We start from the raw sequence: 72,089 nt of genomic DNA, 5'->3' as shown, positions 1-72,089 counted from the left end.
AAATGGATGTTTAACTTGTCAAATGCCTTCTCTGCGTCTATTGAGATGAACATGTGGTTTTTATTCTTTGTTTTGTTGATGAGGTAGATCACATTGATTGATTTGTGGATGTTGAACCATCCCTGCGTCCCTGGTATAAATCCCACTTAGTCATGGTGTATGATCTTTTTAAGGTATTGTTGTATTCGGTTTCCCAATATTTTGTTGAGGATTTTTGCATACATATTCATCAGCGATATTGGCCTGTAATCTTCCTTCTTTGTCTTTGTCTGGCTTTGGTATCAGGGTGATGTTGGCCTCATAGAATGAGTTAAGAAGTGTTCCATCTTCTTCTATTTTTGGAATAGTTTGAGAAGGATGAGTATTAAATCTTCTTTGAATGTTTGGTAAAATTCACCGGAGAAGCCATCTGGTCCTGGACTTTTATTTTTTGGGAGGTTTTTGATTACTATTTCAATCTCTTTACTTGTGATTGGTCTGTTCAGATTCTCCATTTCTTCTTGCTTCAGTTTTGGGAGGTTGTATGAGTCTAATAATTTATCCATTTCTTCTAGATTGTCCAATTTGTTGGCATATAATTTCTCATAATCCTTTGTATTTCCATGGTATCCATTGTAATTTCTCCTCTTTCATTTCTAATTTTATTATTTGATCCTTTTCTCATTTTTTTAGTAAGTCTGGCTAAGGGTTTGGTCAATTTTGTTTATCTTCTCAAAGAATCAACTCTTTGTTTCATTAATCCTTTCTACTGTTTTTTTGGTCTCAATTTCTATTATTTCTGCTCTGATTTTTATTATTTCTCTCCTTCTGCTGACTTTGAGCTTTGTTTGTTCTTCTTTTCCTAGTTCTGTTAGGTGTAATTTGAGGTTGCTTATTAGGACTTTTTCTTCTTTGTTAAGGTGGGCTTGTATCACCATGAGTTTCCCTCTCAGGACCGTTTGTGCTGCATCCCATATGATTTGGTAGGGCATATTTTCATTTTCGTTTGTTTCCAGATAGTTTCTGATTTCTCTTTTAATTTCATCAATGATCCATTGGTTGTTCAGTAGATTGTTGTTTAATCTCCACATTTTTGTCACTTTCCTAGTTTTTTTTTTTTTCATGGTTGATTTCCAGTTTCATAGCATTATGGTCTGAAAAGATGCTTGTTATGATTTCAATCTTCTTAAATTTATTGAGGCTTGCTTTGTTTCCCAACATATGGTCTATCCTTGAGAATGTTCCATGCGCACTTGAGAAGACTGTGTAGTCAGATGACTTTGGATGGAGTGCTCTGTATATGTCTACTAGGTCCATCTCTTCCAGTTTTTCATTTAAGTCCACTATTTCTTTATTGATATTTTGTCTAGATGATCTATCCATTGATGTAAGTGGGATATTAAGATCCCCTACTATTATTGTGTTGTTGTTAATGTCTCCTTTTAGATTTGTTAATAGTTGCTTTTTGTACTTTGGTGCTCCTATGTTGGGTGCATATATATTTATAAGTGATAAATCTTCTTGGTGGAGTGTCTCTTTTATCATTATATATTTCTCTTCTTTATCTCTCTTAACCTGTTTTATCTTGAAGTCTACTTTGTCTGATATGAGTATGGCAACACCTCCTTTCTTTTGTTTGCCATTAGCTTGGAGTATTGTCTTCCATCATTTTACTCTGAGCCTGTGCTTCTCTTTATAGTTGAGACGTATTTCCTGGAGGCAGCATATTGTTGGATCTTGCTTTTTAATCCATCCTGCTACTCTGTATCTTTTCATTGGAGAGTTCAATCCATTTACATTTAGGGTAATTATTGATATATGAGGGCTTAATATTGCTGTTTCGTTACTTATTTTCCAGTTCTTTTGCATTTCCTTTGTTGTCCCATTTGTTTCAGACAAAGAATTCAGTTTGGTTGTTGCATTTTATGACTCTTCTAGTTCTCTCTTTTTTTATCATATATGATTTTGTTTTGATTGTTTGTTTAGTGGTTACCTTGAGGTTTGTATAAAAAATCTTATGTATGAGATAATCCATTATCTGATGGCCTCTTATTTCCTTATACTAAGTCAAGTCAATCACTTTCCTCTTCCTCTTCTAAGTCTTTCTTGTTATACCTTATTCTATCTTGTGTTGTGAGTGTGTGTTTACAGTGATGAGGTTATATTTATTTTTGGTGAATTCCTTCCTTTGATCTTTGATTTTGGTATTTAAGTGGTTGCTATCCTATTCTGGTAAAGATCTACTATTTTTCTGATTTTGTCTACCTATTTTTCTGCTTGCATCAAGCTTTGTATTCCGTTTCTTTTCTTTTTTTCAAGCCTGAAGGCCTTCTTGTATTTCCTTCTCAAGTATTTATTGTAGTGGGGGTCTCGTGGCCATGAACTCCCTTAGCTTTTGTTTATCTGGGAAAGTTACTATTTCTCCATCATACTTGAATGAAATTTTTGCTGGGTAGAGTATTCTCGGCTGAAAGTTTTTGTCTTTCAGTATTTTGACTATATCATTCCAGTCTCTCTTAGCCTGTAAAGTTTCTGTTGTGAAATCTACTGAGACCCTGATGGGAGTTCCTTTGTACGTTATTTTTTTGTTTTTGTCTAGCTGCCCTTAATATTGTTTCTTTGTCATTGAATTTGGACAGCCTGACCACTACATGTCGTGGAGTGCTCCTTTGCCTGTTGACATATTTAGGTGACCTATTGGCTTTATTTACTGGTATTTCCTGCTCCTAACCCAGATATGGGAAGTTCTCAGCTATTAGTTCCTTGAATAGGCTCTCTGTTCCTCTTTCCCTCTCTTCTCCCTCAGGAATACCTATAATTCTTATGTTATATTTCCTAATAGAGTCAGATATTTCTTGGATACTTTCTTCATTTCTTGTTAGTCTTAGTTCTCTCTCCTCTTCCATCTGGAGCATATCTGTATTCCCATCCTCTATAATGCTAATTCTTTCCTCCATATTGTCAGCTCTGTTCTTTAAAGATTCCATATTCTCCTTTATCTCCTCCATTGTGTTCTTCATCTCCATCAGTACTGATTGGTTTTTCCTTATGATTTCAATATCTTTTGTGAAGAAACTCCTAATCTCATTGAATTGTTTGCCTGTGTTGTCTCATATTTCATTGAGTTTTTTTATGATAGCTATTTTGAAATCTCTGTTGTTTAGGTTATGAATTTCTGTGTCTTCGTGGTTGGTTTCTGGGTGCTTGTCATTTTCCTTCTGGTCTGGTGATTTCATGTACCTTTGCATTCTGGTTCTTGTATTGGTTTTATTTTTCCTAATCCTGGAAATATCTGGCTGTAATTTCCCCCACCACCACCACGTCGGGGTTAAGGGCTGTGTAATCTGAGCCCCATGCACTCTGTTCTGGCTGTTTGCTGAGATCCACAGGGCACTTGGTCTGGTCTGGTCAGCTGAGCTGTAATGTCCAGCTTGCGGGGGAGGGGGCTCTCTCTTTTGCCTGCTGGGTCCCTGGCATGGGGGGCTTCTCACTCGCCCCTCATTATCTGCTCTCCTGGGGTGCTCAGATGTTGATGGTAGCCCTGTAGCTGTTCCCAGGCCTCTGTGTGGGAGTTTCCCACTGACTGAGAGTGCTCGAACAGCTACGGTTTCCCTGCATATGGCCACCCCTCCCCCCTCTCTGGGAGCAGCGTGGACCGGGATCACTGATCTGATGGAGAGGGACAGGAGTTCTCCTTACCTCTCCCCATTTCCTCTGGGGGCCCAGCATGTTCCACTCTCAGATGTGCAGCAGTGTGGATCTTTCCGATCTTGCTTTTTACTGTCTAGCAGTCCGTTGTTGGTCTGTGACTGTTCCTTTTGTTGTATCTTATCAGGGGAAGAGTTTACAGGAAAGCTCACTCCGCCATGATGCTGAAGTCCTCCCTTCTTTTTTAAGTTATTCATGTATAATCAGTGTCTGTGATGAGAATGTGGATTGATCAATAATAATTTCTTGAAAGAACAGGTGAATTAACTGATAAATTAAGAAAATAAATAAAAAAGCCCTTCCCCACTCTTAAAATGTGTGGTTGTTTGATCATTAAAATGTACTGTGGAATTTTAAATCATGGGAGTGAGAGGGAGATAGTAACAATAAACTATGATTTTGCTTCTCTTTACTGATTCTAGGAAAACTCACATAAATTTTAAGCCTAATTAATCATGCTAATGCTGAATAAAACAGACATGACCCCAGCCTCATTCATTCTTAATGGAGTTCCAGGACTGGAAGATACACACAAGTGGATTTCCTTTCCATTCTGCTCCATGTATGTTGTGGCTATAGTAGGGAATTGTGGACTCCTCTACCTCATCTGCTATGAAGACTCACTGCACAAGCCCATGTACTACTTCTTGGCCATGCTTTCCCTTACTGACCTTGTCATGTGCTCTAGTACAATCCCTAAAGCCCTCTGCATCTTCTGGTTTCATCTCAAGGAAATTGGCTTTCATGAATGCCTGATCCAGATGTTCTTCATCCATACCTTCACAGGGATGGAGTCTGGAGTGCTCATGCTTATGGCCCTGGACCGCTATGTGGCCATCTGCTACCCTCTGCGCTATTCAACTACCCTCACCAATCCAGTCATTGCAAAGGCTGGGCTTGCTACTTTCCTGAGAGGGGTGTTTCTCATCATTCCCTTTGCTTTTCTCACCAAGCACCTGCCCTACTGCAAAGGGCATATAATTCCCCATACCTATTGTGACCATATGTCTGTAGCCAAATTATCCTGTGGCAATGTCAAGGTCAATGCCATCTATGGTCTGCTGGTTGCCCTCCTGATTGGGGGTTTTGACATCCTGTGCATCACAGTCTCTTACACCATGATCCTCCGGGCAGTGGTCAGCCTCTCTTCAGCAGAGGCTCAGCAGAAGGCCTTCAGCACATGCACTGCCCACATCTGTGCCATTGTTTTCTCCTACAGTCCAGCTTTCTTCTCCTTCTTCTCCCACCGCTTTGGGGGCCACACAATTCCTCCATCTTGTCACATCATTGTGGCCAATCTTTATCTGCTCTTGCCTCCCACTATGAACCCTGTTGTCTATGGGGTGAAAACCAAGCAGATACGAGACTGTGTCATAAGAATCCTTTCAGGCTCTAAGGATACCAAATCTCATGGCATATGAGTGGACATTTTCCAGAAGAGATAAGAATTCCTGTTTATGGAGGATCTGATAAAATCTTTTGGGAGTACTCTTTTGGCCACAGAGATGGAACTTGTTGAAAAGTGCACTTCTAAAAAATATGTCTCTAGAATCTCAACATCACTGACCAGCCCATCAACTTTTCTATGGATTTTTTTTTCCTTCTCATATCTGTGAAGGATAAGTCTGATAATTAATCCATGTTTCCATGAGCAAAACCTAAATTGTATATTTTTTATTAAAAACTGAATAAAGTCAAAGGAGATAATCCTGTTTCCAAATACTGATTATAATTTCCATATTGAGAGTCAGTCGCTACATTCCCCTGGAAAATACATGCTATATCTTTTTAATCACTAACAAAATACTTTTATTTCAATGACTACTTCCTGAAAGGGAAGCTAGAAAGTATCCTATGAAGTCATTAATATAACGAATTTTAAGTCTCTGAGCATCTTAGTGAATCTATTCCTAGGCTGAGTAGATCTTTTCTAGCCAGGACCCACACATTATTTCACTACATCATAATTTGATATCCAGTTTCCTTCAAGAAGGTCTTGAAAGCAAACAGTCTGGAGAGTGAAGTAGATAGTTCTCTTAACCAAATGTAAGAAACAGTATATGTATATAAATATATTAATAATAACAGCTTGTTTCATCTTATCTCTAATTGTGAATCCACTAAGTAAATTAAACATCTCTTTCTAATATTTGATATTCTTCTAAATTAATAAACAAGTGGTAGACTGAATGAAACAATAATTTTATATTAATGTCTCATGATCTATGGTAATTATATGAGGAATATAGAATAAACTGAATTTGTATTCTTATCTCTCACTGTTCAACTTAAAAGAATATACATTGTCTCTCTCTAATTCAGTTAATTATATCTATCAAATTGCATTTAATTATTTAATAGTCCCTCTTAACCATCACACATTTTAAAATCCTACAAAATAACTGCACCTCTTGATGTATAATTACGTTCCATGTATTACCCTATTTCTCTGCTCAAGTTAACCTCAAAAGTTCTAGAACAAGTATTGGTTCATAAACTGGTTTCCATACACTGAGGGCATGGAGAGACCAAGAAAGAGGCAGACCACTCTATATTGGTAGGTGGCAGGGTTAATATCAAGGAAAATTACTTACAAGGCTTGCCTTGGGTGACCCCAAGATGAGTAAATTTTTGCACTCACCTGCCTTCCAGAATTTTAAAATTTATATAGAAACTGTAACAGGGTTCAGTCTCGTATACCATAGAGATGGTGTCAACAACACGTTGCTCTCTCAAGGATAGATCCTCGAAAATGGCTAAGGCTGTGGGAACTGTGGGCAGAGCATACAATCCAAGGGTGCGGGTGAGGGTGAGGAGCTTGCAACTGCCTACGTCCATCTCGCAGGTCAACCAGCGATCATGTCCTTTTAATGAACTCCTCCAACAAGTTGTCAAGATTTTCTATCTTTATTTTCTCAACTTGAAATAATTCTTCCCCTAGTTTGTCTTTCTGTGATCCCATCCATCACCTGAAAGTGTTTTTGTCAATTTCACCAGTGGCTTCCATGCTAACAAGCTAAATAGGCCTCTTTTGGGACTCATCTAACACTACCTCTCAGGAATATCAAATGTAATTCTGTATTCCCAGTATCTTGAAACATTTATTCTTTTTTACTTCAGAAGCACTATACATTTTATAATTGTCTTCTCTCTTGTTTAACAGGAAAACATACAAATGGCCAATAGGTATATGAAATGCTGCTCAACATCAGTAATCACCAGGGAAATGTAAATCAAAGCCACAATGAGATATCAACACACATCCTATTAGGATGGCAATTTTAAAATCAAACAAGGAATTATTGGTGAGGTTGTGGAGAAATTGAAACAATTGTGCACTGTCAGTGGGAATGTGAAATTGTGCAGCCACTGTGGAAAAAGAGTATGGATGTTCCTCAAGAAATTAAAAATAGATTACCATATGATCCAATAATCCCACATCTGAATATTTATCCAAAAGAGTAAAAATAGGATCTTGATGAGATATATGTACTCTCATGTTCATTACAGCATTATTCACAACATCCAAGTTGTGGAAGCAACCTAAATGTCCATGGGTGGATGAATAGGTAAAGAAATGTGTTATATATATTCAGGCATAAAAATAAGGAAATTCTGTCATATGCTACATCATGGACAGACTTTGAGGATATTACGCTAAGTGAAAAAAAATCAGTCAGAAGGACAAAACCTATATGATTCCACTCTTATGAGGTACTTAATGTAGTCAAATTCATAGAAGCAGAAAGTAGAATGGTGATTACTGTTATATAGTATAATAATATTTGTATTATTATGTATGATAAAACTATACATTACTGATGAAAGAATATTTTAAACATTCAATTAAATGGAGAGACATACAGTGTTCATGGATGAGAAGATATCAATTCTCCCCAAACTGATACATAGGTAAAATGCAATTTCTATAAAAATCCCAGCAAGATTTTTTTAGACAATATTATTCTAAAATTTATCTAGAATATCAAAAGAATAGCTAAAACACTTGAAAACAAGTAATAAAATGAGGAAACAGTCTTCACAATTTCAAGACGTATAGCTATAGTAATCAAGAGTGGGTATTGGCAGAGGATAGGCATAAAGATCAATGGGACAGAACAGAGAACTCAGAAATAGACCCCCACAAATATGCCCAAATGACATTTGACAAATATGTAAAAGCAATTCTGTAATGGAAACACAGTGTTTCGAAAAAGTCTGCTGGAGTAGTTGGGCATCTATAGGCAAAAAAAAAAAAAAAAAAAAAAAAAAGTAAAAAACCTCTTCACCTAAATCTCTCAATTGTACCTTATAAATGAATTCAAAATAATGGATTATGAACTTAAATGTAAAATTTAAAGCTCTAAAGTATTTAGAAAATTAATGGGATAAATCTTTAGGATCCAGGACTAGGGGGAGTTCTTAATCTTGACACCAAAACACAGTTCACACACACACAAAAAGAAAAACTAAACTGTATAAAAATAAAAAACAAAAACCGTTTGCTCTGCAAAAGACCCTATTAAGAGGATGAAAAGACAAGCTATGGAATGCGAAAAATATTTGCACGGCATATCCGATATACATACACACAACACACACACACATGCTCAACAGTAAAAAAATAAAATTCAATTATAAAATGGACAAAAAATATGAACAGTCATCTCACTGATAAGAACATACAACTGGAAAATAGACACATGAAAAATGTTCAACATCATAAGCAATGTACAAATGGAAATTAAAACCAGAATAGAATATCACTACAAAACCATGGCAATGGATAAATTAAAACCTAGAAACAACGTGAAATTCTGGTAATGATATGGAAAAACTGAATCATTAATATATACACATATGTATATTTTTATTGAGGTAATATTGGTTTATAACATTATATGAATTTCTGGTGCACATAATTATATTTAGATTTCTGTGTGGACTACATCATGTTTACCACCCAAAGACTAGTTATCATCTGTCACCATACCCACATACCCTATTGCCCATTTTGCCTGCCTCTCCCCTCCCTTCCTCTCTGGTAACCACCAATCTAATCTCTGTATCTATGTGTCTGTTTTGTTGTTGTTTTTATCTTCCACTTATGAGAGAAATCATATGGTATTTGGCTTTCTCCGTCTGACTTACTTCACTTAGCATACACTCAAGGTCCATCATTGATGTTGCAAATGGCAAGATTTTGTCTTTTTTAATGGCTGAGTAGTATTCCATTGTATATATATATGCCATATCCTCTTTATCCATTCAACCATTGACGGCCATATAGGTTGTTTCCAAGTCCTGGCTATTGTGAATAATGCTGCAATGAACACAGGGGTAAATATATTTTCACATTTGTGCTTTTCTGTTCTTTGGATAAATATCCATAAGGGGGATAGCTGGATCATATGGTAGTTCTAGTCTCAATTTTTTGAGGAATCTTTATATTCTTTTCCAAAGTAACTGCACCAGTTTACATTCCCATCAGCAGTGTATGAGGGTTTCCTTTTCTCCACATCCTCTCCAACACTTGTTATTTCTTGTCTTGTCTTTTGCTGTGCAGAAGCTTTTTAGTTTGATGTAGTCACATTTGTTTATTTTTTCTTTTGTTTCCCTTACCTGGTAATACATGGTATTCAAAAAGAAACTGCTAAGACTGATGTCAAAGAGTGTATTGCCTAGGTTTTATTCTAGGTGTTTTATGGTTTCAGGTTTTACATTCAGTTCTTTAAGCCATTTTGAATTAATTTTTTTGTGTAGGGTGTAAGATAATGGTGTACTTTTATTCTGTGCATTGGTTGTCCAGTTTTCCTAGTCCCATTTATTGAAAAGACTTTCCTTTCTCCATTGGATGTTCTTGGCTCCCTTGTCAAGAATTAGCTGTCCATAGATCTGTGTGTTTATTTCTGGGTTCTCAATTCTGTTCCATTGATCTGTGTGTCTATTTTTGTGCCAGTACCACGCAGTTTTGACTACTATAGCTTTGTAGTATATTTTGAAGTCACAGAGTGTGATACTTCCAGCTTTGTTCTTTTTTCTCAGGATTGCTTTGGCTATTCAGAGGTTTTGTTGTCCCGTATAAATTTTAGGATTCTTTGTTCTATTTCCATGAAAAATGTTTTCGGGACTTTGATAGGGATTGCATCGAATCTGTACATTTCTTTAGGATTATGGACATTTTAACTACATTAATTCTTCCAATCCATGAGCATAGAATATCTTTCCATTTCTTTGTGTCTCCTTTGATTTCTTTCAACAATGTTTCTTAGTTTTCAATGTACAGGTCTTTCACCTCTAGGTATTCCTAGGTATTTTATTGTTTTTGTAGCTATTGTAAATGAGATTGTATTCTTAATTTCTCTTTCCGCTATGTTGTTGTTAGCGTACAGGAACACAACAGATTTTTGTATGTTGATTTTGTACCCTGCAACTATACTGTTTTATTTCTTTATGTCTAATAGTTTTTTGTGTATTATTTAGGCTTTCTATGTATTAAATCATGTCATCTGCAAATAGTGAGAGTTTTATTTCTTCCTTTCCAATTTGGATCACTCATTTTTTTTCTTGCCTGATTGCTGTGGCTAGGACTTCCAAAACTATCTTAAATAAGAGTGGTGAAGGCGGGCATCCTTGTCTTGTTCCTGATCTTAAAGGGATAGCTTTCAGTTTTTCACCATTGTGTATGATGTTAGCTGTGGGTCGTCATATGGCCTCTATTGTGTTGAGGTACTTTCCTTCTATACCCATTTTTTTTTTCAGTTTTTATCATAAGTGGATGCTGTATGTTGTGGAATGCTTTCTCTACATCTATTGAGATGATCATGTGATTTCTAGTCTTCATTTTTTTAACGTAGTGTATCACGTTGATTGATATGCAGATGTTGTACCATCCCTGTATCCCTAGAATAAATCTCACTTGAATACAGTTTATGACCTTGGTAGCATATTGCTATATTCTATTTCCTAGTATTTTGTTAAGAATGTTTTCATCTATGTTCATCAGTGAAATTAGCCTGTAATTTTCTTTTTTTGTTTTGTCTTTGGTTTTCATGTCAAGGTAATGTTGGCCTCACAGAATGAGTTAGGAACCATCCCCTCTTCTTCAATTTTTTGGAAGAGTGTGAGAAAAATACGTATTAAGTCTTTGAATGTTTGGTAGTATTCACAAGAGAAGACATCTGGTTCTGGACTTTTGTTTTTTGGGAGGTTTTGATTTCTGTTTCAATCTCCTTACTAGTGATCAGTCTATTCAGATTCTTCTTTTTTTCTTGATTCAGTTTTGGAAGTTTGTTTAATTCTAAGAATTTATCTATTCTTCTAGATTATCCAATTTGTTAGTACATCACTTTTCATAGTATTCTCTTGTAATCCTTTGCATTTCTGTGGTATCCATTGTAATTTCTCCTGTATAATTTCTGATTTTTTTTTATTTGACCTTTCTCCCTTTTGTTGCTGGTGAGTCTAGCTAAATGTCTGTCATTTTTTTTTTCTTTTACTTTTCAAAGAACCAGCTGTAGTTTCATTGATTTTTTTTTCTTTTTCTTTTTTGTTTTTACTATCTACTTCATTTATTTCCACTCTGATTTTTATTATTTCCTTTCTTCTGTTCTTTTTCTAGTTACTTTAGTTGACTTGTTAGATTGTTTATTTGATAATTTTCTTGTTTCTTGAGGTCAGCCAATATTTCTAAAAACTTCCCTCTTAATACTGCTTTTGCTGTATCCCATAAATTATGGTATGCAATAGATTCATTTTCATTTTTCTCCAGGATTTTTTTGACTTCTTCATTGAGCCAGTAGTTGTTCAGTAGCATTTTGTTTAACTTCCACATATTTGTAGCTTTTCCCGTTTTCTTCTTGTAGCTGATTTTTAATTTCATATCATTGTGGTCAGAAGAGATGCTTGGTATTATTTCAGTCTTCTTGAACTTATTGAGACTTATTTTGTGTCCTGATATATTATCTATCCTGGAGAATGTTCTATGTGCATTTGAAAAGAATGTGTATTATGCAGTTTTTGGATGGAATGTTCTGTATATATCTACTAAGTCCGTCTGGTCTAACGTGTCATTTAAGGAATGATGTGCCAAAGTTTTCTTACTGATTTTCTTTTTGGATGATCTATCCATTGGTGTAAGTGGAATGTTAAAGTTCCCAACTATTATTGTGTTGCTGTAAATGTCTCCTTCTATGTCTGTTAATAATTACTTTATATATTTAGGTGCTCCTATATTGGGTGCATAGATATTTACAAGTGTTATGACCTCTTGTTGGATTGTTCCCTTTATCATTATATAATGCCCTTCTTTGCCTTTGTTATAGCTTTTGTTTCAAAGTCTATTTTGTCTGATACAGGTAATGCTACCCCAAATTTCTTTTTGTTTCCATGTTCATGGAGGATCTTATTCTATCTCTTCACTTTCAGTTTGTGTCTTTAGGTCTGAAGTGTGTCTCTTGTGTGCAGTGTATATATGGGTCTTATTTTTTTATCCATTCAGCCACTCTATGTCTACTGATTAGAGCCTTTAGTCCATTGAGATTTAATGTAGCTATTTATCAGTTGGTACTTATTGCCATTTTATTACCTTTTTTCTGGGTGTTTTAGTAGTTCTTCTCTCTTCCTTTCTTCTTCTCTTGCTCTCTTCTCTTGTGATTTCATGGCTTTCTTTAGCATTATGTTTGGCTTCCTTTCTCTTTATTTTTTGTGTATTTTTATAGGTTTCTGGTTTGTGGTTAGTCTGACTTTCGTTTATAATAACCTATGTAAATAACAGTCTATATTAAGTTGATGGTCTCTTAAGTTTGTCCTCTTACTAAAAGACATATAATTTTACTCCCCCCCACACACATTTTATGTTTTTGGTATCATATTTAACCTGATTTTTTTGTGTGTATCCCTTACTTCTTATCTTGGATATAGATATTTTTATTATGTTTGTCTTTTGACGCCATATAGCCTTTGTAGGTAGTTTATCCATTACCTTTACTGTATTTTTGTCTTTACCAGCAAGTTTTTCTTTGACAATTTTCTTATTCCTATTTGTGGTCTTTTCTTTTCCACTTAAATAAGTCCCTTTAACATTTCTTGTAAGGTCAGTTTAGTGGCGATAAACTCCTTTAGTTTTTGCTTGTGTAGATAACTCTTTATCTCTCCTTCCATTCTCAATGATAACCTTGCTGGGTAGAATATTCTTGAATTCTTGACTGTATATTTTTTCCTTTCAGCACTTTGAATATATGGTACACTCTCATTTTGCCTGTAAAGATTCTGCTGAGAAATCTGCTGTTAGCCTTATGGGGTTTCCTTTGTGTGTAACTTGTTGCCTTTCTCTTGTAGCTTCTAGGATTCTCTCTTTATCTTTAATTCTTGACATTTTAATTATAATGTGTCTTCATGTGGGCCTCTTTGGGTTCATCTTTTTTGGAGTTCTCTGTGCTTCCTGTATCTAGATGTCTGTTTTCTTCTTCAGTTTAGGGAAATTTTCAGCTATTATTTCTTCATATTGGCTTCTCCACCCTTTGTCTCTCTTCTCCTTCTGGGACACCTATAATATGGATGTTAGTATGCTTGATTTTGTCCCAGATGTTCCTTAGACTATCCTTATTCATTTTAATTCTTTTTTCTTTTCAGCTTGAGTGACTTTCTCTACTCTTTGTTCCAGATTGCTGATCCATTCTCCTGTGTCATCTACTCTGCTATTGATTATCTCTGGTGAATTTTCTATTTCCATTATAGTAATATTCAGTTCTGATTGGTTCTGTCTTATATTTTTCAAATCTTTGTTGAATTTCTCACCATGTTCATCCTTTATTCTCCCAAGATCAGTGAGCATCCTTATGACTATTAGTTTGTACTCTTTATCAGGTACATTGTTTATCTCTGTTTCTTTTGGTTGCTTTCCAAGGACTTGCCTTGTTTCCTTATTTGGAGCATATTCCTTTTTCTCCTCATTTTCCCTACTTCTCTGTACTCATATCTCCGTATTAGATAGATGACCTATGTCTCCTGACCTTTGAAATATGGGCTTATGTAAGAAAGAAATGCCTTTTGGGGCCCAGTTGTATTCTTCCCTCTCATCACCTGTTCACAGTGTTCCAGGAGTATCCCCTGTGTGGGGTATGTCTGCCCTTATATTGTGGCAGGGTTACTTTTGTTATGGGCACACAGATAGTCTAGGCTGCCCCCTGGGCCAGATGGTTGTAAGCTCAGTCAAATATGGCTGGTATGGTCACTTTATTGAGTTGGGCAAGCCTGGGCATGGTTCACTGTGAGGTCTGATAGTGCACAAGTACTGCTGTTTTTCAGTTAATTGAGTCAGGCCCCCAGTGTGACTGGTTGCTAAGCTCATAGCTCAAAATTACTGTAGCACTCCATTGCAGCTCTCTACAGCACAGTTGTTGTTAGCTCTCTCAGGATCACAGGTGGCTGGGACCTGCCCCAGGAGCAACAGCACACAATCTTTTCAGGTGTTGAAAGTTGTGGAAGATACCCTGTGTGGCTCTTTGAGATGCCCAGTGTTAAAAATCCACTGCCACTGACACCCCCACCACCCATGGGCCCACAGACCCCACTAACAAAGGCCCACCCCAGTCACCCTACTTGAGAGGTCCCACACAACCTGCCTACAGGTCCCACAAGGGGCTTGTTGATGGGTAGGGCCAGTCCTTCAGATGGACTGTCTACCCTGGCTGTGCTGGATTGAACCAGTGGCCTAGTGGGTGTGGAAAACACCTGTTCAAACAGGCTAGATGAAGAAATCAAATGATATCTACCAGTGTCCCTGTCTGCATGACTAACTTGAGTCACAATAATGGCTGCCACCAGAGTCTCCATCCCTGTGGTAGTGGGCCCATCTGCCTCCTGCCTCTCTAAGATGTGTTCAGAGCTTAGTGAGTCTCTTTTACCAATGGACTATGCAAATTTTTTTCTGGTGATTCTATGTTGGTTTTTGCAACAGGTGAATCTGTTCAAGAACTCTGTAACAGTGGGTTTTTCTTTCTCTAAAGTTTGATGTTTTTATTGGGGCATTCCCTGTTGAAAGCCAAAAAAGCCAAGTAATATGGAATCTCATCTCTGTTGTGCTGAATCTAAAGGCTGAAACGCTTATTGTGGCACAGATCCTCACTCAGACCCCCATGCACCTCCAGGGAAAGCTTGGTACCTATAAGATTACTCCAAGCCATGAAGCACCACAGCTAGGGTGTGTTTTCTTCCTCAGCGTTTTCTTTCTCAGGTGTATTTCTGCCTCTTCCACCCCTGTCAGCGTTGTTCCTTATTGTGTGGGTTCTTGTTATCCAGTTTCCAGACATCTCTCAGAGAAAATTATTCCATAGATAGTTGTCAGTTTGTTGTATCCACGGGAGGTGGTAAATTCATAATCCTCTTATGCTGCCATCTTCCCATAATCCTGAATCACTAATATAATGCTAATTGGAATGTAAAATGGTATCACAACTCTGGAAAATATTTTGATAGTTTCTTAGAAACACAAACTTGGAACTCTGAGACAACTTAGTAGTTACACTACTGGGCATTGATTCCAGAGAAATAAATACTCATTTTCACACAAAAAACAATAAAGTGTGAGTGATGTGAATGAAAATGGCAGAGTAAGGATAATAAAAAGTCTATCCCTAACAAAAGCAATAGATAACAGGAAAAAAAAAAACTGTCAGAACCAAATTTCTCATAACTCTTGATACTAATCAAAAGCCTAAAGCAATTATGGGACTGCTTAGTCAAGAAAAGATAGCTTAATCTCAGTAAGACAGCTTTGTGGAATTTTTTAAATTGTGGTAAAAGTCACATAAAAAAATTACCATTTTAATCATTTTAAATGTGCGATTCAGGTGCTCATAGTACTTTCACAATTCTGTGCAACCATCACCACTATCTGATTACAGAATATTTAATCATCCCCTCAAAAAAAATTCATGCATTTTAGGTAGTCAATCCCTTCTCCCAGCCCCTGGAAACCACAAGTTTACTTTCTGTTCTATGGGTTTGCCTATTCTCAATATTTCACATAAATGGAATAATACAATACTGGCTATTTGTCTCTAAGGTCTTTGAGCCAGCATAAAGTTTTTAAAGTTTATATTATTTGATTCTTTTTTCATAGTTCCTACCCTGACTTAGTGAGTACTAGGTACTCAATGATGTTATTTAATTAGAGACACAAAAAATAAATGAATAAAAGAAGAAATGAACGGATGTATCAATGATTGAACATTCTGTGCTTAAGTACTTTTGTCGTGTATCGTCCCACAAGTTCTTACATAGAAAGAAACAATACTCTACAATACATATCAAAATCACTCATTTTCATTAAAACTAGTTCACATTCATTTTAATTCATCTCCATTAAATATACGCTCACATACAAGTGTACAAACATAGATACCTGTATATGAAATAATTTACTGAATTAAGTATTACGATATAGCAGTAAGAATGGAAAGCTTCCACTCCTTTTCCTCCTCCTATCAGGTTAGCTTGACTGCTACACAAGCAGCTGTGTCTCTAATGTTTTGAAGTATTGCCTTGGGATATGTAACACACATTTTTCTTAAATAGTCCCAGATATCATGGGATTTAGAAGTTGAGGATTCTGTAGGTACATATATTGCAGAATTGTGATTTTTTTGACCAAGATCTTGAACACCTGAACAAGATTGCATTCAGCTCACCGTTTTGCTACCCAGAAACTAAGGTGCTAAAGAACATAGAAAAGTGAGATTACTAGCAGGATTTTTTTTCAGGCAGTAAGATATAGTGGAGAGAGGTTTTGAATGTATATAAATTGTGTATGATATTCTCAGAAATACAGATTTGAGTCCATTCACGTGTTTAAAGGCAGAAGTGTTGTGAGAAGTTAGGAGGTTAGAAAACGTTTATTTCCCCAATTTTCAGATTACATTTCGGTTTAACTTTCCATTATGATTATAAATATCTATAACCAAAGAACCCTAACAAAATATTAATCGTTGGTTCTGTTGCAATGAAAGTCAGATATGAATCACCATGCCACGAAATGAGGAAAGAACTAGAAAACAGTTGTCCAGCATAGTCAGAACACTCTTGTTTTTTACCTGCCCTCCACTTTGTTCCTCACAATGAAAGCCTAATTTTTTTCTTGGTTAATTTCTAAAGAGACTTAGTTATGACTGTGTTTCATCCATTTTCGATAACAACACTTGCTTGGAGGGACCTACGCTCATATGTAGAAAAGATCATAGGTTTTAAAGATTGAGGACAGTCTAGTGAGAAAACCAACTTATTGTCAATGGGGTTTGGGAATGAAAATAGACAACAGGTGATATCAAAGTTGCGCTTTATAAATGATGACATTCATATGTTAATGTTACTATTGCAAAATAATTGTCCACACCCACAGCAAAATACTTGTTAATTTCCCTTGCAAGAAAAATTAAATTATGATGTATTGAGATCATTTTAAGTTTGTTTTAGAAAATTTCTTACTTATTTTGCGTTTAATAGTATTTTACTTTGGCATAAGTGTGGATCTCTAACTGACAGTTTCATAAATGTATTGATGATGGGATCTAAAATTATTGTGTAATAAGAAAGTCAATTTTAGTAATTAAAGATATATCTATAAAAAGAAAACACAAAGGATATTAAGGTTATTTATCTCATATTTAGAAAAGATATTCTTCAGAATACAGCACAAGTAATCTCAGAAATATATTGCCTATTTTTAAATTATGGATAGCTAGGGGCTGACCTGGTGGTGTAACAGTTAAGCTTGTGTGCTCTGCTTTGGCGTGGATCAGGGGCACAGACCTACGCGCCTCTTATCAAGCCACGCCATGGTGGCATCCCCTATAAAGTAGAGGAAGATGGGTACAGATGTTAGCCCAGGGCCAATCTTCCTCAGCAAAAAAGAGGAGGATTGGCAACAGATGTTAGCTCAGGGCTAATCTTCCTCAAACAAAAATTTATGGATACCTATACTTTTCCTAATTTCTCTACTTGCTTCTGTTGCATGGATACATAGAATATAAAGAAGCTGTGGTATATTCACACAATGGAATACTACTTAGCCATAAGAAATGATGAAATCCAGCCACTGACAATATGGATAGACACTGCGTGTATTATGCTAAGTGAAATAAGTCAGATGGAGAAGGTCAAATATAGTATTATCTCACATGTAAGTAGAAGATAAAAACAACAACAAACAATCACACAGAGACAGAGATGGATTGGTGGTTACCAGAGGGGAAGGCGGGAGGGAGGAGGGTGAAAGGAATGATTAGGTACACGCGTGTGGTGATGGATTGTAATTAGTATTTGGGGGTTGAACATGATGTACTCTATGCAGAAATAGAAGTATAATGAAGTACACCTGAAATTTATACAATGTTATAAACCAATATCACTGCAATAAAAAAAGGAGTTGACTATATGAATGTATTAAGACACACGAGTAGTGATATTATTTTTTCAACTTATGACAGTTTATTATACACTAGCTAAATATTTATCAAAAATAGATTTCAATGTCTATTTTATTTCAATGGTAATCATATATATGGATAAACATATGCATTGTGTACTTATATAAGATTTTTATAGGTTTTTTGTTTCTTTTAATGGTATCTGTGGAAGCATTCAAACATAAAGTACACATTTACAAGCCTGACAGAAAAAAACTTAATAACAATTTTGGTATTCACAGAAACATAATTCTTATATTGTAAACTCTTAGTATTCTTTTTTCCAGTTGAAGGCCATCCTAAAACAAGAAATTGAGGATCAGCTAATTAGCTGCAATATAATTTAAGTGATTTCTCTATTTTTTAAAACTTCTATTGTGTACTAGCAAAGTAAGAAAGAGAATTATTTCAGTACTTTCTGAGAAACTATACCAAACCTAGAGATGAAACAATTTAGTTCAACAACTTTAATTACCCTGTGTCAAGTCTTTCTTTTCTTTTTCTCAAAAGTGATCCTGAATAACACTTTCTTGCTTTTATTTCTGCATTGTCTGAAATTAATATTTCTTCCCAAATTTTATGGTGTGTTGTCTTATTTAGTATGAGTTCTGTTTACCAAAAAAATTTTTTTGCATATCTTGAGTGTGGTCATCTTTCTGAAACACTTCTTTTTTAAAAATACACGTACTTTTTAAAAATCACTCTCAACTGGAACAAATTTGTGGTGTAGTTTTAATAATTGATCCTTATTTCCCAAACCAATACATTTATTTTGCCTAGCACATTGTTTTTTCTGCTTTCTTGAGATTTCCTTTGTTTTCTCTATTTTACAGATTTTATTTTGAAATTTATAATTTCTGGTGATTTATAAGGTAGACATTATGGTTTTATTTTGTCTGACGGTTCCTTTGTGCCTTTCCACATAATATTACTTAGACTACAGCATTTAATTTACTAATGCCTAAAGTCAAGTAAAAAATAAGATTTGCTAATTCATTAATAGGTGCATTTATTCAAAAATATTTGACAACTAATAGATGTGTCTTGCTATATACTGCAGGCTTAAAAAGTAATCTGTCCTAACATTAAGAGTTTTATTACATTGTGAATGATTCAAGAAATAATAAGAGTTTTATAATACCATGATATTAAAATGGTGAAAGAAATTGATTCCATCAATTAATTTATTCCTTAACTATAAACGTGATACTTTGCTAATTACAGTATACTAAGAGGCTTTAGAGGTTAGTTCTCTATCTTGTCCAAGGGAGAGCTGAGTCTTCATGAATAATGTCATGCTAAAGGCTTTTTTTTCAGGGGGCAGGGAGCAGAAAGAAGAGGAGATTGCAAAATTGCAAAGCTAAAAATATCAGCATGCTTTGAGTAGGAAATAGCAAAGAGCAGCAAGAGAGAACATTGCTCTGTCCATTTTGGTTTGTCAGAAACCTAAGCATGCTTCAGGTCTAGGAACAATTGGCTATACCTCTTGGAAACTTTTCCTGATATGCCTCAAAGTTGACTTAGTTGTCATTTCTATCTGCTCCTATATAACTCTTAAAATTTTTGTAATGACATAAGAAGAGATCTTTGAAGAGCACTATTATGAACGTGTTCATCCTGTGTTTCTTTACTATTTCCAAAAAGTTGTCTTTTGCAGAACCCAATCTGTCATCCTTTAGTACAAACACATAAAGATAAAACAGAGATTTAGGTAGAACAACTGAATAAAGAACAACTTGATATCTCCATTTCATCCACTAGAATGTTAACTATCTTGTGATGGTGGCTCTAAGTTTATTCTGGGGAGAAACTTTAAACAAGTAATATGAATGTGTATACATCAGGTGTGTTGAAGGCCAAGGATGAGGACTCATAAAAAATGTGAGGATTGAATTGAATATTCGTATTTAAATGTGAGATCCTCAGTACCTTTCTACTACTTAACTCCAAGAACACTGGTAGCCAGTCATAAAATCCTCCAGGATGCAGATTATGGATTCTTTTGTGGAAAAATTGAAAACCTATGAACACTGATAAGTAAGAATGTCTCCAATTAAGTAGAGCTCCCTACTTGAGTAGTCTAAGCAAATTCTACCAATCGATGAGTCTCACTCATCCCCTGGAGTTTCAAGTCAGCTTTCTATAGTCTCTTTCTTAAGTGTGAATTAATATTGAAGGATTACCAGACATGAGAAACTCCTTCAAAGTAAAAGAAAAAAATGACTATAAAAATAAATAATTGAAACTTAGATGATATGGAAATAATATATATATAGAGAGAGAGAGTCAGACACAAGATTCAAGGAAAATGAGATCTTGGAAATTTGTGAAATTATACAATAAAAAATGTCAATATGTTTGGAAGCTATAGTTGAGGAACATTTCTGGAAAATGAATTAAAAAAATAGACAATGCAATGAAAGAAATTTAAAAAAGGAAGAGAATAAGCCCTGAAGATTCAGTATCTGACTAAAAGTAATTATAGTAAAATAACATGGACATGGCAGGGAAGAAATTATCAAAAATTAATATAACGAAATTTCCAATACCATAGGTCTTAGATTCAGAGATTCAAAAAACCCAGTAAGTGCCTGCACGATAAATGATGTACAAGCACACATACACCTCATCATCACTACCATCACCATTAAATGTGAAAGCATAGATGTTTGCAAATATTTCAAAGCCACAAAACAAAGAAAGAAAGAAAAGAAAAGGAAGAGAGTTCATGTAAAAAGGATCAAAATCAGAAGAGTTCTCTTAGTATCTACACCTGAAGCTAGGAAATTGAGAATGCCTTCAAAATTCATAGTGCCTCCATTTGTTCCATTGTAAAGTTCAGATTAATAAAAGTACCTCCTGGGCTTGTAGTAAGGATGAAATGAGTTAATATTTCTAAAACTCTTTCAACTGTAACTCGTATATACTAAGCATAAATATGAACTACTAATTAAGAATAAGAACAATAATAAATACATCCCAATCATATCTGTTGTGTCATTAGTGAAGTAATCAATGAGCTTTACCTTAAGAAATTATCCAAAAGGAGACGTGTATGGTAATTAACATTTAAATAAGATATTATAATGGATATCAATCAGAAAGATCATAACATGATTACACTCTCTTATAAATTTAAGAGGATTATATCTATGTCCTTTGTTTTAAAATAATGTAGACACAATATCTGTGATAGAACCTGGCACATAGTAGATGCCAAACAAGTATTTGTTGAATGAATTGATAAATTCGTGAATAACAAACAATACATAAGTGGTTTAAACTATGTTTAAGTAAATATTTCTTGGCATTCATAATTTTTAATTCTCTGTATTAAATGTGATATTTAGCAGAGAGAAGAGACAGAGAGAAAGAGACAGAGAAGGAGACCACAACTGAGATTATTTTCTCTATTTTTCCAAATCTAGGAAGGTAAAAAATGAAACAAAACAAAAAGAAAGCCAAAATCCTACAAGTTTTTTAATGATTATACCAGCATAATCATGATAATGCTGAACCAAACAGATGTGACACCAGCCTCTTTCATTCTTAATGGGATTCCAGGACTGGAGGACATGCACGTATGGATTTCCTTCCCATTCTGCTCCATGTATGCTGTGGCTGTTGTTGGGAATTGTGGCCTCCTCTATCTCATTTGCTATGAGGATTCTCTGCACAGGTCTATGTATTATTTTTTGGCCATGCTTTCTCTTACTGACCTTGTCATGTGCTCTAGTACAATCCCTAAAGCCCTCTGCATCTTCTGGTTTCATCTCAAGGAAATCAGCTTCAAAGAATGCCTTGTCCAGATGTTCTTCATCCATACCTTCACAGGGATGGAGTCTGGGGTGCTCATGCTTATGGCCCTGGACCGCTATGTGGCCATATGTTACCCTCTGCGCTACTCAACTATCCTTACTAATCCAATCATTGCAAAAGTTGGGCTTGCTACTTTCCTGAGAGCGGTCTTGCTAATCATTCCCTTGATTTTCATCACAAAAAGACTACCCTATTGCAGAGGCAACATAATACATCATACCTACTGTGACCAGCTATCTGTAGCCAAGTTATCCTGTGGGAATATCAAGGTCAATGTTATCTACGGTCTGATGGTTGCCCTCCTAATCGGGGGATTTGACATCCTGTGCATCACAGTCTCCTACACCATGATCCTCCGGGCAGTGGTAAGCCTCTCCTCAGCAGATGCTCGGCAGAAGGCCTTCAGCACCTGCACTGCCCACATCTGTGCCATTGTTTTCTCCTACAGCCCAGCTTTCTTCTGTTTCTTTTTTAACCGCTTTGGGAGTCATACGATTCCTCCATCTTGCCATATCATTGTGGCCAATATTTATCTGCTCTTGCCTCCCACCATGAACCCTATTGTCTATGGGGTGAAAACCAAGCAGATAAGAGACTGTGTCATAAGGATCCTTTCAGGTTCTAAGGACATCAAATCCCATAGCATATGAAAGGGATGTATTTCGGGGGAGACATGGAAGGGAAAAGAAAGAAGGAAAGCAATCCTCTGTTGGCTGTGTAGCCAGTGTAGTGATGCTTTATTTATTTATTTATTTATTTATTTATTGTGAGGAAGATTGGCCCTGAGCTAATATCCACTGACAATCTTCCACCTTTTGCTTAAGGAAGATTGTCTCTGAGATAAAATCTGTGCCAATTTTCCTCTAGTTTTTGTATGGGAGTTTGCCAGCACAACATGTCTTGATGAGCAGGTAGATCCGCACCCGGGATCCGAACCCGTGAACCCTGTGCTGCCGAAGTGGAGTGCATGAATTTCACCACTACTCCAAGAGACTGCCCCAATGATACCTTTTTTTTTCTCAGCTACTTTAATTATAAAAATCTTTCATGTTCTCAAAAAAATGGAAAACCAGAAGGCAACAGTCTACTACAAACATATACAACTGGAAGACATTATCACCAACTAGATCTGACAACTAAATCAATTTTTGGATTCTGAAAATAAAAGTACATTAAGCCAAGTAATAAACCAGTGGCTCTTATATAACCAGAGATGTTTATCACCTAGCAGAATTCTTCCAAATAACACAGGGCTAGACCACCCTGGAGAACTGAGTTAATGGGCCTGGAATCAGGCTGTGTATATTTTGAAAACTTTCTATGATCAACACCATTCCCAATAATGAAGCACTGTACTAATAGGAACCATGACTCTACAATAAAAAGAAACCACGACTTCCCATCCAGATATGAGTGAGTCCAACTAAAAGGGCATAGAGGCCATCTATAATAAAATGATCTTTGAAAGAACTTTAAAAAGTATATAAACACTGCAATGAACACAGGGGTGCATGTATCTTTACATGTTGGTGTTTTCAAGTTCTTTGGATAAATACCCAGCAGTGGAATAGCTGGATCATATGGTAGTTCTAGCCTTAATTTTTTGAGGAATCTCCATACTGTTTTCCATAGTGGCTGCACCAGTTTGCACTCCCACCAGCAATGTACGAGAGTTCCCTCATTGCAGCGTTCTTCACAATAGCCAAGACTTGGAAGCAACCTAAGTGCCCATCAAGGGACGAATGGATAAAGAAGATGTGGTATATATACACAATGGAATACTACTCAGCCATAAGAAACGATGAAATCCAGCCATTTGTGACAACATGGATGGACATTGAGGGTATTATGCAAAGTGAAGTAAGTCAGAGGGAGAAGGTCAAATACCGTATGATTTCCCTCATTAAGTCGTAGATAATAACAACAAACAAACACATAGAGACAGAGATTGGATTGGTGGTTACCAGAGGGGAAGAGGGGAGGGAGGAGGGCAAAAGGGATAATTCAGCACAAGTGTGTGGTGATGAGTTGTAACTGGTATTTGGGTGGTGAACATGATGTAATCTATGCAGAAATAGAAGTATAATGATGTACACCTGAAATTTATACAATGTTACTGCAATAAACAAAAAATAAAAAAAAGAAAAAGTATATAAACAGTAGATAAAAGGTATCTACATCTTGTGAAATTAAAATTTCTCTGGCTAATTTATCTTTGTCTTCAACTTTCTGCTTAAGATATGGAGGTCAAAAGTAACCCAAAATGAACTGAGAAACATAGATCATTAAATATTCTAGAAAGCATAAAAACCAATTAGAATCCTTAGATATATTTCCTTAAATTATCACCAAGTATTATTAACAGTGACCTCTAGTGAAGACCTGTAGTCATTACACTACAAGTCAAAAGTTTTTTGACTGCTTTCAGTCTCATATTCAACTCAGAACACATTGTGACGAAACTGACTAATAGGACTTAAAATTTTAGAAATTACAGTCACTTCAGAACTTTCAATAGTCACAATCTAAATGTGCAATCTAAAGTTTTAATAATCTCTATCTTCAATAATTTTTATGAGCCATAAAATTGTGCTGGGGCTTTTGGTTAAAGTGACAGCACATTTGGACCCTAAATCAGGCTAACCCCCTAAGGTCTACTATACCTCAGGTTCTGTATTAACCACATTATACTCATAATCTATTATATTTTTGACAGAAACCCTTCCAATTTAAGATTCTGCAAATTGTGTACTGCCAAAAATGCCCATATAAATGTCCAGTTATAAGAACAGTGTTTTAATTATTGAAGTGTCATTTTGTATTACTTCCATGACTTCTTAGTTATCTTGCCTTGTTTTGAGGCCATGAGGAAATGCCAAAAGACAAAAAGCCCAAAGCCAGAGCTCCCAGTACATCAACAGGCAGTCTTAAAAGTGTCTTCTGTAATAAGGCTCATACTGAACCTCAGTGACACCAATTCTCCCTTGTGACACCAAGGACTGTCCTCTCTCATTGATATTCACATGAAAAGCTAAGGAGGACCACTGGGAATATTCTGTTTAGGAATTACATCTTAGAAAATATACCTATAGGTTGAACTCTTAATACAATGACTTATCTTGAACATTAAAGCAAGTCAGCACAGTATAGTCTAAAACTTAATAGCACATTTAAGGAAACTAAGCCACAAGAATGTTGCATTATGATTTAACCTAATTGCACAAAAATTTGAAATTACAATTCTTCTGGATTTCTAAGAAGGTTATGTGTGCCTCCAAATTCAAATCTGCACTGTTACATTTGAACCATACAGTGAATTTTACATCATGATGGATCAATGTAGAATTTCTGTGCAACACCTCAAATTATATAAAATAGAAGCAATTTTTAAAGCTTTGTGGAAAGTTCTCATGCTAATGATTAAAAGCACCCCCCACTATTTTTGTGTGTGTGTGTGTGTGAGGAAGATTAGCCTCACCAATCCTCCTCTTTTTGCTGAGGAAGATTGGCCCTGAGCCAACACCTGTGCCCATCTTCCTCTACCTTATATGCAGGATGCCTGCCACAGCAGGGCATGGTAAGTGGTGCATAGGTGTGCGCCTGGGATCTAAACCTGCAAACCCTGGGCCGCTGAAGTGGAGCATGCAAACCCAACCACTATGCAACCGGGCTGGTCTCTAAGAGCCGTTTTTTATGGGCAACATTAGGCTATAATGAACCAGGATATTATACTTTAAAATGTTGGTCATTGAGCATCATGGACTTTGAACTGGCTTCTACTCATAAAAAACTGTAAGTACTAACAATCACTTAAGGTGACAACCAAAATGCCCCTTCACTTCAAAAGCCCCAATTGTGTTTCTTATAAAATAAGATTTGGGTAATGAACTGTTTTCCATGGGACGAGAACTATGGTAATAGCGGGTTCAACTATTACACAATTATGCTAATATTTTATTAATTCAAAAAGCACTTTACAAGAAAATAAAAGTATGGCTTCCAATAGGAATGTTCTACTTGGACTTGGTACCAAGCACACAGATTTTAGTTTTGCAAGGAAAAAACAGGCTCTCAGGTTAAACAACAATTTGTAAGCAAAAATCCTTAATCCCAAGGATTCTCACAAAACATATTACAAACGACAGCATGAAAAAAAATCTTGTACAGTAGCTTCAAGTTCAGCCCTGCAATGTACCCTTAAACTGGTAGGACATTAGCATCTTGAATAGTCTCAAATTTCCAAATAATGTTACAAAGAGCTTTGTATTCATACAGCAATAACGTAAAGAACTTATGACCTAAAGCAAAAGGTAAACTAACTTCGTTGAAACTTCTTAGATTCTATACTAACTAGACAACCTCTGCCCAGTGTAAAGACTAATTGGATTCTTTAAAAAAAAAAAAGGAGGGGGGGCAGGCCCAGTGGTATAATCGTTAAGTTTGCAGAACCTCTAATTTAGTTTAATGGTACAGCTTTCATTTTTAGCTGCTGGCTTGTGTTCACAGCAGCTTTTAAAGACTAATTTTTCAACAACAGCTGCACACTATATCTCAGCTACGGAAAAAGTCAATCGTAGTTCAACTTTTGCCAGTTTTGTTTCCATCATATTAAACATCACACTTTAGCTGGGAAGGAGTTAGAGGTTTATTATTATTCTACCCAAGACTAACTAAAGTTCAAAGCAAATTCAGTTTTGCTTCAGGGAACATTGTAAAGTAACAATCAATATTACACGCCTCATATTATCCATTTCAAACCATAGAGAATTACATCATATGTCACTATGCCAAGAGACAAAAAATATGAACACCTTAAAAATGCACCAAGCTTATGAAATCTCAAACAAAACTTGAATTTTATGTACATATTCCTGTCAAATGAAGTTATTTCCTGTACACCCCTCCTCTTGCAAAGCTCTTGCAAACTGGTCTTCTATTTCCTTTCATTTGACCCAGATTGGCTACGAGATAAGCATCCGGATGGCTTGTGACTTCTCTCCTGGGACAGTGATCTCTCTCTCCTCCTATCTCTCCAAAGAGACCTGCTCTGGCTGTAGGAGAAGCTTCTCTATCTTGGAGATCTGCGTCAAGGTGCAGGACTCCGATAATCATCTCCAGGGTGGCGACCCCAAGAGGGAGGTGGGCCATGATTTCGACTTCTGTTTTCACCATTCGAAAGTGCCATTTTTACTAGGCAGTCACATAGTGTTCGCCCATCTAGTGGTGGGACAGCATTTGGCTGCATCTCAGGGATCTCCAAATTCAACAAAAGCAAATCCAGGAGGGTTTCAAGCAATCCACACACTTCAGAGTGGTCCATAATAACCAAAAGCTTGTTCCAATTCAGTCTGGTTACCATTGTTTCCAAGATTATCAACATAAATGTTACAGTCCAGTGGACAGGAAACACGATGCATTTCGAGATCTTGGGATAGAAACGCAGAGGCTCAAATCCACACACCTATGGGAGGTTCTTCCCAGTCCCTTCCTGCCCAGATCACGCAGATGCTCTCGCTAATCAGGAGTCCATGCAATGGTGGGATGCCATTTTTTTTTTTTTTTTGGTCAGGAAAATCGTCCCTGAGCTAACATCTGCCAATGTTCCTCTTTTTGCTGAGAAAGACTAGCCCTGGGCTAGTCTTCCTCCACTTTATATGGGACACCTGCCACAGCATGGCCTGACAAGCGATGCCTCGGTGTGAGCCCGGGATCTGAACCTGCAAACCCCTGGACCCCACAGCAGAGCGAGTGCATTTAACCGCTTGCGCCACTAGGCCAGCCCCTGGGATGCCTTTTCAAGAGTACCGTTTTGGTCATGACAAGGGAAGGTGCAGAGTGGGACATTAAATGTCTTCAGAATCTCAAAATCGCTGACATGCCCCACACACTCTCTAGGAGTTTTTCACCTCTTCACGCCTATGGAGGACTAGTCTCTTCATTAACCCAAGTTCTCATGAACAAATATATAATAGGAAACTGAGTAAATTATTAAAAGAAACGAATGAATCAAAGAGAGATAATCTGTTTCTAGATGCCAATTTGTGTTCTTTTCAAATAGTAATTGGAATTTCCAGTTTGCAAGACAATTGTTACTTTCCTCTGGATATGTGCTATCTTTTTCTCATCAATACCAAAATTTCTCCCTTTTCTGAGTATCATCTTCTCTATAGAGAAGCTAGAAAATACACCATGATGTCACTAGTCTAATGAGATTTCAGCCTCTGGACTGTAAATTCGAAATAAGACATCTGACCATGTCTCTTCTAGAAAATTGCCTAGTGGCTAAAGGAAACTGTTCAAATAGTAGTTATATAAAAGAAGAAATATTGGGATCTAGAAAGAATATAGTAAGCAAAAATTGGATAAGTACAATAATCTTGTCTCTCATCTTCAGTTTTCTAAATTACGTTTTAGTATTGAAGGAAAATTTATAACTGTTGATATGGTTCTAAATCTATGTTGAAGAAATATTTAATATAATTACAAATGAAGTAGAGTAAAAAGATATAAAGAAAGGTAAGGTTTTTATATTTCACTTGAGCAATCTAGGAAAACAATGAGAATATAAATCCAAAGCAAGTAGAAGGAAGGAAATAATAAATATGATAGCAGAAATCAATGAAATTGAAAAGAGAAAATCAATGAAGCATAGAGCATATTATTTGAAAAATGTCATTAGAATTGACAAGCCTTTAGCAATATTGACAAGGAGAAAAAGAGGCCATCAAACTGTCAATACCAGGAATGAAATGGGATGTCGCATTGGATTGTGTAGATGTTAAAGGATAATAAGGGAATACTATGAGCAACTTTAAACAAATAAATTTGACAACTTAGATGACATGAACCAATTCCTCAGAAAACACCAACTTCCACAACTTACTCATTATTAAAAATAAATTGGAATAGCCCTGTAACTATTAAGGAAATTGAATTTATATTAAAATAAATAATGTCTAGAGCCACGTAGTTTCATTGGAGAATTCTACCAAACACTTGAAGAAAAATTAACATCAATATACACAATGTCTGCTAGAAAATAGAAGGGAACACTTCACAGTTCTTTTTATAAAACTACTATTGCTCTAACTTAGAGAAAGACAGAACAACAACAACAAACTCTACAAAACAATATCACTTATGAATATAGATACAGAAATCCTTAAAAATATGACAAATAAAATTCAACAATATGTATTTTATATATATATATTTATATACACACCATAGTCAAGTGGGGTTTATTCTCAGAATTTAAGACTACTTCAGCAGTCAATAATCAACTAATATAATCAACCATATTAAAAAGCTAAAGAATAAAAATCATATCATCATATCAATTGATGAGAAAGAGCATTTTACAAAATTCAAAACCTATTACTTTTATCGTTATGAAAAAAAGACATAACATAAAAATTACCATGTTAACCATTTTTAAGTGTATAGTACAGTGATGTTAACTACAGATAGTCCCTGACTTATGGTGGTTCAACTTATGATTTTTTGACGTTATGATGACGGGAAAGTGATACACTTTCAGTAGAAATAATACTTCAAGTTTTGAATTTGATCTTTTCCTGGGCCAGCAATATGCTGTAGGCTACTCTCTCCAGATGCTTGGCAGTGGCAGCGAGCTGTAGCTGCCAGTCAGCTATGCGGTCACGAGGTTAAACGATCAATACACTCAACAACCATTCTGGATCCATCCAACCATTTTGTTTTTCGCTTCTGGTACAGTATTCAACAAATTACATGAGATATTCAACACTTTATTTTCAAATAGGATTTATGTTAGATGATTTTGCCCAACTGTAAATTAATATAAATGTTCTAAGCATGTTTAACTTAGATTAGGCTAAGATACGATGTTCAATAGGTTAGGTGTATTAAATAAACTTTCAACCTACGATATTTTCAACTTACAATGTGTTTATCAGGATGTAACCTAATCTTAAGTAGAGGAAAATCTGTATATGCACGTTGTTGTGTAACAGATCCTTAGAAATTTTTCATCTTGCAAAATTGACTTTCTATACATACCCATTGAAAAATTCCCCTTTTCTTCCTCCTCTCCGTCACTGGAAACCACCATTTTACTTTCTGTTTCTATGAGTTTGAATACTTTAGAAAATTTTTTTAAATTCTGGTAAAAACATGTCACATAAAATTTACCATATTAGCTATTTATAAGAGTACAATTCAGTAGGGTTAAGTGAATTCACATTTTTGTACAAAAGATCTCTAAAACTTTTTTATCTTATAAAGCTGAAACTATACCTGTTGAACAATTCTCCATTTCCCACTCCTCTCTTCACCTTGCACCAACACTCTACTTTTTGTTTCTGAGTTTGGCTACTTTAGATACCTCATATAAGTGGAATTATGTAGTGTTTCCTTTTGCAACTCGCTTATTTTACACAGTATAATGTTCTCAAGGTTTATCCATGTTGTAGCATCTGGCAGGATTTCTTTCATTTTAAGGCTGAATAACATTCCATTATATGTACATATCATATTTTGTTTATCCATTCAACTGTCTATGGACATTTAGGTTGCCTACACTTCTTGGCTATGTGAATAATGCTGCAATACACAGGTATGTGCAAATATCTCTTCCAGATCCTGTTTTCACTTCTTTTGGATATATACACAGAAGTGGTATCACTGAATTGTATGGTAATCCTATTAATTTTTTGAGGAACTCCATAATCTTTTACATAAAGGCTATATCGTTTTTCATTCTCATGAAGAGCATGTAAGGATTCCAATTTCTCCACATCTTCAAAATGGTTATATTCCATTTTTTTTATTATTATGGCCACCATAATATGTGTGAGGTGATTATCTCACTGTGGTTTTGATTTGCATTTTCCTAGTGACTGGCGATGTTGAGCATCTTTTCATGTGCTTGTTGACCATTTGTATATCTTCTTTGGAGAAATGTCTACTCAAGCGCTTTGTCCATTTTTTAATTATATTGTTTGTTTTTTGTTGTTGTTGTTGTTGAGTTGAAGGAGTTCTTTATATATTCTGGATATGAATCTCTTATCAGATATATGATTTGCAAATACTTTGTCACATTCCATTGACTTCCTTTTCACTCTGTTGATTGTTTCTTTTGCTGCACAGAAGTTTTCCTTTGCTGCACAGAAGTTTTTAAGTTTGATGTAGTTCCATTTGTCTGCTTTTGCTTTTATTGTCTGTGTTTTTGGTGTTATATCCAAGAAACCATTTCCAAATACAGTGCCATGAATATTTCCCCTGTGTTTTCTTCTACAATTTTTGTATTTTCAGCTCTTATGTTTAGGTATTTAATCCATTGTGAGTTATCTTTTGCATATGATGTAAGATAAGCATCCCAATTGATTCTTTTACATGAGAATATCCAATTTTCCCAGCAACATTTGTTGACAAGACTATCCTAGCACTCTTGTCAAAGATTATTTGATGATATACATGAGGATTTATTGCTGGGTTCTCTATTCTATTCAGTTGCTCTACATGTCTGTCTTTATGTCAGTACCATACTGTATGGATTATGTTAGGTCTGTAACATGTTTTCAAATCAAGAAGTGTGAGCCTCTAGCTTTGTTTTTGTTTCTCAAGATTGTTTTGACTATTCAGGATCCTTCCATATTTCATATAAATTTTAAGATTATTACTGCAAAAAATTACCACTGTGATTTTGATAAGGAATGCATTGTTTCCATAGATTGCTTTGGAATAAAGGTATGAACATTTTAACAGTATTGAGTCTTTAAATTCATAACTGTGTGCTGTCTTTCCATTTATTTGTGTCTTCTTCAATTTCTTTCAGGAATATTTTATAGTTTTCTGTGTACAAGTCTTTTACATTCTTGCTTAGTTTTATTTCTAAATATTTTTTTTTTGAGCCTATCGTGAATGGGATTGCTTTCTTAATTTTCTTTTTGGACTGTTCTTGGTTAGTGTACAGAATAACAACTGAAATTTGTGTGTTGATTTTGTAACCTGCACTTTGCTGAATTTGGTTATTAGTTCTAACAGTTCTGTCAATGCTTGCTTTATATATTTGGGTGTTCTGCCATTAGGTTCATACACACACCCACACACACACACAGACACACACACACATATCTATAATTGTTATATTCTCTAGATTAATTGAATTTGTTATCAATATGTAATGTACTTCTTTCTGTCTTGTGACAGTTTCACTTAAAGTTTATTTTGTCAAGCAAGCATGGAAACTACTACTCTTTTTTGATTACCATTGGCAGGACTATTTTTTTTTCACTCTTCTACTTTCAACCTATTTATGTCTTTATATATTTATATCTAAAGTCTTTTGTAGACAGCATATAGTTGGATCTTGTTTTGTTAATCTATTCAACCACTCTATGTCTTTTGATTGTGGTGTTTAATCCATTTACATTTAAAGTAATATATGTTAGGGAAGGATTTAACTATTGCTATTTTGTTAATTGTTTTCTGTTTGCCTTTTAATTATGTTGTCCTTTTCCTCTATTATTGCCTTGCTTTGTATTTCATTGATTGTTGTTGTTGTTGTGGCATGCTTTGATATCTTTCTTATTTCTTTTGTGCACATTCTATAGGTATTTTCTTTGTGGTTACCATGGGGATTATGTAAAATAATGTATTAGCTTTAGTAATCTACTTAAATGCTACTCCTTTCCTTACTTCTCCTGCCACTTTCTGTTATTAACGTCACAAGTTACATCATTTTGTATTTTGTACCATTAGCATAGTCTTATATGTATAGTTATTTTTATGCTTTTATCTTTTAAATTCTATACTTGAATTAAAAGTGATTTATGTACCACTATTCAGTATTATGGGATCCTGTATTTGTCTATTTTTCACCTTTACCAGAGCTTTACATGATCATATGATTTCCTGTTACTGTCTAACATCCTTTTGTTTCAACTTCAAGTACTCCCTTTAGCAATTCTTGTAAGATAGATCTAGTATTGATGAATTCACTCAGCTTTTGTCTATCTGTGAAGGTCTTTATTTCTCCTTTGTTTTTGAAGGACAGTTTTGAAAGATAGTATTTTTGGTTAGCTTTTTTTTTTTTTTTTTTTTTTAGCACTTTAAATATATCATCTCACTCCTTTCTGGCCTGTAATATTTGTGCTCAGAAACCCATTGATAATCTTATGGAAGCTCACCTGTACACGATGAGTTGCTCTTCTCTTGTTGCTTTCAAGATTCTCTCTTTGTCTTGACTTTAGATAATATGTTTATAATGCGTCTGTATGGTGTCTTTGAGTTCATCCTAGTTGGAGTCCTTTAAGCTTTTTGAAGTTAAATGTGTATTTTCTTCTTTAGATTTAGGAACTTGGCCATTATTTCTTAAATATATATTCACTGACTCTTTCTCCTCCTCTTCTCCTTTTATTTATTTATTTATTTATTTATTTATTTATTTATTTTGTGAGGAAGATCAGCCCTGAGCTAACATCCATGCTAATCCTCCTCGTTTTGCTGAGGAAGACTGGCTCTGAGCTAACATCTATTGCCAATCCTCCTCCTTTTTTTCCCCAAAGCCCCAGTAGATAGTTGTATCTCATAGTTGCACATCCTTCTAGTTGTGTATGTGCAACGCGGCCTCAGCATGGTTGGAGAAGCGGTGTGTTGGTGTGCGCCCAGGATCCGAACCCAGGCGGCCAGTAGCAGAGCGCACGCACTTAACTGCTAAGCCATGGGGCTGGCCCCTCTTCTCCTTTTAAAATTCCCGTTATGCAGTTATTGATTTTCTTACTGATTCCCCATAAGATCCTCAAGCTTTCTTCGTTTTTTTCAGTCTTTTTCACTTTTTGTTTCTCTGACTCAATAATATCAAATAACCTGTCTTCAGATTTGCTCTTTCTTTCTTCTGCTTGAACAAATCCTTTTTTTCTCTTCTAGAGAATTTTTAAATTCTATTATTGTATTCTTCAGCTCCAGAATTTTTGTCATTCTTTTTTATAGTTTCTATTTTTTGCTATTCTCAGTGTTCATGATCCTTTTTCCTGATTTTGTTTGGTTGTCTATTTGTGTTCTCTTGTAACACATTGAGTTTCCTTATGATGATTATCTTGAATTCTTTGTCAGGCAATTTATAGCTCTCCACTTCTTTAGAATCAATTTTTGAATGTTTATTTTATTTCTTTGATTGGGTCGTGTTTCCATTTCTTCTTGTGGCTGATTATATTTTGGTTATGATTTGTGCATTTGAAAAAATAATCATCTCTCACAGCCTTTATCAACTGTCTGACATTAGGAAAAGACCTTCACTAATCAGCTTGGCTAGAAATTCTGGGGGATTCTCAAATCATTTATGGGCATGCATCTTACTGAACTTAGATGTGGAATTTCCCAATTAAAGAGAATTGCTGGCTTTTTTTTCAGGAGCTTATAATTTCTTTCTTGCTCTGGTTTCAGTCTGCTTGTGGGAAGTACTCAGGCACTGCAATAAGCCACAGAGCTCTCTTTTATTCTCAGCTGCCCCCAGACATCTGACGTACGCTGGGTCTATCAGTGTCGCATGTCAGGGAAGACAAAAACCAGTACCTCAGGCAGCCCCTCAAAATTCCAGTACATTGGAATGCATTCTAATCTTCTCTTTCCCTCTCATAGAAGAAGCTATTAGATAGACATTCTCATAATTGTGCTTAGTGCTAGTTTCTGTCTGCAGTATTACAAGTTCTCTGACACTACAACAAGAAACTGAGTTCTCATTGTTCTCAGTTCCCCCTAGGCATTCAAAGTATTCTGGTTCTGCTGAGCCCGTGAGTCAGGTAAGACAGAAACCAGTCTCTCCAGCAGTCCCCTGACATTGGATGCACATTCTGCTCTTCTCTTTCCCTTTCAAAGAAAAAACTGCCAGTTGCATGGTTTTTTCCAATTGCAGTGAACTGTGCAAGCTTGGGGGAGGGGCTGGTATAGTTGAAATAAAACAACTTTTCTTACTCATGTCAATGCAGCCATTCTTGGTTTTGAGCTTACTAGGGTACTATGACTTCCTAACTGGTTTCTGGAGTTCTTCCAAAGGTTTTATTTTGCACCATATATAGTCATTATGTCAGTGTCTTAAAGGGGAATAAGGTCTGGGGCTTCCTATTCTGCCATCTGGCTGGTGCCCTCAGCCCCTTTCTTGATTTAAATGAAAAACAAGCAACAGTAGGAAGAGATGGCAACATCCTCAATTTGATAAAGATAATCTAAGAATCTCCTAAAGCTAATATTATTCTTAATGATGAAAGATGGAATATTTCCCCCTATTATTGTGAACATAGCAACAATGTTTTCTCTCACCACTATTATTCAACATAGTGCTTGAACTTCTTGTCAGTGCAATGAGGCAACAAAAGAAAATTAAAGGCATACAAATTACAAAGGAGAAAGTTATAAAGTCCCTATTTACAGATGTCATGATTGTCTATGTGGAAACTATCAAGGAATCTACTAAAAAAATCTTACAACTAAGAGTGTTCAGTAAGGTTACAGAAAAGAAGATACATATACAAAAATTATTTGTAGTTTCATATTCCAGCAATGAAAAACTGAAATTAACAATACAATAGTATTTACATCTGCTGAATGAAAGAAAATACTTGGATGTAAATCTGAGAAACTTGTACAGGACGTTTCTGGTGAGCACTACACAATATTGATGAAAGAAATCAAAGAAAATTTAAGTAAATGGAGAGACATACTATGTACATGGATGAAAAACTATCAATTCTCTCAAGTTGATTTACAAGTTTAATGCAATCCTATAGAAATTCCAAGACTTTTTGTTGATATAGATGAGATTATTTAAAAATATACAGAGGGCCGGCCCCGTGGCTTGGCGGTTAGGTGCGTGCTCTCCGCTGCCGGCGGCCCGGGTTCGGATCCCGGGTGCGCACCGAGGCACCGCTCCTCCGGCCATGCTGAGGCCGCGTCCCACATACAGCAACTGGAAGGATGTGCAGCTATGGCAGACAACTATGTACTGGGGCTTTGGGGGAAAAATAAATAAAATCTTTAAAAAAAAAAAAAAATATACAGAGAAAATCAAAGAACTATAGTAACTAAAATAATTGAAATATAATACTCAAGTAAGAGAAAACATTCTTCTCAACTTCAAGATTTATTGTATAGCTATACTAACTGAGACAATGTGGTATCAGCAGAGGATAGACACATAGATCAATGCAACAGAATACAGAACCCAGAAATAGGAAAAAAAAATTGACCTAAATCTCACATTTGTACTTATACAAAAACGGCCTAAAAGTGGGTCATGGGTGTAAATGTAAAATGCAAAGCTCTAAAACAGTTTTTCTAAAACTATGGGAAAAAATCTTCAAAATCTAGGGCTAAGCCATATAGACTTGATACCAAAGTAACAATCTTTAAAAGAAAACTGATAAATTTGTTTTCAAAAAATAAAAATTTTGTCTGCAAAGACTTTAAGAGTACTTAAGACAAGTTATTGCCTGGAAAAAATATTTAGAAACCACAAATCTGAAAACAGGACTGGTCTGTGTGTATGTGTGTGTTTGTATTCAACACAGACAAACAAAAGAAACCACAATCATTTAGGAAACAGGTAAAAAAACAAATATTTCACTGAAAAGGTTATAGAGTTGAAAAGTAGATACATGAAAAGATGTTCACTATTGTTAGTCACTAGTTACATGAAAATTAAGCCCATAATGGAGTATCACTACACAACCATGACAACAGCTAAAATAAAAAAAATAGTCAAAGTACCAAATGCTATCAATAATATGGAGAAACTAGATAACATATCTTGCTATATGTTGCTGATGGGAATTAAAAATTGTACAGCCACTCTGGAAAATAATTTCTCAGTTTCTTAGAAAGCTAAACATACAATACCATGCAACATATCAATGGCACTCCTGGACATTTATCCCAGATAAGTGGATACTTATGTTTTCACAAAACCAGTAAACGATGAGTGACATCATCCCAAATGGGAAAGTAGACTCTTCAAAAGTCTGTGCCTAACAAAATTAATAAAAATTTAACAAAAACCATAAGAATCAACGTTCTCAGAATTCTTGATACGAAACAAAAGCTTACAGAAATTAGAGGAACACTGAAGAAAAAGCAGCTGAAACTCAGTAAAAGAGCTTTATGCATTTTTTAATAGTGGTGAAGTTCACATAACATAAAACTAACCATGTTAATATTTTTAAAGTGGACAATTGAGTGGCTTTAGTATGTTAATGATAGTCTACAATCAACATCACGATATAATTACAGCATATTTCCATTACCTCAAAAGGAAACCCTGTACCCATTAATCAGCTACTCCTATTCGCTCCCCAAGACTTAGCCCCTAGACCTAACAACCACTATTTTGTTTTCTGTTCTATCAGCTTTTTCCATTGTGAATATTTCATATAAACAGAATGATACAATACATGGCTATTTGTCTCTGACTACTTGACTTAGAATAACATTTTCAAAATTTATCCATGCTGTAGCATATATCAGTACTTCATTCCTTTTCAAGTTTGGATAATATGCCAATATTTATCCATTTATCAATTGATGTTCATTTATGTTATTAATACCTTTGGATATTATGAATAGTGCTACCATAAAAATATACATACTTTTCTTTTGGGAATATCTGTTTTCAGTTCTCTATGCCTGGCAACTGCCAAACTCTTTTCTACACTATTTCACATTTTCACCAGCAAAGTTTGAGGATCCCACTTCATCCAAACCTTTGTTGACACTGGTTATTTTCTATTTTTGTTTGTTTTTTTGTTTGTATGTTTTTTAATTTTTATAGATATTCTACAGAGTGTAGTAATATCTCATGGTTTTTATTTGCATTTCCCTAATAACTAATGATGTAGATCATATTTTCAGGTGTTTATTGACCACTTGTGTATATTTTTTTGAAAAATGACTATTCTTTTGTCCATTTTTTAAATTGGGATATCTGTCTTTTTGTTGTTGTGTTGTAAGAGTCTCTTTATATGTTGGATACTAGAGCCTTTTCAGATATGTGATTTGCAAATATTTTTTTCCTATTTTGTGAATTATCTTTTCTCTTTCTTGATAGTATCTTTTGATGTACAAAAGTAGTGATTTTTATTTTGATGGAGTCCAATTTATTTATTTTTTCTTTTGGAGATCAAGCATTTTGCTTCATATCAAACAAACCATTGTTAAATTTAAGGTAATGAAAATTTACCCCTATGTTTTCCTGTAAGTGTTTTATAATTTTAGCTCTTACGTTTAGGTATTTGGTCTATGTTTAGTTAATTTTTCTATATGGTGAGAGGTAAGTCTCCAGATTCACTCTTTTATATGTGGATAGCCTGTTGTTTCAGCACTATTTTCTGGAGACAATGCTCTCCTCATTAAATGGCCTTAGAAATAGAGTAAAACATAAACTCACCATATCTGTGTGTTTATGTCTGCAGTTTCAATTCTATTTCGGGAACACCTATTCTTATGCGAATATCACACCATTGTCATCAACATGTCATCAATGTTGTGTAATAAGTTTTGAAATCAGGAAGTGACAGTCACCCAGTTTTGATCTTCCTTTTCAAGATTGTATTTGCAATCCATAGTTCTTTATAATTTCATATGAATTTGAGGATCAGCATTTCCATTTCTGCAAAAGAACTCTCAGAATTTTGGTAGGAATTGAATTGAATCTATAAATAGCTTTGGGTAGGTAATATTGCCATCTTAACTGTATTGTTTTCCAATTCATGAACATGGAAAGTCTCTCCATTTAGGCAAGTCTTCTTTAATTTCTTTCACAATGTTTTTTAATTATAGAACAGAAATCTTGGACTTCCTTAGTAAAATGTATCCTTACATATTTTATTATTTTGATGTTAATATAAAAGAAATTGCTTTCTGATATTCTTTTTTGGATTTTTTCATTACTGATGTATGGAAATACAACTGATTTTTATGTGTTGATCTCATATCCTGAAATTTAGATAAATTTGTATATTAAGTCTAATAGTATATTTGTGGCGTTTTAAAGATTTTCTATAAATAAGTTGATGTTTATAGACGTAGTTTTACTTCCTCCTTTCCAATTTGGACATTTTTGTTGTTGTTTTCTTTTTGCCTAGTTTCCCTGGCTACAGCAGACTTTCAGCCAGTCTCTGCTTTTTATTTATTTATTATTTTTAATGTTTTTTCAAGTTCTGCATGCTGTTCTTTTATTTATTTTTATATTGAGGTAACATTGCATTATAACACTATATTAATTTCTTATGTACAATATAATACTTCAATTTCTGTGTAGACTACATAGTGCTCAGGTCCCAATGTCTAATAGCCATATCTCACCATACACATTTGCCCTGTTACCCCTTTCACTCCCCACTGTCACTCTGGGAACCACCAATCTATTCTGTTTCTATGTGTTTGTTCTTATAGTTTTATTGTTTCTATCTTCCACATATGAGTGAAATCATATAGTATTGGCTTTCTCTGTCTGACTTATTCACTTAGTATAATACCCTCAAGGACCATCCATATTGTTGCAAATGGCAACAACAAAAATATCTAATTGTTTTATGGCTTAGTAGTATTCCATTTTATGTATGTACACCAGATCTACTTTATCCATTCATCTATTGATGGGCACTTAGTTTGTCTCCAAGTCTTGGTCATTGTAAATAATGTTGCAATGAATATTAGGGTACATATATCTTTTCAAATTAGTGTTTTGTGGGCTGGCCCCATGGCTCAACGGTTAAGTGCATGTGCTCTGCTACTGGCAGTCTGGGGTTCGGATCTCCAGCGCGCACTGACGCACCGCTTCTCCGGCCATGCTGAGGCCATGTCCCACATACAGCAACTAGAAGGATGTGCAACTATGACATACAACTATCTACTGGGGCTTTGGGGAAAAAAAAAATAGAAGGATTGGCAATAGATGTTAGCTGAGAGCCAGTCTTCCTCAGCAAAAAGAGGAGGATTAGCATGGATGTTAGCTCAGGTCTGATCTTTGTCAAAAAAAAAAAAAAAAAAATTTAGTGTATTTGTATTCTTGTGATAGATACCCAGAAGTGGAATAGCTGGATCACATGGTAGTTATACTGTTTAAGGAATCTCTATACTGTTTTCCACAGTGAACCATTTTACATTCCCATGAGCAGTGTATGCAAGTTCCCTTTTCTCCCCATCCTCTCCAACACTTGTTATTTCTTGTCTTGTTATTTATAGCCATTCTGACAGATGTGAGGTAATAGCTCACTATAGTTTTGATTTGTATTTCCATAATCATTAGTGATGTTGAACATCTTTTCATGTTCCTGTTGGCCATCTGTATACCTTTGGAAAAATATCTGTTCAGTTCCTCTGCCCATTTTTTAATTGTTATTTTTTTTTTGGTGTTGAGTTGTCTGTGTTCCTTATATATCTTGGATATTAACCCCATATGAGATATATGATTTGCAAATATTTTTTCCCATTTCTTAGGTTGTCTTTTCATTCTGTTGATGGTTTCCTTTGCTGTGCAGAAGACTTTTAGTTTGATGTAGTTCCATTTGTTTATTTTTTCTTTTGTTTCCCTTGCCTTACGAGACAGGTTATTCAAAAAATACTGCTGAGACCAATGTTGAAGAGCATTCTGCTTATGTTTTCTTCTAGATATTTTATGCTTTCAGGTCTTATGTTCATGTTTATAATCCATTTTGAGTTAATTTTTGTGTGTGGTGTAAGATAATGGTGTACTTTCAATTTTTTGCATGTGGCCATCCAGTTTTCCCAACACTATTTATCGAAGACACTTTCTTTTCTCCATTGTATGTTCTTGGCTCCCATGTTGAAAATTAGCTGTCCACAGATATTTAGTTTTATTTCTGAGCTCTCTATTCTGTTCCACTGATCTGTGTCTATTTTTGTGCCAATACCATGCTGTTTTGATTACTATAGCTTTGTATTATATTTTGAAATCAGGGAGTGTGATAATTCCAGCTTTGTTCTTTTTTTTTTCAGGATTGTTTTGGCTATTTGGGCTCTTTTGTTGTTTGATATAAATTTTAGGATTCTTTCATTTCTATGAAAATTGTGGTTGGCACTTTCATAGGGATTGCATTGAATCTGCAGGTTGTTTTAGGACGTATGGAAATTTTAACTATGTTAATTCTTCCAATTCATGAGCATGGAATGTCTTTCCATTTCTTTGTGTCTTCAATTTCTTTCAATGTTTTATAGTTTTCAGTATATAGGTCTTTCACCTCTTTGGAATTGATTCCTAGTTATTTTATTCTTTTTGTTTTGCTTGTAAATGGGATTGTATTCTTCATTTCTCTTTCTGCTATTCTGTTGTTACTGTATAAAAGTTCAACTAATTTTTGTATGTTGATTTTCTACCTGCAACTTTTATATTCATTTATTATTTCTAATAGTTTTTGGTTCATTGTTCAGAGATTTCTACATGTAAAATGACGTCTTCTGCCAGTAGTGATGGCCTTAGTTCTTTCCTTTCCAATTTGGATCCATTTTATTTCTTTTTCTCTCCTGATTGCTCTATTTAGGACTTCTAATGCTATGTTACATAAGAGTGGTGGAAGTGGGCATCCTTGTGTTGTTCCTGTTCTTAGAGGGATATCTTTCAATTTTTCACCACTGAATATGATGTTAGCTGTGGGTTGTCATATATGGCCTTTATTATGTTGAAATACTTTCTTTCTATATGTGTTTTATTCAGTTTTTATTAAATGCATGCTGTATCTTGTGGGATGCTTTCTCTGCATCTATTGAGACGATCATGAGATTTTTATTCTTCATTTTGTTAATGTGGTATATCATGTTGCTTGATTTGCAAATGTTGCACCTTCCTTGCATCCCTGGACTAAATCCCTCTTGTATCCAGCATGTATATATTTCCTGTTCTTTTATCCATTCAGCCACCCTTTGTCTTTGGAGTGGAGCATTTAGTCCATTGACATTTAAAGTAGCTTGATAAGTACGTACTCATTGCCATTTTGTTCCTTTTTTCTGGGTGTTTTTGTAGGTCATCTCTGTACCTTTCCTGTTCTCTTGCTCTCTCCCCTTACGGCTTGATAGCTATCTTTAGTGTTATGCTTGTGTTCCTTTCTCTTTATTTTTTGTGTATTTATTATAGGTATTTTGTCTGTGGTTACCATGGAGCTCATATATAATCACCTGTTTAAATAGCAATCTATATTAAGTTGATGGTCTCTTAAGTTTGACCTCTTACTAACAGGGCTACTATTTTACTCTCTCTCCCCAACGTTTTACTTTTTTGATATCAAATTTTGCCTATTTTTTGTGTGTGTATTCCTTAACCTTTTGTCATAGATATAGATTATTTTAGTACTTTTGTATTTTGACCTTCATACCAGCCTTAGTGTTGGTTGATCCACTATGTTATCTGTATTTTTTCCCTTTGATAATTTTCTTAGTCCCATTTGTGGTCTTTTCTTTTTCTCTTAAATAAGTCCCTTTAACATCTATTGTAAGGTTGGTTTAGTGGTGATGAACTCCTTTAGTTTTTGCTTGTTTGGAATGCTCTTTATCTCTCCTTCCATTCCGAATAATAACTGGGCCAGATAAAATATTCTTGGTTATAGTTTTTTTCCTTTCAGCACTTTGAGTATATCATGCCACTCTCTTCCAGTCTGTAAGGTTTCTGCTTAAAAGTCAGCTGATAGCCATACAGGGTTTCATTTGTATGTAACTTGTTGCTTTTCTACTGCAGCTTTTAGGATTCTCATTTTATCTTTAATTCTTAACATTTTAATCATAATATGTCTTGGTTTGGGCCACAGGGGGTTCATCTTGTACGACTGTACATCTAATGTGTGTGTGTATATATATGTATATATGTATGTATATATACGCATTAGCTATATAGATGTATATATATAACAGAAATATGTTATGTCACCTTTATATTATACAGTTTAAGAATGTTATTTATTTCCTTCCAAACTTATTTTTATATTTCAAAATTAATCAAAATATACAGGTATATTTTTATTATTTAATTAAAGGAACATAATATTAGAATCAGTTGTGTTTTATTATTGTTACTATCACCATTATCATTATTATATCAAAGTTTAGACATTTAATTTTTCCTAATTTAGTATATAAGTATAACAAGTCTGAAATTTGGATGATTTTCTAGAATGTCATAATATTCCTCTACTTCTGTTGAAAACAAACTTCTGGGAAACCAGGAACCATGTTTTCTGATCTTTCTTTCATAGTTCCTAGCCTGACTTATGGACTAAATACTCAATGCTGATATTTAATTAGAGACACAGAAATAAATAGATAAAGAAAGAAATGGATGGATGTGTGAATGAATGAAACATTCTTCACTTAAGAGCTTTCAACATGTGCCCCACAAAGCCTTACACAGAAAGAAATAGCTCTTCAGTAAACATTAAAATCTTTTATTTTCATTTTAAAAACTTCTGTTCATTCTCCTTCCCCCCATATACATATGCCCACACACAAGCACACACATATAGATATACACATATGAAATCACTCATTCATTTATGTACCATGATATAGGCATTAAGAATGGAAAATTTCCATTAGTTTTCATCCCGCTTAGAGGTTAGCTTGATTCCTACACCAGCACTTGTGTCTCTAATGTTCTAAAATATCCCCTTGAGATATATAATACACATTTTTCTTTAAATGCTCAGTTCAATAGTATTGATATCAATGGACATAGAGGTTGAGGGCAGTGCATATACATCTATTATAGAATCATGATGATTTTGGACCAAGATCCTGGACACCTGGAACAGATTGTATTCAGCTTGTTTTGCTTTCCAGAAACCAAGGTATTAAAAGACATACAAAAGTGGGACTAGAGACCAGATTTTTTTATTTTACAGGAAGTACAATAAAGAGGAGATAGGCTTTGGATGTATATGAATTGAGTACTATATTCTTGGAAATACAGGTTTGATTCCATCTACCCATTTGAGGACAGAAGTGTTGTGAAAGATTGAGTTCTCTTGGAAAAACGTTTATTTTTCCATTTCTGAGACTGCAATTCAGTGTAACTTTCCATCATGATTGTGACTATCTATGTTATTTTCCTAGCCATTTTGAATCACTATATCTATAGTAGTGGAAGTCAGGTATGAGTCATCTCCATGACAAGAAGAAATGAGGGGAGAGCTAGAGAACAGTTCTTGATCATGGTCGGAACACTCTTCCTTTTTACCTGCCTTCTCTTTGTTCTTAAAATGAGAATCCAATTTACTTGCTTCATTTCTAGAGAGACATATTTGGGACTATGTTTCATCCATTTTAGACAGCAAAACTTCTTTGGAGGAACCCACTGTCATATTGAGAGAAGAACATGGGTGGTAAAATTGAAGACCCTCTGTTGAACAAACACATTTGTTTATGAGTTTTGAAAATGAGAATAGATAATAGATGACACAAAAACTATACTTTATAAATGGCAATATTTGTGTGTTAATGTTACTACTTCAATATACCTGCCCACCATAGCATACAATGAATCAATTTTTCTTGCAGAAAAATTAAATTATAAAGTATCAAAATCATTTTAAATTTGTTTTGGAAAAGTATAATTTAATTTGTGTATAATACTATATTACTTGGTATAAACTTTATGGATCTTTAAGAGATTTGAAAATGCATAGAAGATGGGACCCTAAATTCTCATGTAACAATAAATCCAGTTATATTAATTGACACTAGAACTATAAAAAGGAAACACAAGGGGCATAAATGTGATATTTATCTCACGTTTAGGAGGTATGTTCTTAAGACTAGAGCACAAGTAATCTTAGAGATATATTTCCTGATTTGAATTTATAGATATCTATGCTTTCCCTAAAGTCGCCACTTTCTTCTATTGCAGGGATACATAGAATTAAGAGTTTATTGTTTGAGTGTATTGAGAGAGATATGCAAGTACTGATCATATATTTTCAACAACTTGTGACAATCTGGTACACAATGGTCAAACATTTAGTTATCAAAAATGCATTTCAAAGTCTATCTTATTTCCATAGTAAACAACTGAGTAAAAACATATATATATTTATATATATGTTAATGTTTATAAACATAAAATATATGTTTATATGTATGTTATATTTATATACTGTGTGTATGCATGTATGCATACATATATATGTACACATATATGAATTGTTACAGTTTTTTACTTTTAATAATATCTGTAAAAGTAATCTGAAACACATGAAGTTGTAAATAAAGTAGAAATTTACACACCTGATAGAAAAAAACTTGAAGGCAATTTTGATAACCAAGGAAATATATTCTTTTATTATAAACACATATTTTTCTTTTGTCCATAATGCAAATTACAAAGTTTCTGTTAGCCTTGCAATTATTAGCTTAAGTTGACACTGTTGATGGTCAATAAAACTTAAGAATTAGCTAATAAGCTGAGATATGATATAAGTAAATTCTCAAGTTTAAAATTTCTACTGTGTAGTAACAACAGAGGAAAATAGTTTCAATGTTATCTATTATTTCATTTGTGGAAAATCTTGTCAAACCTGGAGTTGAAACAATTTGGTACAATCTGCTTAAATAGCACTGTGCCAAGCCTTTAAATTTCCCATTATAGAGAAGTTCTTAAATTTATGACATATTAAATGTTAATGAGGTTTTTGAATAAATTTAAGAAATTAATAAATGAATAAATCAAATTTCATACTTGACTTTAAGATTTATTACACTGTAGGGGGCTGGCCCGGGGAGGTAGCAGTTAAGTTCTCATGCTCTGTTTCACCAGCCCAGGGTTCACCAGTTCGAATCCTGGGCACTGACCTACTCAGTGCTCATCAAGCCATGCTGAAGCGGTGTCCCACATAGAGCAACTAGAAGGATGTACAGCTATGACATACAACTATCTACTGAGGCTTTGGGGAGAAAAAAGGAAAAAAACAGGAAGAGTGGCAACAGATCTTAACTCACAACCAATCTTCCTCAAGAAAAAAAAAAACAGCCTTCACATTTAAAAAAGAAAAGATTTATTACACTGTAGTTGAAAAAAATAGATGGTAGGCAAAACGGATATTTTTTGGGGGCAAAAAATGTCGTTAATTTAAACACTACAAATTGATCATAATTCACAGCGATGTATATATATATATTTTTTAATAAACAGATAAGCAAAAAAAGCATACTCAAAATATGCTAAATGGCTAAATCATCATTACACAAAATTTGATCTGTTTTCAGAGTATAGCCATTAACCATCCAATTACAATGTTCACCCTCTACACTAAATTAAGGGAATATTTTCTTCATGTCATCTGCAATAGCACGCTGGTCATGAAGTATCTCAGCATATTATTATCTGTTTTCATGTCTACTCTTATCTCGTTTATGGCTACATGGACGTAGCATATCAAATTACATTTAACACCATCTAAGTTTTTCCCTAATATGCACCATGCTTCTTCTGCAGGTCAGCATTTGCTGGCTCTCCCTTCTGCCCCACATCTTGGGGAGTCAGGCTGCTGACTTCTCTGTGGTGTGGTACAGAGGAGACAGCACAGGTGCTGGGCTAACACACAGCTGGTACTAATCCTGCCTCTCCCACTCGTTAGCCTTGGGGCCATAGAGAAAAATTCTAACAGTTTCTAGACCCTTTTAACCTCCTGATATAAATTTCTCTCTCTTATGTTATTTGTAAAGACTAACTGGGATAATATTAATGTATATACAAATATTTATGCAAATTATTACACATATATATACCTATATGTGAGTATGTATGTGTGCGTATGTGTATGTGTATATATATATATACACACACACAGAGACAGAGAGAGAGAGAGAGAATGAGAAAGAGAGAGAGATGTAGAGATATACAGATATATGCATTGATCCCAAGCCAGGCACATTCATTTTCATCCAGCATGACCAAGGTACTCATCTTTCTCTAAAGTCTTGCAAATCTTATTTTTTTCATTCAGTTAATATTTAATTGTAACAGTACTTGCTATGTTTGAACACTCAGCAATGCACAAAGTAAAAAACTTTCAGTGAATGTTTACTCACAGTGTAAACACAGGGTTTAAATATGCAGTGGAGGAGGAGGGGTGAATTCACAGTTAACAAAGCTAAAAAAAAAAATCTTGTTATAAATTATGCAAAGCATACAATAATGTTTCTGTGAATGCCTAGATAGAAACTCACCTACCAGCGACTACGCCGTCTTATCCTACTGCCATAGCCAGGAGTCAGCTGACTACAGGGGACTTTATAAAGGAGAAGAGAGACCAGCATTGGCCCATCTCTCATTAGAGATGCCAGGCCCTTGCTAGCCTGTTTCTAAGCCCAGGAAATGCCCTGCAGCTACTCCTCTGCAGGCCACCTCCCAGCCAGGGGCCTCCACTACTTCTGAGAATCTCAAATTGATTCCAATGGTTGAGAGAGTTTTAGCCCCAATGATTTAGACATTAATTAATACTGAATTTATTTAGTCCAGGATAGAGTTAGCCTTAAATGAATCAATAAATTGTAACATTTTCCAAAGGGAAGGGAAAAAAGGGTTAGCATGTCTAGATAAACTAGCTTCTGTTTGGTTGAAACATAAGGGGGGGAGGTCCTTCATTAAAGCACTTCAGAGAAAGGGGGTAATAAGTAATATTTACTCTGCTGTGCAAACACTATACAAGAGGGAGTAACTCAGCATCAGTCATCAATGGAATACAATTAAGTCACTGAATAGAGTGACTTCATGAAATTGGCCTTGAAAACACCTCAACCTCAGCTCAGTATTTAGGCAGCAGCAGGAGACCATTATCTTAGCACAACATCCTTTTCCACTGACATCTTCTGCACATTCTATCAATCCTAGCACCCTGATAAAATTAACCCAGTTGGGAAGCTAAGTTTCTTTGGAAAATGTAGGCACTATCGGGAAAAAGCATCTTAAGATAGCAGGGACACTCTTCAACAGCTGGCTTCAAATCTCTGCTTCCCTGTTTGTCTGATCATGTTCATTCTTATTTCTCAAGTTAAGCCATTTGTTTTAACAAAAGAGTGGATTTCCGTTAATATTAAAGACACTGAAGGAAAGGAAAAGAATTATTGAATGCATTCTTTAAAAATATTCTCATGCCATGTGCAAGAGTTTAGTGAGGTGTGTGTTTTTTCTAAAACAAAGCCTGGTAGACTCACAATTGACATTGTTAAGGAGATTGGTGGTGGTAGTGGGGAATCCCTAAGGTCAAACTATTTGTTTACAAAGGCAACAGATTTCAGAGTTGTGTAAAAATCCTAATAATTTCAAAATAGCCTTTCTCTTTGACCTAAAAATAAAGATCCTAACTCCTTTAGCTCAGACAGTCTTTAAAATAGCAACAAATTATGTCTCAAAAATTGCATTTCATTTCTAGCAGAAAATGAAAGAGGAGAACACAGACTGGCAATGTTTGTGCTCTTCTCATATGGTGGAATTAAACCCATAGAAGACAGGAATCACTTCAGAGTTAAAAAAAAAAGTTGTTCTCTTTCAGAAAGCATCGGAGAGTCCTCTCATGACCACAAAAGATTCTTAATGAAGAGATGACTGTCTAGGAAATAGCACACTAGAGACAGACAAGCAGTCATGAGTATTTACAAAGGCAAAACTAGGGGAGGGGAAGCTCCTCTGGGTAAATCATGTTTACAATTAGGTAATTGTATTCTTAAATATTTTAATCTGATTAATATTTATAAATATGTTCTGTGAAACCTAACAGTCACAAGTCACACTAAAATTCTCTTGTCCAGTACCTGTGGTTTCCCCAGTTTTTTTCTCTAGTCAGTTCATATTTCAAGAGAGTTGGGACAAGCACCATCAAGAAAAGTGCATCCTTGACCTTCAGGTGCACTGTTACAGGTGTTACTAAAAACAATGTCCGCTCCCTCTCAGTTTCTGCTTAGACAGTTCTCTTACATTCTGCACATAAAATATACTGGGTATGGAGCCACCAGCTTCCGCCTCACCAGAACACTTCTCAGCAGTTCACAGCTTCAAGCAATAGGTTTATTGTGCACCAAGAAGCTTGGAAGTGTGCACTGCTCCTTGGGGTCAGGGGTTTCCCACCTTGGCAAACTGATGTTAGTGTATGCTATGCAGTGGCACAAGGGGCCCTTCTGGGCATCCAAGGAATTAGATCAGTGGCTGTGCTTGGGACAGCGGTAACATGCACTGTCACAATACTCAGTGATAAAATTCCCTGTTGCATCAGTGAGTCAGGTTTGAAGCTCTCTTGCTGTAGCAAAACCTTTGAGTCAGTGTGGATGCAGCATATCTGAAGAGAAAATTATTCTCTCTTATCATGAGAACCAGTTTCAAAGCTTGGGAATCTTGGAGTTGAGCAACACCCTTGTTCTTTCTTACCACAGCACTGGATAACTTTCTGATCTTCTCCACTTGATCTGGATGGACATTCAGCTCACAGCAACTCACTCTGAGCAATTCTTGGTTGGTGAACTCCGATCAGTCTGGTTCAATTTTAATGAAAATATTTTCTCGAAGAGATGGGTTCTGAGTCCTGACCCTGAGTACTAGCTCTTGCAAATTAAATGGAAATGCTCCTGTGAAAAAAAATGGATGGAATGCTGGCACTGGTCCTGTCCACATCCCATTTTGAGGCTGCAGAGACACTGGTGGCTGGGACAGGACAGAAGAGAACAGTGAGTGTCTGTGACACACTGGTGGTTGACAAATAGGACCTGGTGTTTGCTTTCTGGTATTCTGAATATGGCAGAGGGGGCAGACACATTCCAGATCTGCACCAGTGCCAAGAGGTGTGGTCCAGTGGAAAGGCTCCTAGCAGGGGAGTTTCCCCAGTGGTGAGCAATGGAGGTGAGTCATCCACACAGGGTGATGCAGGAGCTGTGGAGAGGCCCCCGTTCTACAGAATCCCCTGCATGGATAAAAGGGAAGCCTGGGTTGGCCAAATAGTTGGGAACAAAGGGCAGTTCTCACTACTTTGTCAGCTGGGGGAGATTGTCATCATCATCTTCCACTCCCATAATCCTGCTGATTTCTCTCCTTAATGTTAATAGGACTGTCATTTCTGCTTTTGTGGTAAGAATCTCTTTGTCATCTCTTCATTTTAAGAAGAGACCCCCTAGCCATGATTGTGTTTACATGCCCCGTGTAAATAGGTCTAGCTGTTGACCTCATTTTGATAGTTCACATTCCCCCTGTTCTCCACCAGTTCTGCACTGCTTGAATATCTCCCAAGCCCAAGCCCGCCCACTACTCCTCTATTGCTGGTAGGCCTCCAGCCCTAGCCTCCTCCAGTCCTGAAAATCTTGATTCAAATTTTTACAGTGGAATAGCTTGCCGTATGTTATAATGTAGATTTCTATAAAAACAGCTTGTGTCTTTGCAATGCAAGGTACCACTATTCTTTATCCTAAATTCAAAAATGGTTTCTTTAAAAGAAGAAAAGTGGCTAAGGTAGTAAATATAGTGGTATACCCGGGTGTTTCACTACAAGGAAAAGGATTTAACACCAAAAGGCTGTCCCTCATAAGGACAGGTGAGCCTAAACACTACGCTCTCTCCAGGACACATCATGAAAACTCAGTGTCTGCAGTGAGCTTTTGGGATCTGAAAAATGAGACTACAATAGGCCAATTATTATTTTATTGAAGCAAAACCAAACCAAAACAAACTGTTCCTTGGGACATTGACATAGCTTACATTTCTCAGTAATAATAACAAATATTTATTCTTACATCTAAGACTCTTAGAAAAGTGCTTTACATTTCATAAAATATAGGTTCTCAAAGTCATCCTAGAAATTAGGTACAATCTTTAACATCAATTTTTATTTTAAAAAATGAGATTAAGAGATGTTAAGTAACTTATTAAAGGTTACACAGCTTATAAGAGAAGAGACTAGATTTGACTTCCAAAACTCTGAGCACTAAAAATCTACTCTTGGTAATTAGTTTATTTATGCACTTCCCACTTAAACTCTGAGATAAATATGGGGTGCCACTTGTAATGCAACACTGTGAAAGATTCCTATTTAGGTATAGATTCCTATGCTCTGTCCCAGATTACATGAATAAGGCTGACCGGTTTCATTGCTAATTCTGTTAAGCAGTAGAGGGAATGAGGAAGAAAAGAGATGTCAGAGGAGATACAGCAATACTGTTCTTTCTATTGGAGGGATTAGGTGTGTTTCCCTTGCAAACACAAAAAACTAAGCCTTCTCTCCTAATGAAAACAAGATACTAGGAAGAAAAGTTTCAAGCTTTCACTGTATGGTAGGGGAGTGTAAAGAATGTTATGGGTTGAATTGTGTTCCCCCAAATTCATATGTTATAATCCTAACTCATGATACTTCACAATATGACCTTATTTGCATATGGGGTCTTTACAGAGGTAATTAAGTTAAAACGATGTCATTAGGATGAGCCCCACTCCAGTATGTCTGGTGTCCTAATGAAAAGTGGAAATTTAGACAGAGCCATGCATAGTGAGAAGATGATGTGAAGAGTCATAGGAAGAAGACAGCCATCTACAAGCCAAAGAGAGAAACCAGGAACAGATCCTTTCCTCACAGCCTTCAGAGAGAACCAACTCTGTTGACACTTTGATTTTGGACCTGTAGCCTCCAGAACTGTGAGACAATAAATTTCTGTTGTTTACATCACCCAGTCTCCGGTACTTTGTTATGGCAGCCCTAGTAGACTAATATAAAGATGTTCTAAATAAAAAAGGGGAAAGAAAGGAAGAGGTAATCAGAATGGTGCAAATAAACTCAGGTGTAGGAGATGAGCCCCAGGACAAGGGAACTAAGCAGAGGTCGGTGAGGGATTAAGAATGTTCAGGAGCTTGGTGGGCACGCGGTGATGGGGCGTGGACAGTTCCAAGGATTAAAATATGGATAAACCATCCCAGAAAAGATAATTAGAGAACTTGTACATGAATGACCCATAATTGTGACATTGAAAAGTGAGACAGTGCAAGCTTCAGAGTCTAGGAAAACCCCAACATGGTGGGGAGGAACAGCCATGGAGAGAGTCAAGACCTTGGGATCAGAGGTGGGAGAGTCCTCAAAGACATTGTATTCAGATCCACTATGTAACCCTATAACCCAGTAGCCATATTGAGGTCTGTATGTGGAGTAAACGTTTGTATGATTTACACTTTTAGATGAAGTCTTCTGAAAGAAGTATGTTCTATTGAAGTAATTTTTGACTTTGCATACCCCCAGGATCCAGTCAGTCTTCCTGGAAACACCTACTTCTCAATAATGTTTTCCTAAGGAGAAACATTTGTGGCCCAAGACATCAAAAGCAGAAAAATCACATGAATCTGTATTCAAAGACATAACAGGGTGCATAACTCTCACTTGTCTCTGATCCTCAGATAGAACAATATTTGAAACAAAGTTGACTGGTTCCAGCATGGCATCCACTGTAGGAAAAATTACAGTATCAGGTAAGGGATACAGAATGGGTGTGTCTTGTGACATTGTAAGGAAGAATATTGGGAGTTGACTGGGGGAACTTGTGTTGATGGGTCAGAGATGAATAGGACATTTGAGAACTGTTGTATGTATGCAGGTTTGGGGAGGGACACACAAAGCTAAGATCATGGGATCTAGTGGCAACCACAACTCCTGAAAAGAGATCAAATCATGGAGAGTTGAATACACTGTAACTTCTTAACCCAATAGCGTTGGACCTTTTTCAGCTCTGAAATGACAAAAGTTGCAATGATGTTGTTAGAAGCAAAGGAGTAAACACTGACACCTAGCTTCTCTCTAGAGTGGGGATGGGAGGAGGGGAGCCCTGTGATGCTATGGACTGGTGAATGAGAAGACAAAGAAGACACCTGGTCATTCCACCTTAGATCTGGTCATCTTTAGCACAACATCTCTCTCTCCTTGTCAGGCCTACTTCTTGTCTTTTACCCTCATCTAGAATCAATAGCTACTCCTCCATTTTGCCCTGATGCTACCAGAATCTGACACCCACGGCCTCCCCCTGCCTCTCCTCACCTTTAGACATCCGCAGCATCCCTTTTAGATCTGGAACTTGAAATACATGCTTCAATTCCCTGGAAAACATTTCTGGCTTTTTCAATGTCCAGGTTTCACTCCTAGAGAAAACAAAATTGATCATCCCACACTTTTGACGTTGTGTATCTCCAAGACCACGGTCTCCCTCACCTTTTACTCCGTTGATGCACTTGGATCCTATCACTGAAGGGCCTGAGGACAGGAGAGAGGGAAGCCTTGTCTCTGCGACTAGAAGAAATATGCTCATGTCCACCTTCCCAGTTGCCCTGTGTGTGACTTTGGGAAGGTCTCCACCTCTCAAAAACATAGTTTCTTCCTTCCAAAATAAAATCATTAGCCTCTCCCTCTCTGCCTCTTAGAAATCACATGAAATTATATGAAATAATTGATTTAATAAAACAGAACAAAAATTTGGTCCTTTAAAAAAATGAATGTCTGGAAAAGTCACTGCATAGATGTGGGTTCCCAGGGAGATGATCAGAAAATGAAGTTGCAGAAACTGGCTTCTAGGTATCTAAGTCATATCAAGTGTGGGAATATTCTCTGGAAAGGACCAAGATCTTCAAAGTCTGCTACCCAGTAGGGAGGCCCTCAGAATAACATCTGAGATTTCAATTTCTTTGGAAACAATTACAAACACTTGGAAAAGAAGACATTATGAACAACAAAGTAATAGTAGTCTGAATTTCATGTGTTAGGAAAGAGCTTGAAGCTGCGAGGTAGTTTGCAAATTCAGAAACAATGATGCAGCCTTTTCATTATGGCTTCTAAAGTATGTGACCAAGATGAATCAATTGTTTGCACCAGGGCCAAAATATTCCTAGAGATTCAAGTCTATATTTGGAAATCTAAACAGAATCATGTAGAAAGACCTTGTATCCTCTATCTCCAGGGCAGAAATTTAAATATAAAGGAGTTGTCTCGAATTCTTAGTGCTTGGCAGATAAAGAAGACACAACCTTCCCACAATAAATCCGGCACCTATGAAATAGAGGAACCTGAGTTAGATGCAAGCATGCAGCGTGAATAAAATTGATAAAATCACAGGGGTCTGATAATGCAACACTTTATCCCTAATACTGCTACTGACCCAAACTCTGCAACTTTCCACCACCTAAATTCCCCACCATAGAATCTGGTTCATTCTCAATATTTATAGCATACTCAAGCTATGTATTGTGAACAGAAATTTAACATAAAACTGCACCTCAAATTTCCTGTCCTGAGTGATGTTTTATTCTAATTGACCACCAGATAATTATAAAGGATGTAAAACTTTTCACAGCACAGAAAGACCATCTCTAGTTTCCCTTACATACCTATTCAGGATGTCATTCACATCCTAGGGATAAAAGAGAAAACATGAGTCAAGAAATAATACATCCTCCCCACTTACAAACTTCATATAATACCCACCACGTCAGGGGAATAGAGATGGTCCCAAATGAGAGCCAAAGGTAAACAACAGACCCAGACCAATCATCCCAGAAGACTCATGAGACGTTGTCATGTTTCCTAATAGGTAGGAAAGCTTTCCTAAAAGCTTTGACCCTTGTGAAAGTATAGCATGAGACTTCAGGTATCCAGAGAGTAGACATATTTATGAGGAAAACAAGACGTCCATAATATTTTTGCTAAATACGTTAAGGCTCCCTATGAGATGATTTGAATAATTCATGATTCTTGAGTTTATTCAATAGAAATGTAAAGTGATATACTATTATTTACCAAGCATCATGCCAGGCTTTGGAGAATCAAAAATGAGTAAATGATCCTCATATTTATCTAGAAGTTTACATGGCTTTTGCTGAGGGTACATGTAATCAAATGTATTAATGTACGCATTTCTCAAGTCTCTCTCTTCTCATTTTGTACGCTATCTAAAGTGACCTCATCTACTCCATTCAATTCAACACACACATATGTGCAGTTAGTTACCAACTCTTTACTTTTACTCAATTTACCTCTGAAATGCGGGTTAATATATTCAGTAGTAAAGAAGCCACAGGAACCAGTAACTTAAGATGTCTAAAAGATAACTTACTATTCAACAACCAAATTGTGTCCTCTCTTATACTCTATTGTCCATAATGTTATCAATATCCACTTGGTCACTGTCCTAAAACTACAATATTTATATTCCTCTTCAGTCTCTACCAAGCCATTTTAGTCCACATTATTAACAGCTTTTAGCCATCTGATCTTCTTTGTCATCATAGATATTGTTTTGTTTATTTGAACCAATGTACCAACACAGTTGTACCAATGTACAAATACATTTGGTCTCTCTTATTTCAGACTTACTTCCTCCATGTCCGCAAAAACTAGGCCAATAGCTGGGTCTACACACACCAAACAAATGGTTTTGCTGTCTGTGTTAGGGCTTTTCTTTGTATCTGACAAAAAACAAAAAAAAACTATATTTAGTAGAAACCAAATAAAACTATATTAAATAGAGAAGAGGATTTGGGGGTAATTATAGCTTTAGTCGAAGCTTCATTTTGAAGTTCAAAGCTTGCCATCAAGATCTGGTCTATGTCCTTCTCCAAATTCTGTTTATTCCCTGTATGTTGACTTTATTCTCAGTTTATGGAGGGAACATAAATCTCCGATATAAACTCCAGAAGAAAAGATAATTTCTCTTCTCAGTTACCACAAAAATTTCTGAGGCCTTCATGATATTGGCCTGCACTGGATCAGGTGCCCATATTGAAAGCGCTTCTGGGTTGTTGCTGGAAGCAAATGAAACAGTGTTGGAGGTAACTTTCTATATTTTACTGGAATTAAGTTAGTATTAATCTGAAGTAGATCATGATAGCAAAAGATTCGTATTGTAATCACTAGAGCAAACACTATAAAAAAAACTAAAAAAAAAAATTACAGTTAGAAAAGAGTAATACTTAAAATTTTATATTAGAAATACTTGTTTAACACAAAAGAAGTTTTGCAAGATAAAGAGGAGAATAAAAATTACAGGAGACATATAGAAAGCAAATAGGAAAATGGTAAACTTAAATATAGTCATATCAATAATTGCATTAAATGTCATTGTCTTAATACCCTAATTAAAAGGCAGAGATTATTGGACTGGATAAAAAGCAAAATTCAATTATTGCTGTCTGTAAGAGACATATTTTGGATTCAAAAACATAAACAGGGCAAATGTAAAAATATAGAAAAATATACACTATACAAGCAAAATCATAGCTCATGTGCCTATATTATTGTTAGACAAAATAGACTTTAATACAATAAAGATCATGAGAGATTGACAGGGACATTTCATAATGATAAAAGGTTCAGTACCTCAAGAAGGCATATAATTATAAAAGTACATACATTTAACAACAGAGCTTCAAGATACACAAAGTAAGATTAAAAGCAAAACTAAACAATTCGATAATAATAGTTGGAGATTTCAATAACTCACTCTCGATAATTGAATGAGCAGCTTTCATGAAAGCTCTCCAGGATATAGAAGACATAAAGAGTACTATCAACCAACTTAACCTAATTGACATCCGTAGACGATTTCACCCAATGAATGCAGAATACACATTCTTTTCAAATTCATATGGAAAATTTTTCTGGGCATACAATATTTTAAACTATAAAATATCAAGTGTCAATACATTTAAAAGATTGAAATAATAAAATATATGTTCTCTGATCACAGAGGAATTACATTTGAAATCCATAGCAGAAGAAAAAATGAGAAATCATGAAATATTTTTTAATTAGACAACACGCTTTCAAATATCCCAAAGGTTAACAAAAAAATCACAAAGGAAATTTGAAAATAACTTGAAATGTGAGAAAATAAAAGCCAAGTTATCTAAATACATGCAATACTACTAAAGAAATGCATTTATATCATTAAAGATTTTATCAGAAAAGATGGTCTCAAATCAGACATCTAAGTTTCCACTTTAAAGAAACTGGAAGAAAGGGGCCAGCCGGTGGTGCATAGTGGTTAAGTTTGTGCACTCCACTCTGGTGCCCTGGGGTTCGCAGGTTCGGATCCCAGGAGTGGACGTACGCACCACTTCTCAAGCCATGCTGTGGCAGGCAGCCCACATAAAAGAGAGGAAGATGGGCATGGATGCTAGCCCAGATCCAATCATCCTCAGTAAAAAGAGGAGGATTGGCAACAGATGTTAACTCAGTGCCAATCTTCCTCACCAAAAAAAAAAAAAAAAATTGAAGAAAAACAGCAAACTAAACTCAACACACACACGTGTGTGCACCTCCATGTGCAAACACAGAAACACACACACACACAAATGAATCATTAAAGGTGAAAGCTGAAATAAATGATATAGAATAGTTAAAACCAGATAAAATCAATGAAAACAAAGGTTTCTTCTTGAAAATCATCAACAAAATTGATCAAACATAACTAATCTGATGAAAAAAAAAAGAGAGAGAAAAAGCAAATCACCAAAACCAGGAATAGAAGATGGGTCATTACTGGGAGTGCTGTAGAAATTAAAAGTTTTATAGGGGATTATTATGATTAACTTTACCAATATAAATCAGACAACTGAGACAGAATGGATAAATTCTACAAAGACATACATTACCAAAAACTGACTCAAGAAATGTAAAAAATCTAAATAAACCAAATGCAATTAAAAATAAAATTTTTTAAAACATTTCCAAAAAGAAAAGCCCAGAGTGAGATGGTTTCACTGGGGAATTCCACTGAACCTTTAAAGAGAATTCCACTGCACCTTTAAAGAATAAATAATACTAATACTTCACAATTTTTTTCAAAAAATAGAGAAAGAGGGGGGAAATCTCAACTCCTTCTAAAAGGTAAAAAAAAAAAAAGCCTCTTGGAATCCAAAGTGCATTTGCTTGTCTGTGACTAAGCTGGATGATGAAGAAATACCTGAGCTTAACACTAGACCCCAGATAACAGGGACCTATAGAATATAACTGGACACAATGGATCTTCTTTCCAAGGTCAAATTTTTGCACTGCACTTGATAAAATAAATAAAAATAGGATTTTTCCCTTGTTATTCATGCATTCAATTATTCCTATAACCTCTGAAATAGATGCAGGGAAGGGGTACAGCAGGGCCAAAGGAACCTTAGTATTACCACCAGAAAGAGAACAACACAAAGGAGAAGGAAACTAGTCTTTCATGTTCTCACATCTCAGAGGCTGGGGCTTCTTCCCAAGCGTTACCTGCAGCATCTCCTTTGTTGACCCTGCAACTGATGCTCCACATCTGAGATGAGAGCTCTCATCAAATGACTCTGCTGGACCAGCGCATTCTCAGACTCAGCCGGGTTATCCAGAACATCTCCCGCCTCATTATTCAGCGCTAGAAGCTCCTTCTGCTCCTCACAGTCCAGGATATCTCTCAGTTGTTTAAATGCTGCCTGGACATGTTGTTTCTCACTCTGTATTTGATTCTTCAGGAATGAGAGAGACAGCGAGTTACTTAGGCTCTCAGGCAGAGATTGGGAGCCAGAAAAAGAACTATTCTATTAGGGAAGTTCTCACAGGGAAGTGAGATAGAAGCAGGGGAGCAATTCTTAGACAACCTGATTTTTCTTATTATTTTCTTTTCATCACATTCCAAAATAATGCCCTCAAGTCTGCAACATTGAGGCCAACCCTTAGCCAAAGCACAGAGACTTGGGTGTGGCTCAGCTTTCACACAGCTGTCCAGAACACCGAAGCCTCCCCGCATTACTTCTGACCTACAACTTCCACAATGTGTCAAAAGTTGAACTCTGAGGACAGAATCATGAGCCATTGCCAAATGTTTTCCCCAGAGAGTCAAAGGCTCAAAAACATGACAGGCAAGGAGTACAGAATTCAGTAGCCATCCTCACCAGAGAGTCCATCTATGTGAACACCTGCCTCTAAATATTCGTATTCATTTGTGACATGCTCACTTTTCAGCCCCCACCCCTATCAGGGGATGATAAAGAAGAGGACTAATCAAATGACTTTTGGACATAACTGTCAGGAAACAAAGATTAAGGGAGCTCCTTGTGACTAACACTCAATGCCTTGCCCAGACTTCAGTCTAACTTCCTCAGAAAGTGTCTCCTCCTACCTTCCAGGTAGTTATCTCTTCTCTGGCATCAGCTTCCAACTTGTCAGCTTCCTGCTGCTCCTTCCTCAGCCTCTCCAAAGCTGCCTGGAGCTTCTCCTATGAGAAAGTAATCAAATCAGAGTCAAGCACTAGACCTTCTCAGCATCATAACAGAGGACAAATGGGGAAGAAATTAGGCTATTCTCTGTAGACAATAGAGTTTACAGAAACTGTGGGAACAGCAATTAGAATCTTTAACTTGGAAGAAAACCTGAGTGAACGTGTTCTTTACGTGAACGTTTTCAAGCCTCAGGAGTTAGAAGTCAGCAGATCCTCCTCGAGAGAAGACTGATTCTTTGTCCTAGAAGAAGAAACTTGATCCTAAGGCAAGGAAAGAACTTACATCTCAATCCACCCAGCTCCCCAGTTAACCCTCCTGTTCAAAGAGGTAATGAGAGCTTTTCATTGGCACCAAATCTGCATCTACTAGCACAGGGTACAAAAATATCTACTTCTCGATAAGGTTTTGTACTATAGGTTTATCCTTTTGTAATTGGGATGGAATACACAGAAATGTCCTTCAGGCCTTGGAAGTTGAGCATAGGAAGAAAAGAGATCACAGCCCTCAAAGTTATGTTGACATGGTAATTAAAGTCAAATGCAAAGTGGAGATTTCCAATCAAGTACCATTTTTTGCCCTGTCTTGTCTTCATCCTAGTCTCTACCTGATAATCCTGGGCAACCTCCCCCATAAGGAATATGTGATGACCACAATGTTCCTTAGACCGCTCACAAAGCCAGCAAATGACCTTCCCAACTTCCTCACAAAAGAGCAGGAATGTCTTTTGATGGTGCACACAGATATCTCTCTTCTGCTCTTCCTCTGGGCTGAACTTGACCTCCCTGAGCCTCTTCACTATGTTGACCATGCAGCGATTAGGCCGCAGGTTCCCAGGCTGGTAACTGATTCAGCACACGGGGCAGGTGCTCTCTCCTTCTTGGCTGATCTTGGATACTTTGCTGTTTGCAGTGATGCAGGCTTGGCAGAAGCTGTGGCCACAGCCTAGGCTCAGGGGTTCTGTCAGGAGCTCCAAGCAGATGCATCAGGTCACCTCTTTATGTTCACCAGGACTCTGGAAGCCATTGCAGCTGCTCCCCTGTCCTACCTGTCCTGACTTCTGAGTCTCCTCTTGCTCACAGATCCTGCATGATTGGGAAGGTAAAGGGGACAAAATAAAAAAGGAAGGAATAAAATGATACTAATTATGTAGAAATCAAGGACAAGCCAAGACCAAAATATTGAAGGACAAAAAATAAAAGGTGGAGTAACAGGGAAAGAAGCTTAGTGACCATGTTAAAATGACTTTTTATAATAATGTCAAACACTTTACTTCCAGTTTATGTCCCATGTAAATCCCATGCTTATCTGTACATTGACTGATATTTTCCTTTGCTTTCACTGACTTAAAGGATGACTTGAGGTCTTTTCTACCAGGATCCTTGTGTGACCCACCATCTATCCTGCTTTTTCTTTCCCATGCCAAAAAAACACCCTCAGTGTTAAGAGCACCAAATCACTTATGTCTCTGGGCTTTTACACCTGCTCTTCTCTCAGCGTGGAGTGCTGCCCTGATATTATGATCAATTCACTCTTAAACTTTAGTGAACTCTCTCCTTACATGTTCTCTTATCAGAAAGACCTGCTCTGACTAACTTATTTACAGTGTAACCATTTTAATCACTTGCTGTACATTTACAATGATTTCTCTATTATCATGACATAATATATGACAATCTGTGTGCATACATGGTAAGAGTAAACCATTTATCATTTGTAAACAGAGATAATAAGTGACTTACAAAGATCATTTTTCTTCCATACACAAAGTTGAGATGAACTTAATGTATTTGTGTTCCTTCAGAAGTCTGTCTCCTCTTATCCCACAGAGTTACTCAAAGACAAATACAGGAAACTTCATATACCCAATTAACACCCAGAGCAATGCGGGGCTATTGAAGTAAAGAGATCCACATCAGCTGGGAAATTCTGGGGAGTCTTGTGTTTGTAAATGGTGAGATTTCACCTTAGCTGGGAAATATGCCAATGACTTTGATAGGAGCCTAAAGATGTGTATGTATGTGGATGCTGGAGAGGAAGATGGTATGCATATACTCAGAGGATCACACATCTCAGATACCCAGAAAAATATAAGCACAGATGAAGTGAATGTCAATCTTGAGACAGAAGTTTCGAAGTACTAGGCAAGTTCATTCAACAAATAATCATTGATGATGGATTATGCTAGCAACTGGACTGATACCCAGAAACACAAAGATGAGCCCGAACATAAAATTTAAACATCTAGGCACTTGACATTCACGTGGAAAGTGTTAGTAAATTAAATATTCAGTACTATTTGTACAAAAGAGGAGATGTGAAAAACATTGCTAGAGAGACATCCATGTAGTTGGGAAATCAAATAATGGGGAGAAATGAAGAGTTATCCAAGAATTCCAACTTGAAAACATAAGGTTTGAAATGAAAGCTGAAGAAGATGAAGGAAATATGGGCTAAGAGAGAGGACAAAATGTATTAGATGGATGAAATGACCTGTTCATGGAAGACATATCATCTTGTATGAGTTTTAAATGCCAGTGTGGCTGGTGTGCAGAAAACTCCTGGGCCTTTGGCTCTCACGAGACTGCAGTGACCATAAAATATGACACTTCCAAAATTATGTAACATTTAGAGACTCTTTTCCAAGAGCAAGGAGAAATTATCAATATTTACCCATCAGAGAAGAGTGGGATCATATTTAGCTCTTCCCATTGCCTGTGAAATGTTAGATGGATCCAGTGTGGAATTGGGAAGATCAGTTGGGATGCAGGCACAGTTGCTCAGGGGAGAGATGGTGATAGCTTGAGGGACAAGGTGATGAAGAAAGTGAAGAGCAGGAGACGAGAGTGAGAGAAAAGACGAGGCAGAAGGATAGGGCTTGGAGTTAGATTGGATATGTGGGAAAAAAAGGTTAACATCAGGCCTGAGTTCTTTCTTTCTGTAAGGATTATATTGGCTTTCTCTTCTCTTGGTGAGGGTTTTTTTTTTTTTTTTTCCTGGGGAACCTACTCGGTTACAATAAAGTGGAAGTTTACCTGCCTTAGTGATAAAAATGACCTGAAGTGTAAAGTGCATTTGAACTGGAAAAACTATATAGACCTTAAATGCCAGTTGGTAAGAATAGATCTTATTTTTCACAAGAGGAATGTGCCTCTTATAACCAAAATGTGTCTTATTTAGGCCTCTGGAAGCTGAGCTCAAGGGCTTTCACAAGGTAATCAGTTCTTTGTAGCATTAAGCCTATGTAAAATAAGGTAGTTTTATACACATTCACCTATTCTGTCTTCTTAAAAGGTTGTAGTTTCACATACATCTACCTAGTCTGGCTTCTTATAAAGCTGAGATGACAGGGATAAAGTATTTCCTGCACACTGTAAGGTCCATCACTGAGATCCCACCTGAGGAAGCCATGCCAGCACTCTGTGTCTGCTGTCCTTTATCTCCCAGCTAAGGTAATTGAACCTGGAAGTTTATGTCTTATTAGGTCACATGGAAATGACCATCCAAATTGCAAACTGCTGCTGGTGGTCAATAAGAGTGGCTATCATAGAGTGGTACCACAGTGATGCTTATTCTCTGACCTGAACTCAATATGGCCCTGTGGCCACAGTCTAGGATCAGGAGTTCTGTCAAGAGCTCCAGGCAAGTGGTGGTAGGAAGCAATATACAAAGAAAGGGAACATCTCAATAGACATTAATGTCTTGATAGTTGCCCAAGCTAATGGTAAATAAAGATCTCCAGCATGAGACAACCAATAAGTTTTCCCTTTGCTCTTTGGAAGAGATGCAAAAGCTACAAAGACTGCATGGAGATAAATTTACACCAACTAAAAATGTCTACTCATACCATGTTCATCATACATGAAGGGAACGTAATAAAGAATGAGGCTGAAGGTGAACCGGAATTGTAATCCAGCTAATGGTGCAGATAGTGAAAATAGCCCAGAGGCCATATGCAGTCAGCCCCTGGCTACAGAGACTGTGGCCCGGATCAGGCTCTGATGTATAGCAAGGTCAAAAGTAGGCATTATACCAGGGATAGATATTTATGGTAATGTCTACCCCTGTTTATGACTCAGGCTAGGATCCAAACATGGGGCTGGAGCCTCCATCATCTCTTATCCCATTCAAGATTCAAACAATGCTGGTACGTATCAAGAACCTATAGAGAAGGGAAGAGCAGAGCAGGCTTTCTGCCATGGATTACAGAATTCATTTTCACAGTGAGGCCACAAGGAACTAATGTCAAAGCGCTGCTGCCACAATACACTGAGAAGGGCAATGTGCAGAGGAGCTAGAGTCCTCTTACATGGAGGATGACCCCACGTCTACCTAAGCAGTGACCCAAGGACATTACAGCAATGAGGGAGATAGATAGGGCAACATGAGTGGTATCTGCCTGATAGAACTCCCAGATCATTTGGCTGCCATAGGTGTCAGGTGATGGTACCTTACTCATTGGTCTTCTGGCATCTGAGCTCATGAGAAGACAAAATTAAAATGTCCCAAAGATGACAGCTAAATACAAGCAAAAAAAATATTAAAAGACAATAACTATGTCAAATTCCAAACAATAAAGCGTATGGACAGAACTTTCTTCTTTTGTGACTGGAGTAAAACTTTCTCTAAGCATGTTGAAGCCACAAATTACTGATGTTAAATGGAAAGAGTCAGTTTTCCTAATTAGCATGGAAAAATGTTCTATGTTTTATTTTCCAGGTAGTCATCTAATTCCATTAACATAAACTCCTTATGATTCTAGCAATCGAAAAACTGAAGCAGAAAAGTAACACATCAATTCTAAACCCCTGTGATAACTGGCATGACAGAGGTGTACTGTATGAGTTCAGAAGACAGGTGCCTAACACTGACTTATGGCTGAGAGGAGGACAAGAATATGTAGCAGAGGTGACAATCTCCAAAGTCAACTTTGATAAAGTAAGATTGGGTCACATGAGGGGAAATCAGGGTGAGATAAGAGATTTGACTGGTGTTTTCCATATGCCTGAGTAAGGGGGTGGGGTGCAGCTGTACCTTCCATAAGAAGGGGGAGTAAACACAGAGGATCCCCTACTGTAACTTCCTTCCCTCATGGGTCTCAAGATCCTGTTATCATACTACTTCTTCTGACATCTTTTTATATCATTGACACCGATCAAATAACTTATTTTGTTTATTAAAGTGAGAAAAGACACCACTTCTGGAAATTTTTCTACATGCTCCTCTTGCTCCTGTTCTCTTGGCTAAGCTCTGTTTCTGGGCAGCAGATATGGCTCAAAGAGAAAGGATGAGCAAGGTTAGTGGTTTTTAAGGAGCTGCAGCAATTCTCTATGTTTAGACAAGTGAATATAAAGGCTGCAGAGATTGTCAGCTGTCACTCCATCAAAGCTCCTAAGCACAGACAGGCCAAGTGATGAGAATTTATCTACAGAATCACGCAGAAATGCTAGATTGTTACACTGATAAGTATTAAACTATTAGGGTTCAAAGATCCCTCTGCCTTTGCTCTTTGTGGGAAGGGAGTTTCTACCTCTGGAAAATCGAGGAGTCTGGCTGTCCTTAGCAAGGTACAGTTCAAAATTAAAGAACTGGTAGGAGATTGTGGTTAAATTCAGCTTGGAGAAAGAGCTGTCCCTCCATGAAACAAACAAAGCCCTTCACTTCTCCAAACCTCGCTTCTTTTAAGTCCACCCCTCCCCTAGACTGCACTGCAGTCAGCACTCTCAGCAGGAAACCTGCAAGCTGGGCCTTTTTCTCCCTTCAGAACAGCTTCCTGAAGACAAATTTAACTCATCCAAGCAAATTCAGTATTTTCCTCTGAAGTCTCCCAACCTCTGCCCTCTACAAACTACTCAACTCATCTTCCCTCTACAAACTACTCAACTCATCTTCAGACACCAATGGAGAAGCCCTGATTCCTCGGAGAAGAGTGGAGGCAGGCCAGGGAGAGGGTGGTCAGGATTCACTCACCAAAGCAGGGGCCTGATCTCCACAAAGATCCCGAGGAGCCAAGTGAAAGTGAAAGTTAAATTCTTCGGGGTGGGCAGAAAAGAAGAGAAACTATTGACTCATAGGAGGCCTCCACATAGGGCCCCTGGGAAATGACAAGTCTTTTATGCCGTGTCCAGATGGGCCAGTGACAGCATTCCTATTCCTATCTCAGTTCTAGTCCTGGGAGCTCTTTTTTGTCTCTTCAAGGTTATTCATCCTTTGGAGCACTAGGCTTACCAAGGCAATGGAATTTCACACACATCCACCTCATCTTGTTTTCTCACAAATGAGCTGTCACAAGGAGGGAATAAAGAACCTGCTTCGCTACTGTGAGGACGGATACTGAAGGCTCACCTGAGGCAGCCATAACAGCACTGTCCCGTCCTGCAACCACCAGCTAAGCTAAGTGAATCTGTAGAGTTAGTGTCCTATTATGTAACGTTAGAGAAAAAAACTATCCAAATCTGAAAGTTCTTCAGCTCTCAGTCTGAGGGGCTACGACAGTGGAATCCGTGATGCTGACTTTCAGAACCTGAAATTAATATGGCTAAAATTTGACTTTTCAAAAATAGACTGGGAAGATGAAACTGTATGAAGTGTCATTTGTTGGACAATGTCATTTAATACTATTTAATGTATAATCTCTGTATTTTAGCATAATAAAAGTAAAGCAGGAAAATAATCATGATGGCTAATTTTATGGGTCAACTTGACTGGCTACAAGGTGCCCAGATTAAACATTATTTTGGGGTATGTTTCTAAGAGTATTTTTTCCAGATAAAATAAGCTTTTAAATCTGTGGACTCAGTAAACTAGATTGTTCTCCCCATTGTGAGTGGGCATAATCCAGTTTGCCCTGGGCCTGCATAGAACAAAAAGGTGGAGGAAAAAAGAATTTGCCCCTTTTGCTTCCTGCCTGCCTGTTTGAGCTGGGGAGTAGGTCTGCTCTTGATCTTGGACTAGCACTTGCACCATTGGCTACCCTGGTTCTCAAGCCTTCAGTCGGGGGCTGATAACACCAGCAGCCTTCCTGGGTCTCCAGCTTTAGGTCTGTGTATCTATCTCTTTATATATATATATATATATATATATATATATATATATATATCTCATATTGGTTCTGTTTCTCTGAAGAACTCAGACTAATATATTAATGAAACAATTCTAAACCTCTGTGTTAAGTAGCACAGGTGAACTGTGATACTGATAAAGATAATGACACAGATGAAATGTGCTATTTCAAAAGATGTGTGCCTTAAAAGACTTGGGGAACTTACGGGTACAAGGAGGATGTTGTAGAGTTAATAATGTCCAAAGTCAACCTTAATACACTAAGATATGGCCAGATAAGGGGAAGTCAGGGCAAAAAAGAAAGAGCTTTGACTGGAATCTAGCATCTGAGTGAGTCAGACCGGAGTGCAGTGTGCCTTTCACAGGAAGAGATATGGTCAAATAAAGAGACACTCCTACATTAACCCCCTTTTCTCATGGGTCTCAGAAACTTGGTATCATACCACCTCTTCTGATATCTTTTCACATTATTAGCACCAATCAAGTATCTCATTTTGTTTTATTAAAAGTTGTAAAAATGTCCCTTATGGAAATTCTTCCTGTGTGTTTCTCTTGCTCCTGATCTCTCAGCTGAGCTCTGTATCTGGTTAGCAGATATGGATCAAGGAGAAGGAGGAACAAGGAGAGTGGTTTTTCAGGAACTGAGTTGATCCCTTAGTTTGAACTTAGAAATCTGAACATAAAAGGAGCTTCAGAGCAGGGAAGCTGGGACATCATTAAGGCTGCAAACCCAGAGAGGACAGAGTGCTAGGATTCTGTGGTGAGCCGTGCAGAAATCCTACATTATTACACTGACAGATGTTAAATTATTTAGCTTCAAAGAATTCTCTGACTTTCCCCTATTTCTTCCTCAAAGGATCTTTTTCATCCCTGAGCAGGCCAGGCATAGCCCTCTTCTCTGCTGCTCTCTGTGCAGAACTGGTCTGGAAGCCTGGGCTGTGCCCCGTGGAGACTCCATAGGCTCTTTCTCTAGCATGTTCTTTGCTAGGATTTCTCAGAAGTTCTTGCTGGAACTAGGATTTCTCTTAGAGGTGAAGTCACAGTCCGTATACCCTGAGTTACGAAATGAAAATGCATGAGTGGAAAGCAATAGAGAGAACTGTAGTGGGGAGCCTGGTGTTATCACTAATTCCATCATTAGTCATCTCTACCCACACCCCATATTACACTAGCAACTGTAAGTGTCATGAAGCCAAGTAGACTTTTTGTATTTTGTTGCTTATTGCCTCATATCTAATAGAAGTTGTTGCATATAAGGAGTGATAAAGAGATAGATACACAGACCTAAAGCTGTAAATAACATTTTCATTGAATTGAACATCTGGAAGACAAATCATGCTTCTATTTGACTGTTCTTGCTATTGCTGTGTTACATAATGCAATTCAGCTGTTGTTTTGGTATTATTAACATAGATATGATTCACCTTTGACAAATTTCAACCAAGGATTTTTCATATTTCCTGTTTTATTCCTAAGGTTTACTCAGATTAGTGTTTCCAATCTGTCTCCACTACCACACTTTAAGCACATTAACTCTTACTTTGCTTTAAGGTTTTCTCACACGGGAAAATGTTAAAAATCCGTGGGCCAAGGTGAGATATTTCATTAGATTCTTTTCTACCCAGGAGATGTAATGACTGGAGAGGAAACACAGAGCCTTAGGGAGGATTTATTTTCCCCTGTAACTCAGAAAACGATAAGCTGGAATAGGAAGCATGCCAACATGCTCAGTTCTGGCAAAAAATTGTGTGTTGTGAGAGCAACGTGGTGAATTCTGATTTCCTGCTGGCCCACATTTCCAGATATCTTGACAGGGCCTGATTTCACTCAGCTGTAAACCTAACACTACTTAGGAAATTCTCAAGATATCAACCAAGGATATGAGGTCAGTTCAGAGATTCAAAGGGAGAAGAGAAAAAGGATGGATATTAACTTGTGGAAAGATTGGGAAGGGAGGAAGCATTGGACAGAGAAGAGGTCCTCGGGGAAGGGAGTTCATTTCTTTTCAACATTGTAATCAATACTGCTATGCTGTTCTTGTCACACAACACAGTTACCCTCTGAGCTCTCCATCTCATTCAGTTTCATTCATATAATATACCTAAAAAGGCATCTATTCCTAATATCTCTGCGTTAACCAACATACTCCGTATCATCATTGGTGAATATGTAAAACTGATGTTCCATTTCCACTAATGGAGGTATTCATCGTAGCAAAACAGTACCCTAACCCATAATCAGCATTAGAAACCTCGGACAAATGTAAAAAAAAAAAAAAAAAGTAAGGAAACTAAAAGTGAAGGCATCAGAGAGCAACAAAAACAATTAGAAACTACAGTGTAATAGACATTTGGAAGAAGGGTACAGTATTGGAGGAGTTTTCCAGTTTTATGGCTGTTTTGAAGGCAGACCTCAATCAGTAGTTGGTGGGACAGTTCAAACTCAGTTAGCAACACACAGACTTCTTGGCTTGGAGAACGAGGAGCCCCATGATTCGGGGCTACAACCAGCTGGGAAATTGTTATGAATATCTGTAAAAGGCTTAGGAGAAACTCAGGATCACGAAAAAAAGCCTAAGTGAATTTAGAGTAGATTAATAAAAATGATCCAACATGAAAATAATGAACAGAACCTCAATAATCTTAAAAAAAATAAATCAAAGTAACAACATGGTCTTAAATCACAGAACTACTAAAATACAACAATAGTAAAACTATAAAGGTAGCTGAATTAAATGAGACACAATGGTGTAAAAATCACATGTTCATTTAAATATGTGCAGAAAAACATCACGCAAAGTCCAACACCCATTCATGATAATGATAAATTGGGAAGGAAAAGAAGGGCAGTTTTCAGAGAGAGAAGGAACGTTACTGGGACAATGGGCCCCGAGAAAGTAAAACAAACACAACATTCAATGTGATTTATATTGGGGTGGGGATACACTCTCATAATTTCACTGTGTATGAAAGAGATAGCAAACATTATGACTGAAAAAGTTATCAGGACTATTTTTCATATTGCCAATGCCAACGTTAAATTATTCTTTAAAAATTCTCAATGATTATAACCAAAAGACCACGATCAGCTTCAGGATCTTTTTTTTTTTTTTTTTTTTTTTTGTCATATTTCAAGCCTTTTATTCTTCTATCCCAGACTGCTCATTTTTTTCAAGAGAGCTTCATTACTTGAAGTCATCCTCCAGATTCAATCAAACCTTATTTGGCTTCCCTAAGTCCTCTCAGAGTCAACTCAAATTCATTTTATATTTACTGTTTATTGTTTATTTATTTACCCTGTCACTCATTTAACTGTTGAATTGACCCAGATTTCAAAAATGCTGGTGATAAAGTAGGATAAAAATACAAATTGGTGGAAATAGGGCCTATGCAAAATATGAACAAGAAAATATAATCTACTTACAAACAGAAATTCAGACCATGCTTCTTAAAAATTCCCACACTTGGGATTTCAAATTTTCCTTCAAATATTTTGGCTAAAAAAATAAATCCAAATTATAAGTTTTATAAAAGCTTAATCAAAACCAGTTGTTCTGGGGAGGCCCCACATTCCTGATACTGAGATGGGAGAAGTATTATTTTGCATGAGTCTTAATCAATATAACACATTGTTATTATTTATGGTATTCTCAACAGCATCTCTGTAATAAAAGTAATGATATTTCTTGTTTCGTATAGTGTAACTCATAAGACCAAGGAAATAAGAAGAAACAAAGATTCAATAAAAGCCATTTTATAATGGAACAACATTGATAGCATTTTGGTCCTGGTATAAAGTTCTCTATTATTCTTTCTCCTTTAAGTAAACAGAATATATAGATGAATGCAAAGGTTGGATTTCCTTCAGTTAACCCTGTATTAATATCACATCTAACTGGATTTTTTTAATCTAGTCACAGTTATCAATACTAGTAGAAATTTGGGGTATAACTAGTCTAATGTGTTGTTAATTAAGGGATAATTCATATTTTTTGTTAATCAATTAGTTATATGATAGGTACAGGCTTGCCCTGGACTAAGTCAAAAGATCTCATTTGCATGATCAGAGAAGCTTCTTATTTCTCATAAAATAGCAGTTCATATCATAGCATACATGCCTGTTATACACATGTGGACCTCTGAACCAAATATCCTGTGAAAAGGTTAAAGACTTATTCATCTCTCTATCAACAGTATTTTAGCATAATGCCAAATAAATAGCTTTAAGTTCTAAATGAATGCTTTTTTTTCTTTTGCTGAGGAAGATTCACCCTGAGCTAAAATCTGTGCCAATCTTCCTCTATTTTGTGTATGGGTCACTGCCACAGCATAGCTTGATGAGTGGTGTATGTCTGCACCTGGGATCTGAACCCTCAGACCCAGGCCACTGAAGCAGATCGTGCTGAACTTAACCACTACACCATGGGGCTGGCCCCCTAAAAAAATACTTTTGACTGAGCAAGTAGATTTTCTTCACCTTAAATTTAACAGTCACTGACTTATAATTTATATCACAATTAGCATGGTAGCTAGTTCATTGTGAGGTTTTAGATATGTAGCTTCTCCAGAGGATACAAGTAGTATGGAAGAATTTTGACACTTGCAGGACTATATCTAAGAGATTCGTTGAACCTCATGGAATCACCTGGAGAAGTTTCAAGTCTATCTCTAGATCCTGTCATTCATACAGAGCTGTGGAATTGTGTCCTACTTCCGTAAGGGAGATGGACTACAAAGAATGAGAGTCAGTACCGTGTAAATCAAGGCCATGGGTTGCTATTAGCAATACACTGTGTTTTAACTTCCTGGGATCTCAGGGTCATTGATACCAAAGAAGCAAAAAAAAGTTTCTTACACTGGATCCTTCAATACAGGACAAAGGGATAATTTAAAATGTAACTCAATAAAGTCAATTTTGGAAGCTTAAAATAATGTATGTCTGATGTGTTATGGCTCGTCTTTCTAATCCAAGTGTAAAATAAAGCACATCTTATTCTCTTCAGGCAAGTTTCTTTATTAATATTATTCATTTTATTTGAGCTCTTGTTAAAGATTTGAGTTCATTCATTAGCAACAAGCTAGGGGTCAGCAGGTCTTCTTTCTTCTTGAGAGCTGAACCATAAATCTGACGATAGTAACATTAAATTATAGACCTTGCACTAGATCGAGACAAAAGCTCTCATCTGCATTGACGTACACACTTAGATATACCTCTAAAATGACCTTTAAAAAACTGTCGGATAAGTATCTTTTTGCCACCACAGTGTGGCTTGACAAGCGTTGCATGGGTGCGCGCCCGGGATCCGAACCTTCGAAACACAGGGCTGCAGAAGTGGAGTGCACGTGTTTAACTGCTGCGCCACCGGGCCACCCTGATAAATATCTTTACATGACTCTCTTAACCTCTAGATTTGAACTTTCCCTTGAAAGACACTATAAAACTCTCATAGATGTAAAGTTAGCACATTGTACAATGCCAAGCAGCTTCTCGATATGTATATATTTTTGATTAACAGAATAAGTTTTCACCATAAATTTATGCCAGGATTAGTGCATTACCTAGCCCATTGTTGCAATCTGCTAACATTTTTGAGAAAAAAATATTAAATTAACTTAAAAAATCAAATATTGTTAGCTAATTTTTTAAGTAATATTTTTTCTTTTTCTTTTTTATTATTTTTTTATTGCGGTAACGTTGGTTTGTAACATTGTATAAATTTCAAGCATATGTCATTATACTTCTATTTCTGCATTGATTACATCATGTTCACCACCCAAATAATAATTACAGTCCATCACCACACACATGAGCCTAATCATCCCTTTCACACACAC

General features: G+C 36.3%; 2 protein-coding genes and 3 pseudogenes across 2 annotated transcripts in view; 2 read left to right on the top strand and 3 right to left on the bottom strand.

Moving 5' to 3' along the window:
* The window catches only part of LOC101407282 (olfactory receptor 52N4), a 5,383-nt gene extending 275 nt beyond the window's left edge, over positions 1-5,108 (top strand). Inside the window, exon 2 of the mRNA XM_087433996.1 lies at positions 4,165-5,108. Coding sequence (XP_087290122.1) covers positions 4,165-5,108 — 944 coding nt within the window. The remainder of the gene's footprint in view (positions 1-4,164) is intronic.
* Positions 5,109-21,655: 16,547 nt separating this feature from the next.
* LOC101407811 (olfactory receptor 52N4-like) lies at positions 21,656-22,621 on the top strand. The gene has a single exon (XM_004418323.1). The coding sequence runs from the start codon at positions 21,656-21,658 to the stop codon at positions 22,619-22,621; it is 966 nt and encodes a 321-aa protein (XP_004418380.1).
* A 4,283-nt stretch (positions 22,622-26,904) lies between these two features.
* Positions 26,905-27,703, bottom strand: LOC101408334 (serine/arginine-rich splicing factor 3 pseudogene; annotated as a pseudogene).
* Positions 27,704-49,209: 21,506 nt separating this feature from the next.
* LOC101405548 (ankyrin repeat domain-containing protein 40 pseudogene) lies at positions 49,210-51,072 on the bottom strand (annotated as a pseudogene).
* A 594-nt stretch (positions 51,073-51,666) lies between these two features.
* LOC101405806 (E3 ubiquitin-protein ligase TRIM22-like) lies at positions 51,667-60,228 on the bottom strand (annotated as a pseudogene).
* Positions 60,229-72,089: the final 11,861 nt, after the last annotated feature.

Source organism: Ceratotherium simum, chromosome 7 (assembly GCF_057802395.1).
Source record: "Ceratotherium simum simum isolate JZ-2026a chromosome 7, ASM5780239v1, whole genome shotgun sequence".
In the NCBI taxonomy this organism is placed as follows: Eukaryota; Metazoa; Chordata; class Mammalia; order Perissodactyla; family Rhinocerotidae; genus Ceratotherium; species Ceratotherium simum.
The sequence above is the reverse complement of the archived record's forward strand: the minus strand, read 5'-3'. Positions and strand labels throughout refer to the sequence as shown.

What these genes read in the sequence shown, in the direction of transcription:
- LOC101407811 (XM_004418323.1), top strand. Translation starts at nt 21,656, where the DNA reads ATGATAATGCTGAACCAAACAGATGTGACACCAGCCTCTTTCATTCTT.